This window comes from Mesoplodon densirostris, chromosome X (assembly GCF_025265405.1).
Source record: "Mesoplodon densirostris isolate mMesDen1 chromosome X, mMesDen1 primary haplotype, whole genome shotgun sequence".
Lineage (NCBI taxonomy): Eukaryota > Metazoa > Chordata > Mammalia > Artiodactyla > Ziphiidae > Mesoplodon > Mesoplodon densirostris.
In genome coordinates this window covers 50,299,357-50,371,445 of record NC_082681.1, presented here as the reverse complement: position 1 = coordinate 50,371,445, position 72,089 = coordinate 50,299,357, and the positions used below count along the sequence as shown (strand labels likewise).

Below are 72,089 nucleotides of genomic sequence, written 5' to 3'. Positions count from 1 at the left end.
GCCCAGTGTCTCTCCTTGTGGCCTGGGCACCGCCTGGCCAGGGTTTCTGCCAGTCCGGCTCTCAAACCTAGAGAACTGACGTTGAACTTGATAGGCTACACAACAGAGGGTGTGAACTTAAAAACGAGTGGCGGGCTTCCCTGGTGGCGCAGTGGTTGAGAGTCCGCCTGCTGATGCAGGGGACACGGGTTCGTGCCCCGGTCCGGGAAGATCCCACATGCCATGGAGCGGCTGGGCCCATGAGCCATGGCCGAAGAGCCTGCGCGTCTGGAGCCTGTGCTCCACAACGGAAGAGGCCACCACAGTGAGAGGCCCGTGTACCACAAAAATAAATAAATAAATACATAAAATAAAAATAAAAAAAGAATTGAAATCTCGCAGAGTGTGTTCCCTGGGCACGATGGAATCAAATTAGAAACCAGTAATAGAAAGCAAGAAGTAGAATCCATAAACACTTGGAAATGGTGGTTGACACATCATTCCAGGTTATCATTCACACCCTTGTTATAGAGGAGCTGAAGTGAGGAAGAGTTGCCTTCTGAGCTGAAAGGCATTTCAGGCTGGCCCAATAAAGAGCTCACTCTGGCTCTTTCAAACAGCCTATTGTTCAGGGCAAGGCTGGAGGGAGGGAGACAGTTCAGGAGGTTGTTACCTCTGTGCCACCTGGGATTAAAGCTCCTAGTGCACTGGCAAAGTAAGTCCAGCCAGCTTGCTGGTTGTTAGTGGAATCGGTTTGGTGGCTCATTGGATTTGTCAAGCACAAGAGAGGTATTGGTGTGGTTGCTGGAAAGTCCTGAGAGAAGGCAAGATTCGGGTGACTTCCTGGTATATATATGACTGCTGTCCAGTCTAAGCCATGGACGCATACACCGCGGTTCTTTATCAGTCCAGCTCCACTGTTTTAAAAGTTTCACCGCAGTTGTCCTCCCCTCCCTCCTCCTTCTCCTCCCTCTTTCTCCTCCTTGTCCTCCTCTTCCTCATCCTGCTCCTCCTCGATTCTTCCCCTGATAGTGCCATCTGTCGGATAAGGCTGTCCTCTCTGGACAGGCAGAAGAGTGTCCTTTCTGAGGTTTGTGGGATTGGTCCCTTAGGCCAGGTTGGCACTTTGCCTGCCCTACCATGCTGTTAGCCTAAGACATGGTACGTGGTAAGTGGACCACAGATGTGTCTGCAAACTTGTATTTTTGTTCCTCTTTTCAGAATACAGTGATGGTGGTAGACCACCTCAAGGAAGAAAGAAAGGTTGGAGTTCTTTCCCAGGTAATTCTGGTGAGAGGAGCCCTCATTATGACCTTGTGGGAGTACTTCAAGGACAGCAGGAATATGAAGAAGCTCAAGGACCCCCGTGAGTGTGTGATGGGAAGACTGGGTGGGAAAGGGCGGTGAAGGGATCAATCATCGGGCCCAGGGCGTGGCAGCCCCTGACCTTCGCTCGCTTGCCCTCCCCACATAGACCTGCGGGTTCAGCTGCTGAAGCACACAAAACGTGTCATTGTGCACACCCTCTGTGGGTTGCCCAAGACCCAGCATGACTTCAGCTCCTTCGTGGTGGACATTTGGTTCCAGACAGTGAGCACCTGCTTCCTCCCTCGAGTGGGCCCAGGAAGCCACGGGTGGGTAGGAGGTGGAGGTGGTGACTGGGCGCCTGGGCTCTTCCCTTTCAGGAAACGACGCTCCGCTTCTGTGTCAACGGGATGTTCAAGGAAGGTGAGTGTGTGTACACCCCCTCCCCAGATGCCCCACTGCTCCCTCCCCTGGCCAGTCTCACTGCCAGAACCTCCCAGCTTCCCGGACCCCTTCACTTCCTTTCCCTTCCCTTCCTTATGCATCATTTCCCTTCTCTTCCCTTCCCTCCTGTCCCCGCCTCCCCTCCCCACCTCACCTCCCCTCCCCCACCTCTCCTCCCCTCCCCTCCCTTCCCCTTCCCCACTGTGTTCTCCAGCCCTCAGTCTTCCCACAGACACCTCAGGTTTGAGCTGTGTCTACACCTGTCTGCCCTGCACACACTGGGCGTTGGGGAAACAGGCAGTGGAGTTTGGTGGCTCTCATCCCAGATCCTTACTCTGAGAGTTTGGGCCATTACTTAACCTCCCAGTTTCTTTATTTGAAAATGGGGTAGTAGTATCCACCTCTTGTGTGGCTGTGAAGACTGCATCCCGTGCACTTGTGTAGTGGTTGTCTGGGACCCTGTCACTGGGTGCAGACTGCTCCTATATTTGCCCTCCCCATTCCCAACACTTTGGCCCCCATGAACAACTGCCCTCTCAGCATGAGGGTCCAGTCATAGCCTGACTGAAGACCACCATGTGAGCGTGTACAGCATGTGCAGCTCCAAGGGGTACTGTGGTTTGTTTGCTCTTGAAGTGGAAGGAAGTTCTCAGGGCTGTGTGTGTGCCTTCACCTGGACCTTAATCGCTACCCCTGCCAGCTACGCCAGGAGACAGCCCTGTAGTGGGCGGGAATGCCTATCACAGCTTGGGCTCAGGGGTGTGGGAATGAGGTGGCGTAGACCTTAGGTTTGCTCAGTATTGTGGAAAGCCAGCAGGGAGATCCCAGGAGCAGTCTAGCCTAGTGGTTAAGAAGAGCATGGGCTCTGGAATCGGCCTATGGATTCTCTCCTTGACACAATAATCACTCGCTGTGTGACCTTGGTCAACTCACATGACCTCTCTGTGACTCAGTGTCTTCTTCCGAGAATGGGGATCCGACCATCCACTCGTTAGTCTGTGTGTCTATTTCTATAAATAAAATCCCCACCTACCGCCTCTCTCTCTCTCCCTCTCTCTCTCTCTCTCTCTCTCTCTCTCTCTCTCTATCTCTATCTCTTTCTCTCTCTCTCTCTCTGCCCTCCTACTCCTCCAGGGTCTCCCATCATCCATATATGAGTCCATTTAATGGTGTTTTAAAAATCCCATAGATTTTCCCCACTCTTTTTTATTCTTTTTTTTTCCTCCTCTGGTTATATAACTTCAAATTACTTCTTTTTCAGTTCATAAATTCTTTCTACTGCTTGATGAAGTCTGTTGTTATAGCTCTCTATTATATTTCTAAATTCATCCATTGTATTCTTCAGCTCCATCATTTCTCTTTGGCTCCTTTTTATGATTTCTATCTCCTTGTTGACTTTTTCATTCTGTACAGGTATTGCTTTTCTGATTTCATTGAGTTGTCTTGCAGCTGGCTGGGCATATTTAAAACAATCATGTTGAATTCCTTGTCAGGCAAATCATGGACCTCCTTTTCTATGGGGTCAGTTACTGGGAAATTACCTTGTTTCATTGGTGGGGAGTTGGACTTCCTAGATTTTTCCTGCCCCTGAATATCTCGTGTTGGTGTCTTCACATTTAAGGAAGCAATCTCCTCCATCAGTCTTTACTTACTTTTTCAGGAGAGAAACTCCTGCACCACTCAGCCAAGCTAGGGATACTGGGGGGTCTCTGAGGGCTCTTCTGTGGATTCACCTGCTCTGCCCCTCTTGTTTCATCTTGTGAAGGAAGTGTTTGGATGATACACGCCTTTTCTCAATTGCACAAAGCAGGACACATGCTGACAGCCTCCTGTTTATTTTCCCCATTTTGGTACCCTGAAGTGTTTCAGGTATGTCTGTTCTCACCATCCAGCAGAGTGGTGCCAGTTCTCTTTATGCACATGTGCATGATCTGTTGAGGCATGTGTGCACCTTCTGCAGGGTTGTCCATGAAATGCCGGTTCTCAGCGGGACAGGAACATGGAGTGCTGGATATGCTCGTGGGCAAATTGAGGCTTCTGTACGTGATGGGTCCTATGAGGTTTGTAGGGTACAGTTTGTGAGGCATTTAGAAGAACTGCAGCCCTTTGTTGAGCTTGGTGCCCTGTTTGCTGTGAGCCCATGCCCTTTCCCCTTCTCCTTGTTATCCCAAGACTATTCAGCCATGCTCATCGCCTCTGGGTTCTGGGTTTGGGCAAGAAAGAAGTGGCATTCCTGGGCAGCGGCTAGCACCACTGGGTATTCAGGTGCTCACCACACTCTCACTTCCCCCCATGGGAGGAATTGCAGGCCTAGTGCATCTGTCTAGGCATTGATATGTGTAGCCTTTGGGGAAGTTTGATATTGGTAGGGTGAAGCTGTTCTTCCTACTCTCTTCAACGTGTCTGTTCTTGGATTTTTTTTTCTAATGGATCATTGTGTTGGGGCTTCATCACTGGAAACTGAGGCCCCCACAAAAACACACTGGCCCATGGCTGATTAGGCAAAATGTTTATTTGGAGGCTCCTATTCTGCCAATTCCCTGACATCACACTCTAGAATTATGTTTTGAATGGAAAAATGTTTGACTGGATAAAAACAAGCAGCCCAGGAAAAAGTTCATTCTCGACTAGTACTATGAAAATCTATGAACCACAATTTTATTTTAATGGTTTTTACATGGAAGGGGCTTCCAAATTGTACTGGACAGTCATATCATGACAAACGACACAGCTCATGAATAAACACTCTGTACAGAATCCCTATCTCCTCACTTCCCTCCATCCTTTGCCCGGAAGAAATTTTAATTGTGGATATAATTTCCTATTTCCGTGACATGGTAATCCTCACAGGATGAGACTCTTTTCGACCTATTATATTCAAACTAGGGCTGTTGAATTTTCCATCGTGATGGTTGGTGGGTAGGGATATTCAACTCTATGCCACAGCACAGTAACTGCAACCATTTCTCTTCTTTCGAGGTGGATGGACCTAGAGTCTGTCATACAGTGTGAAGTAAGTCAGAAAGAGAAAAACAAATACCGTATGCTAACACATATATATGGAATCTAAGTAAAAAAAAAAAAAGGTCACGAAGGACCTAGTGGTAAGATGGGAATAAAGACACAGACCTACTAGAGAATGGACTTGAAGATATGAGGGGGGGAAGGGTAAGCTGTGACAAAGTGAGAGAGTGGCATGGACATATATACACTACCAAACGTAAAAGAGATAGAAAGTGGGAAGCAGCTGCATAGCACAGGGAGATCAGCTCCGTGCTTTGTGACCGCCTAGAGGTGTGGGATAGGGAGGGTGGGAGGGAGGGAAACGCAAGAGGGAGGAGATATGGGAATGTGTGTATATGTGGCTGGTTCACTTTCTTGTAGGGCAGAGGCTGGCACACCATTGTAAAGCAATTGTGCTCCAATAAAGATGTAAAAAAAAAAACCACTGACAATAATCTTACTTCCATATATCTTAATGGATTTCACAAAGGAACAAAGAAAAACAGGTTCTGAATGCAACTTGCATAATGATACAGCCCCATCTGACGCTATCTCCTGTGTACTGTTGCTAGGTAAGTCAACTTTGCTTTCTGAAAATAAAGTCACATAGGACATCTAGTTCAGTTGTTCATAAGTGTGTTAGAACCAGAAGAATTTGAGTATTTACCTTTAGGGAAACAGCATCACAACTGTTCTCTTGCTCCCCTTTCCCACTTCTCTGTGTTACAGCAAGCCACTCCTCCTTCTAAAACCACTGGCACCAACTTCCAAAGTGGCCACCTCGAAAGAAAAAAGGTAAAAGAATTAAAATTTGTTCCCGTGAAATCCTGCCAAATCACATTCAAGAGAAATGGTTTAACGTGCTGCCTAAACACAGTGCCTGATAAATGTAATGCCTAAACTGGACCCCAGATACACAGATCTTTAACCATAGAGTTTCTTCCCTGCCCCCACGATATATAGTAGAGGGTGGTGACAGGGCCCCACTGATGTAACTAAATGTTTTTAAAAGGTCCTGAGGAACTCCTGATCATCATCTCAGAGAAAGAATGATTGATTTGAGTTATCATGTTTGACAGGAGCAAAATCTGACGTAAGAGGGATAATGAGGAGGCCACAATTGGTCTTTTGCTCAAAAAAGTTGACCCCAATCACCATCAGGTGACCATAGTTAGGCTCGATAAATTGTTCTGCATGTTGCACTGTTGATCTGCTCATCTGTATCTAATTATAACAACTATATCAGGTCTTGGTGTCAGATTCCATCCTATGACTACATGGAGATGTTTCCTAAATCCAGACTAAGGTTTCATAATAGGCTCTATTTTAAATAAAGATATGCCTCCTTTTTTATCTCCTGAATTTATGTGTCCCACAAATAATTCTCCACAGTTACATGAGACACAGTGACCTGCACGAATAACTGTTTTCTCTTACTATTCTATACCCCAAACTAGGACATTTCTCAGTAGACCTAGAACCACAGAGTCTCTTGTCATTTCTAAATACCTCAACTTTAACCACAGTGGAAAATTTGATCTGTTGCATTTTTTTCAGCTCATTTATGCAGCCATGCCACATTGCAGGAACCTAGAAAAATAATCCGAACAATGTATAACATTGTTTACCAAAGCCAACAAACCGGAAAGATCAGATCACACTTAGTTTGGACATACTGATGATCCTGCAGTTTCCCACACAAATCAGCAAAATAGGTGTTTCTGGATTTGCAATACAAAACCCCCTACAATATATATTCTCCTACTCCTTTCTCTGTTCTTTCTGGGGAGACACAGACAGAATATACACTGTAAAATCTAATGAATTCAGATTCCACTCATTTGTAATTTTTTTTTTAATTCAGGCACGGGGAGTATGGTGACTAAACTTTATGATATCTTCTTTTCAGTGTTTATTTAAAAGAAGGAAATGTTTTCAGCTATCATCAAGCAATTCATAAACCACTCATATACATTTTTAACATATTAGAGATATGTTTATATGTATACACAAACCTTAAATAGAGGCCATGAAATTTACTCAAATTTGACTGGGTCTAATTAGCGTGGCATCCCAAAGAGATCTCTCATGATCTCAACTTTTCAGTAACTTGGGCTGATTTCCCAGATTTTGAGAATTAGTGAAGCTGAGCCCAATGTTACCTTCCAGTGAGGAACCTGGTGGGTGAGCAGAACACAATGTCTGGAGCCAGATTGCCTGTGGGCCACTCTTGGTGTGCCAACTGCAATATCCGTGACCTCTTAGTCAAGTGATTGATTTAATACCTCTGGACTTCAGTGTTCACATGTTTTGTAACAGTACGTAATCTATAGAGTTACCTCTCTTAAATGACTTATCCTTCTCAAGTGCATGGCCTGCAGTCATCACTATACATCTTTCCTCTGAAATTAAAAACTACAACTCATTAGATTTGCTTTAATTTCCTTTAGACCTGCATGAAACTTAAGTCAACAGTGCTTACCTGTACCCACTGCTTACGCTGTTAACAGTAGTTTCTACAGCATGCCAAGGACTGTGGTTTTGGGGAAGACTTATTTCATCCTTATGTGTTAATTTGTTATGTGTTAAATTTCATGTGCTATGGGGGGAAAAAAAGCACATAAAATTAACATGTTAGAGAGAGGTGGGTGTAGGTAAAGCCCAAGCTTGTGCACTTAGAAGGTCACTCGGAGGCACCAATATCATGGAGGAGATGAGGAATGTGGGTAATCTCAGATCTCCTGTTCTCCCAAAGGTAATGTTCCCCTCAAACTTTCAGATCAAGTAGAAACCTACTGTCATTGGACCCTAGTGTCAGAAAGCTGACTCAGCCCTCCCAGGCACATGAGCTCTGTGGGTTGCTAAGGGTTCGGGTCATGTAGATGCTGCCATCCTGTGGACAATAGTTACCTGACAGGCTAAGCCCTTCTTGTCCGGTCAGAACCCTGGGCTCTTAAACCCAAAGGGCATGTGGTCTCTTTGGCCCTGTTGCCGCCATGGCCCTGTGGTAGATCCAGGCCTTCAAGTCACTAGAGCGTGGTGGACTGCTAAACCCTGCGTGTCATGTGGCTCCTTCTCTCATGTGATCCTGACTAGCTACAGCATGTGGTAGCCTCAGCCCTTGATGTGATCTACTGCTTAGGGTTATGTGGATGCTATGGTCTGGTACCCTTCCCAGCATGGTACATGTCATGCTCAGCAATCTCTATCACGTGAAGGTTGTGGGCTACTAAACACTGTAGATGCATGTATGGGCAACAGTGTGGCTCCTACCACACGTGGCACCCAAGGTTCTTCCACTCATGTGAGCTCTGCAGCTTCTGGACTGCTGTTGGTCAAGTGGACCTTATGGTCATGTGCCAGCACGTGGTCACGTGAGACTCAGCCCCCTCAGTCATGTAAAGATTGAGGGCTCCTCAGTTTGGTGGTTCAGGTGGTCTCCAACGTCATGTGATCACCTATGGTCGTGCAGGATGGGATGCCATTTAAGAGTGGGTAGGGTCTACTGAACTGCAGTTTGGCTTAACCTCCAGAAGAGTCAGACCCATAGGTGCAGAAGACCTTTAGACCTGTGGTGGTCACTCTGGCTGAGGGGGGACATTGAGGAGACTCTGGCTCAGATCCCAACCTTTCCACCAACTTTAATATCCTGCCGTGGTGGGTGGTACTCGGGTAGGAGGTGCCCCCGCCGGTACTAGAAGTTTACTCAGGGATCTGGGCTTTAAGAGGCATCCAAGCAACATCAGACCGAGGTCCGGCAAAGAGCTGAGGGCCTGAGAGACAGTGTTGGATGGAGGTGGGGGGCGGGAGGGGGCTTCTGGCTACGGCCTAACTGTTGTACAGCTGGCAGAGAAATCCTATGGTTTCGTGCGACCTGAACCTGGAATGTCGGGAGCACCTGCTGGTAAAGAGAGTGAAGTGGAGAAGGAGGATGGCCTGGCCTGGGTGGGTGGGGTGGCCTTGGACGGGGTGGCTGGTGTTCATGGACTTGGATGTCATCTCTCAGCAGCAGGGTCCTGGTCTGTCATGAAAGTGGTGTTGAATGAGTCAAGTTGAGCAGATAGCAAAATTGTGTTTACATTTATGGGGGAGAAATACTTCTTGATACTTGGCTCAAGAATATTGTCACTTGTGATAATTTATATTACATGATGCTTAAATAATGCACTTTATTTTTCTCTCATTTCAGGATTTCCAAGCTTGTTTTGCAAAACACTTAAGGCCACAAAAAACACCGAAATTGGACTCTACTTCAGAGGCGTGTGGAACATACAGGACTACAGATAAATGAATTTCCTATACCGTAGGATGTTTTTTGATAATATGGTAACATGCAATACGAATGTCAAAGGGAGGGATAGTTTCCCCAACTTATGCGGGGATGATACATTTTTCCACAGAGCATCTGAGGAACGAGTGTTCCCAGAAAATATTCTGTGAAGACCTGTCCACACTAAGTCTCCTACCACTTTAAGACCTTGTGCCTTTGCTTACTAAGAGCAAGAGAATGTATGTTTATAATTATTATAATTTGTTCTTCTTCTCTTTAAGAAATTATTATTGCTCTGAAATGCATTTTATCTTATCACATCAGCCAGACTCTCTCCTGCTTAAATCTATTCACTTTTAGTCTTCAGAGGTAACTTCAATTTCTAAACATATGTCTGATAGCATGGTGGCAAAGAGAAGTGCATAAGTACAAATCATTAAGCAGTCTTATCTATAGCAACAAATATAATGTGCCTCTCTGGAAAACAAAGTACAACTTACCTGTCAGGACGAGCAGACACCATATCTCTCATTTTATACAAATATCCCACACTTTTCCAAAACAATTTTATTATTATGTAATAATTAAAGCTCCCATGTTTTGAGTCTCCTTTATATGTCAAGCACTGTGATAAACTCGTCATGTAAGTTAAGTCATTTCACCCTCAGAAAAATCCTGAGAGGTTGTTATTTCAGTTGGCAGATGAGATACGTGAGTCAGGAGAGGCTGAACTATGCTGTGGTCATAGACAATCCCCAAATCTCACTGGCTTATTCCTCACTCCCACTACAAGTCCATGGCAGGTGCACGTCCATCACAGGATGGTGGATGTCGGAGATCTGATCTCTTCTTACTGGAATGACGTGGAGACTGAACCCGACAGAGCAGCCACCATGTAGAAAGATGTTAATCACTGTGCCTGAGGGAAAGAGGTTCCTAGGCCAGGAGGGAGGTCTCACACCAACAAGCATATGATGTGGCCCAGAATTATTTCACATATCACTCAAACCCATTAGCCAAAACTAGTCACATTATGGCTCCGCCCAAACAAAGGGGATAAAGCAAGAAGTGCAGTTCTGCCAGGGGCCTGGAACAGGGGAGAAGTGGAAACACTTGGCAAACAGGACCACTGACTGCTGCATGATACAATTGAAATGCAGAGAGATTGAGCACTTGTGTAAAGTCACATGGGCAGTAAGGGACAGAGCAGGATTTGAATCCAGACAGGTATGTTTTCAAAGTCGAGGTTCTTTACATACTCTTTTCTATATTGTATGTTATTCTCTTAAATGAAATACATATATATTCTTGACCTACGTGGGGGTTGGGGACGCCGACCCCCTGCACAGTCAAAACTCTGCAGATAACTTTTGAGTCCCCCCAAAACGTAACTACTAATAGCCTACTGTTGATTGGAAGCCTTCCCGATAACATAAACAGTGGATTAACACATATTTTGTGTGTTATATGTGTTATATAGTGTATTCATGCAACAAACTTAACCAGGGGAAAGAAAATGTTATAAAGAACATCATAAGGAAGAGAAAATACATTTACAGTACTGTACTGTATTTATTGATACCGAAAGTTTGCATCATCTGCTTACAAAATGAATCGTCTGTCCGTCAGTACCAACATCAATACTGTCTCATATGATACAAAACATGGTAGATGTTATATGTACTACTAACGCTAGACACCAAAAGTAGAAAGATAGTGTGAAAAAGAAATTCATATTTTTTAGAGGTATAAGGATTAGTGCATTGATAACGAAGAAGCAGCAATATGAGTGCTATATGGTTGTCTAGTGTGATGGATACCATTGCTTCATGGTAGCCGAGACCATATGCTAATGAATGAATCATTATAAAACTTTTATGGCATACAGTATCACAGTCATGTTCATAATACAGCATGGAAACATTGTTATACTAAAAAAAGCACATACCTGTGGTGATGATAAGCTGATGCAGAGTTTCGCCAATTATTAGAGAGACAGAGACAGAGAGAGACAGAGAGACAGAGAGACGTACTAAACGGGTATGTAATTATTTGAAAGCAAATTTGTAAAACAGTAAAAAAACAAACACGTTATTAATTTTTTATTAAATATCACTCACCTTATGCCTGTGTAAGGATAGGCTATCCACTTCAATACCTGTCTTGTACACGATGTTCTACACGTGTATTTTTTCTACATTTTTTGAAAAAACTGCACATATAAGCAGACCCACGCAGTTCAAACCCTGTTGTTCCAGGGTCAGCTGTACTTAGAGTAGAGAGCCTATTACTTCAGTGCTCCAGTTCCCTCTTCCTCAATCATCTGATGTGCCAACAGTGGAACTGAAGAGACGTCGTGGCAGTGGCAGCATTGCAAAGCTTTGGGCCTCCTCCAAACAGATGAATGGATTGGGTATTTGTGTGTTCATTATATTCAAACATAAAACTTAGAAAATAAAACCTGGAGTTAGATGCAAAGCCTGTTCATGGATCATTTAATGTATAAAAATTAATCTCATGTCTTTCCACTCTTGTCAAGGAAAAATAATAAAAATAAGAACAGAAATTAACGGAACTGATAGGAGATATGACAGAGTTCAACAACAACAACAAAATGCTAGCTGCAAACAGTTTAGAGAGATAAGAAAATAAGGATACATCTGGCAACAAGGCTCAAGAAAATTAGAGATAAGGCATGGAGAAGGCACTCTGAAATGAGAAAAGCTGTCACACTTTCAGTTTCAGCAAAGATTCAAAAGATACAACAGTGTTATGGAAAAGATATGCTGATAAATTTAAAATTTAGAGAAAACAGACAAATCCCAGAGAAAAACATGATTTTCCATGCTAAAGAAACAGAAAATCTTAATGTTATTAAAAGTATTCTTGACAAAGAATACATGAGAAGGCAAAATTATTAGCCAATCTCAGATAGTTACACATATGCAAAAAGTATACATAAATGAATAGCAAGCTAAATCCTGCCACGGCCAAGACAGGAAGCACAGGATGACAAAGTCGTGTTTAACTCCAAGCATGCCACGTTGGTTTAACATTAGGAGATCTATGAAAAAAATTTTAGCCCATTAGTGCTCTAAAGAAAGGAGGAAAGGAGGATTATCAAAAAATATTCAGTAAAAAAAGGCCTAGAAAAATTGAAACAACCAGTCAGCAGTAAAACTGGCAATAACAGGAATTCTCAGCAAGTCATAAATTGAAAGATGTTTCTTTAGACTGACAACAATTATTTAAAAAAGAGTAAACTGCATCAAACATCATACGTAATAGCGAAATGTTGGAAGCATTCCCTTTAAAATCAGAAGACAGACAAAGATGACTTACATGACCATTTTGTTTTAGCATCACACTACATCTACTAGGCAGTACAGTGAGCCAGAATGTATATATGCATCTATACACATGTGAATTAATAAATGTGTACAAGGGAAAATAAAGCTGTCAAGATAACACAGTTACCTTCATGCAAATTCAAGAGAGGCTAAGGAAATTAAGATTAACGATAGAGATTAATAAGTTTGTTGAGTATAAGACAAATATACACAAAATAATTGTGACAAGTACAAAGTCCCGTTTCCATTTTGAATATATCATTTACAGAAGCAAAAATTATAACGTTCTATAAAATCAACGATGAATCGGATTCCATTGGCAACTCTTCAGACATACCTGAACACTCATATGCTTTCCTGTTCTTTAGTGAACAAAAAGCTAAAGACATGAAACCAGTGTCTGTGTGTGTGTGTGTGTGTGTGCGTGTGTGTGTACACATTAAGCAGAACCCCTTACAGCTCGGTTTTAAATGGGATCTCGGTTGTATCAAGCATATGCACCACCATGAGAATTGGAGGTGTAACTGAATGACATGGGAGCCACGTATGGCTCAGTGACTTGGTTAGCTGTGTATGATGGGAGGGGTCTCTGGTTCTTATGGAGCAGTCACAGCAGAGTGCCTGGAATGCATACATGTCAGTTAGCACACAGGCAGCAGTGGTGTTTCAGCTATAGCAGTCCCAAAGCGTGAGTGGACTTCCCCTGGCTGCATAGCATCCAAGCCGGCTTTTCTGGCCCTCACAGAGTTTTTGTCAGCTATGTAATATATTTTATTAACAACATCTTATTTTTATGAAATAGCTATTAGAACGAATAGCTGGCATAGGCAAGTGGGAACTTTGATTGATAGAGTCCTTGACACCAAAATGGGTTCAAGCCAAGAGCCCTGGAGGAAGTGGGAGTCTGAGAAAAGTTATTTGGCTTAGGTGCATCTGACGACGGTAAGGATCCAACTGACATTAGAGGATGAAATATTGGTGTCCCATGGCACACAATGGTGAAACAGTTGCAGGAGTTGTCGCCTGTGGTCACTTGAATGAAATGCCTTTGAAGTCAATGTGTCCGTGGTCCAAACAGATGTTGTTAGGGACTCAGAGGAGGCTCCCTTCCCCACAGCACTGAGAAACACATTAGTGCGGAGGGCATCTTCATCTTCGAAGTGTTCTGAAGTGGCTGACTTGTGTAGGCCACCGATGAGATGGGAGATCCCCTCATTTCACTGGGGATGTTGTGGTCCTGGAGTTGCAGGCCCAGTAGGAACACTTAACCTCCTGCCTCAAGGTGAGTGCTGTTTACCTTAATAAGCAGCAAGGCTGGAAGGGTAGTCACATTGGTCTGACCTACAGCAATCTTTGAAGGTGGCTAATTGATCAACAGATCCCTTGGATCTTGAAATATCTGAACATACTCCAAAGTTGCATTTGATCAGTGTAAAAATAAATAGAATATAAATAAGTATTTATTTATAATAAAATATAAGAATATTAAAATTAATAAATCAAGCGCTAGATCTGGTGACTTGAGCTATCATGATGGCAAATGGTAGTCCCTTACTTAATTCCCACACTTGACCCAGAACACGATGAATGAGTGGACTACTGAGGAAGGACCCTACAGTGAAGTCGCAAGTTACTGCAGTAAATTTTCTTCCCAGGCTTAGCCAAAGGGACCGTCAGCCATTTACTGCTATTACTGTGCATTTGCTTTAAGGACAATTGCTCTAAGCCAGAGCTCAAAAAACTTTTCCTGGAAGGGCCAGATGACAAATATATGAGGCTTTGCAGGCCTTTCAGTTTCCGATGGTGCTATTCAGATCTGCATTGTAGAGCAAAAGCTGCCACTGACACAGCATGTCTCTCTTCCAATAAAACTTTATATATGGACAGGGACATGTGAATTTCAAGTAATTTTCACATGCCAGGAAATATGATTCTTCTTTGGATTTTTTTAACCATTTGACTATGTAAAACATTCTTAGCTTGCAGGTCATACAGAAACAGGCTCGTGGACCACAGTTTACCAATCCCCACTGTAAGCTAATGGAATCACTAGGTCCCCAAAAAGAGCACTGAGTGGAAAGTCAGCAAAGTGAGGTGGCAGGCATTCCTAAGGTCTTCTGCCAAGCATAACCCCAAAGCTGATGCCTTTTAACATAGTGGTTTTCAACCTTGGTTGCACACTGCAATCACATGAAGAGTTTTAAAAATGTGATTGCTTGGGTCTACCCCCAAATCTGTTTTAAGTGTTGTGGGTGTAGGCTGGCGCTAGTGATTTTTTTCAATCTTCCCAAGTGACTCTAGTGTGTAAACAAGGTTGAGAAGTGCCGAAACAATTTAAATGATGAGAGTGCAAGTATTTTACAATATTTAGTTTAAAAACCTTATAATTGTGGTTTTGGAATAATAATAGTCCAATAATGAATACATAGAATATTCCATTCATAATAAATACATAACTGTGCTCGAAAGTATGAAATAAGAATTCCCATGTAATAAACGGAGAATGCTCTCCTTCAAGGAAGGAAAGAAGGAAGGGAGGGAGCGAGGGAGGGAGGGAGCGAGGGAGGGAGGGAATGAGTGGTAAGGCAGGGGCCACCAGTGGTAGGGTCAGGGAGGAAGGCTAAACCACTGACGAGCCCAGAGCCAGGTATGGGTTAAAGCCAAGCACCCAGGAGCCCAGGGCTGACTCGACAGTGAAGTCTTCTCTTCAGGAGACGGTCACAACCCAGGGTAAGCGTGGAAGGGACAGAGCAAACACAACACATGGAGTGATTGGCACTGAGGGAAAAGGAAAAAGAGAAAAGCCTGGAAAAGACCTAAAGAGAGAATTTCCCTAGAGAGATAAAGGAGTGGTAAAGGTTGAAATTATATCCATTGTATAAGAAGAGAACACTGACCAGGAAGATGGCTGATTGGACACAAGGGTGGAGTTTCACTTCCTCCTGAAACTTCATTAAAACAACATGAAAGGTAAACAAATCAATACAATGGTATATTACCCAGCAATAAAAAGGCAAGAACACGGGTGGATCTCAAGAAAAAAAAAAGCTAAGTTCAAGAAGCCAGACACAAAGGAGTACAGGATGTGTGATTCCATTTATACGAAATTCTAGAGCAGGAAAAGCTAATATATAGAAAAGGAAATCAGATCAAAGTTTGCATGGGACCAGAGGAAGAAGAGGAGATTAACTGGGAATCTTTGGGCAGAGTGGTACGTGTTCTATATGTTAATTAAGCTGGCGGTTATCCCTAACCCCTGATTTTTACATGTAAGGAACCGGGCATCAGGAAAAGTTGGGTGAGTCATGTAAAGTGTTGCAGCTTATTAATCAGCGAGGAGATACTCATATCTGCTTATCAATGATAAATTGTCCTTGTTATGCTGCGTAAGGAGCCAACAGGTATAGTGCTTCACCCTAAGCACCTGGGAAGACGCTGACCCAGACACAAACATCCTTTTGTACAAGCAAAGCATAGATCTGAATGAATAACTATTGTGCATTCCAATCACACATTTATAAACATAGTTGACACTCTCACGCGTTCCTTTGGCTTGACTTCTTAATGTTAATTATTACACATAAAAAAAAATAGGGCTTCCCTGTTGGTGCAGTGGTTGAGATTCCGCCTGCTGATGCGGGGGACATGGGTTCGTGCCTCACCCCGGCAAGATCCCACATGCTGCGGATCGGCGGGGCCCGTGAGCCATGGACACTGAGTCTGCGCGTCTGGAGCCTGTGCTCCACAATGGGAGAGGCCACAACAGTGAAAGGCTCACGTAGCGCAAGAAAAACAACAAAAAAACCCCATAAGCATTCATTAATATCTTCTTCTGAGGGACCATACTGTAATATACAGTTTTATACCCTGAGTTTTTTTTTTTTTTCACATTGTATCATGCGGTGTCAGGAATATTCTGTCTTGCATTTTGCAACCTACCACTTAAACCCAATCTGTTTCCTTTTTTAAAAAAATATCTTTAATGGAGTATAATTGCTTGCTTTACAATGGTGTGTTAGTTTCTGCTTTATAACAAAGTGAATCAGTTATATATATATACATATGTTCCCATATCTCTTCCCTCTTGCTTCTCCCATGAGACTGGCAGCCACATTCACGGTGCTTCTTGCTGGTCCCAGGGGTCATAATATGGACCTTGTTCTCCCCCAAAACTGTGATTGTGCCTTCTGCCCTCTATGGAGGACCCCTGAGGGTATGGCACAGAGGATGAGTTTTGTTTCCCACGGCCCCTCCCAGGCATGGAGTGGCTTTCTCGGTTGTGTCTCTCAAAAACATCTAAAAACGTATCGTACCCATAGCTGCCTGGGGCAAGGGAAAGAAGATAAGGCAAGCAGCAGAGAGCCCCCGAAGCCTGGGAAGGGTGAGGGTGATGAGGAAAATTCTTGGGGGAATAAGAGTTTTGAAGGGCATAGCAGAGATTCCAGAGTGCAATGCATATGTACAGGGTAGGACACAGGCTCAGCAAAGGTCTGACAGGAAGCCAAGCTTGCACATGTGGCTGACCTTTGGGCTCCTCAAAAGCTGGAGGTGAAGGCTAAGGCAGAGTTGGAGGCAGCCTGGCTAAGCATCGGTGGAGTGTCCCAGATCAGAAGCCAATCTGCAAAGACTAGACAATATTGTTTTCCTTTCCTTTTTGGCTCCAGGCCCTTCAGGAAATCTCTGTCAAGTCACTATCTGACCACTGATGAAATAGAAGGACAACTTCTGCGAGCACGTATGACAAGGATTTCAATCTTTGCAAAAATACATATCCCAATGTGTGTATGTACTACAATTTGTTTACCCACTCATGCCTTGATGGACAGATGGGTTGTTTCAACCTTTTGAATATAATGAGTAATGCTGCTGTGTGCATTCACGTACAATAATTTGTTTTGGCACCTCTTTCATTTCTTTCGGGTATACAGCTAGGAGTGCAGTAGCTGGGTCATATGGTACTTCTGTGTTTAATTTTGTGAGGAACCAACAAACTGTTTTCCACAGCAGCGAAACCATTTTATCCCCACCAACAATGTACAGAAGTTCCAATTTCTCCACATCCTCACCAAAGCTCTTCTTGTTATGTCTCTTTTTTAAAAAAAAGCTACAGGCAATGTAGTAGGTGTGAAGTGGCATACTATTGTGGCTTTGATTTGCGTTTACTTAACGACTAATAGATTTTCCTCTGATCATTGCTTTTGCTGTGTCACACAGGTTTTGGTATGCTGTGTTTCCATTTTCAATTGTCTAAAAGTATTTTTAAATTTCCCTACTTGATGCATGATATATGTAAACCCATCTAGCTGGGACATAAAGGAGTTTTGACGCATGCACTTTAAGTCCCATTGCTATCCCATTTTTGTGCAGAATCTTCATGTTTTATAAATGGAAAAAAATTGTATAAAAACCCCACTTATTTGTGTTAGAAGGTGCCTCGTCCTCGGGGAGGAAGGCAGGGACGTTCAGGCCTGGACCTACTGGCTCGTGATTGGGGCAGGGAAGAGCAATGGAGGACACACGACATACAGCTTGCAACAGCACTCTTTATTATGAAACCAAACAGCAATCGTGAGTGGGGAAAAGACACAGGACAGCCGACCCTTCAAGTGGCTATGTTACCTGGCCTACAACGTAACTTTGGATTCTTGGTCAGCCAGGCCTCCAACCCCAGGCATGGACGTGGCCTGCGGCTGGAGATAAAAGATGATGTGGATGAAGACAAGGATGGCATCCAAGGGCTCCTTTTAGGGGATTTCTTTGAAGGCCTCCTCTGGGATCTTGTCCTCGGTCTGGAGAGAAGGGGTCGGAATGTCAGAAGAGCCCGCTCCCCAAGTTCCATTCCCAGGACACTGACCTCCACCTTCTTGGCCCCCCTGAAGGCCCAGAAATGTTCATCTTTACCCCACTTGATTCCCAGACCTCACCTTGAGCATACTGCAGACCTGACCAGCTCTGGTGCAGTTCCATTCGTTGTCCTGAAGGCACCTGCAGTGGGAGAACAACAGGTGATCTCCATTAGTACCACAGTACAGTCACGCTGACCATGCAATGCCACCGCTAAATGTATGCCACTTTCTTGCTGGGACACATGTACCAGTATGAACACTATGTGTAATGACGAAGAAAGACCCAGTGAAAAGCAAACCATCTATCACTAGCATTCATGCCCACTAGAATTCAAAACAGAAAAGTAGAGCTGGGCTAAAGAACAAGGGAATTCAATATATACTGATTAAGAAAGATGTTCAAGAAAATAACAAATGAAAAATTCTAAAGTACAAGTCTCCCACCATCTTTTATTGAGATATAATGCACACACCACTTTAAAGTATACAAATCAGTGCTTTTTCGTACATTCACATGATTGTGCAACCACCACAACTAATTCCAGAGTCATTTTACCACCTCAAAAAGAAGCTCCTTAACCATTCGTGATCACTCCCTATTCCTCCCCGTCCCCCAGACCCTGGCAACCACTAATCTGCTTTTGGTCCCTGTGGATTTGCCGATTCTGGACATTTCATACAATATTTGACTTTTTGTGACTGGCTTCTTTCACTTAGCATCATGTTTTCAAGGTTCATCCATGTCATGACGTGTATCAGAACAGTATTCTTTTTTATGACTGAATAATATTCTACTTTATGGATGTACCAAGATTTATTCATCCATTCATCAGCTACAGGACATTTGGGTTGTTTCCACTTTTCGTCTATTATCAATAATGCTGCTATGAACGTTCCTGAACAAGTTTTAGAGTGTACACATGTTTTCATTTCTCCTGGTAGGATACTTAGGAGTGGGATTACTGGGTCTTATGGTAACTCCGTGTTTAACATTTTGGAGAAGTGCCAAAATGTTTTCCCAAACCACTGCTCCCTTTTATATTCCCATCATAACACATGAGAATTCCAATGTCTCCACATCCTCACCAACGCTTGTTATCATTCGTTTCACTAATTAAAGCCATCTTAGTGGGTGTGACCTGGTAACTCACTGTGGTTTCAATTTGCATTTCCTTGATGACTAACGATGTTGAGAAGTTTCTCATTTCCTTCCTGGCCATTTATATGTCTTCTTTGGAGAAATGTCCATTCAGAGCCTTTCCCCAGTTTAAAAACATTGGGGTGTTTGCCTTTTTATTGTTGAGTTGCAAGGGTTCTTCACATATTCTTGCCAGATATGTGATATGCAAATATTTCCTCCCATTCTGTTGGTGGGCTTTTCACCTTTTTGATACTGTGCTTTGATGCTCAAGAGGTTTTAATTTTGATGAAGTCAACAATTTATCTAGATTTTTCTTTGGTTGCTTGTGCTTTTGGTGTCATATGTAAGAAATGATTGCCTAATTCGTGAAGACTTACACCTGTGTTTCCTTCCCAGATTTTTATAGTCTTAGCTCTTACTTTTAGATCTTTGATCCATTTTCAGGCTAGGTTCGTACATGGTGTGGGAGTCAGGGGTCAAAATTCTTTGGTTTGCATGCGGATACCCACTTGTCCCAGCACCATTTTTTGAAAACAATATTATTTTCCCATCAGATTTTTTCAGCACTCTGTCTGGTTGATCATCAGTTGACCATAAATGTGAGGGTTTATCTGTGGACTCTCAGTTCTAGTCCACTGATTCATACACTGTCCACAGGCCAGTACCACGTAGTCTTTATTACTGTGGCTTTGTAGCAAGTTTTGAAATTGGGACGTGTGAGTCTTCTAACTTTGTTCTTCTCTTTCGAGATTGTTTTGGTGCACTTCCAAATGAAGTTTAGGATAACCTTGTCAACTGTTGCAAAGAAGGATTCTGATAGGGACTGCGCTGAACCTAGTTTGCTCTGGGTAGTACTGCTATCATAATAATATTGCCTTCCAACCCATGAAAATGGGGTGTCTTTCCATTTACTTAGGTCTGGTTTATTTTTTTCAACAGCGTTTTACAGACTCTGGAATATGAGATTTGCACTTCTTTTGTTACATTTGTTTCAAAGCGTTGTACTATTTTGATGCCATGGTAGCTGGGCTTGCTTTCTTAATTTCATTTTCGGTTGTTCATTGCAAGTACATGGAAATACAAATAAGTTTTGTATATCGGTCTTGTATCCTGTAACTTTGGTGAACTTGGTTATCAGTTGTAGTAGGGTGTTTTGTTTTTTTGTTGGTTGGTTGGTGTGCGTGTGGATTGTCCTGGATTTTCCATATACAAGATAATATCACTGAGCATTATACTATCTTGAAAACCCTTTACACATATACTAGTATGATACCTTTTTCATGGGCTCACTTTTATTTTCGGAAGCAAAATATTCAAAAAGCTATTTTTCCAAATTGCTTTCGAGTTTCCATGATTCACTCCCCTACCGTTCCAACCCAAACTCATTCCCATATACACCCAGCACTCACTTCTGAGACCACTCGAGTTTCATCCCAGACAGGGTGGAGAAAGCCTGCACCATCTCCTGCTGCTCCTGGGAGAGGGAGGAGGGTGTAGGCATTGGGATGGAGAACACACTCTGAGTCTCACTGGGGCTGGCGTCCCTCACAAACAGTTCGTCTTTCACAATGCATAGACTGGAGGATAAACGGGCACTCAGACAACTGGACAGATGGACCACCGCACACTCCAAACAACGATCCTGCTCCCACTGCCACTCAGCAACTACATTCCTTCCATACCCCTGCTGTGTCTGTCTCCCAGGTTCCATAACTAGTACCTCTGCCCCTCCCCACAGAGCCCACCTTTGGAGAGACTGTCTACCACCTTCACTCGATTAATAGGTTTATCCCCAACCCACGGGCAATTTCACATTTACCCTTTACCACAGCCCAAGGGCTGGATGCTCTGATCCCCATTCTCGGAAGAAGACACTGAGTCACACAGAGGTCATGTGACTTGACCAAGATCACACAGTGAGTGAGTGTTGTGTCAAGGAGAGAACCCATAGGCCGATTTCAGAGCCCATGCTCTTCTTAACCACTAGGCTAGACTGCTCCTGGGATCTCCCTGCTGGCTTTCCACAATACTGAGTAAACCTAAGGTCTGCACCACCACATTCCCATGCCCCTGAGCCCAGGCGGGGATGTGCATCCCCGCCCACAAAAGGGCTCTCACCTGCAGTAGCTGGCAGGGGTAGTGATGAAGGTCCGGGTGAAGGCACGCACACAGTCCTGAGAACTTCCTTCCACTTCAACAGCAAACAAACAACAGTACCCCTTAGAGCTGCACGTGCTCTACACGCTCACATGGTGTTGCCCAGTCAGGGTATGACTGGACACTCATGCTGAGAGGGCAGCTGTTCACGGTTCCAGGGTGTCGGGAGTGGGGAGGGCAACTATAGGAGCAGTCTGCGCCCAGTGACAGGGTCCCTGACAACCACTGCACAAGTTCACGGGATGCATTTTTCACAGCCGCCCAAGAGGTGGATACTACTACCCCATTGCGCAAATGAAGAAACTGAGAGGTTAAGCAATGGCCCAAGTTCTAAGAGCAAGGATCTGGAACGAGAGCCACCAAACTCCACAGCCTGTGTCCCCAACACCCAGGGTGTGCAGGGCAGACAGGCGTGGACACACCTCAGACCTGGGGTGTCTGTGGGAAGACTGAGGGCTAGAGAACACAGGAGGAAGGGGAAGGGAGGGGAGGGGAGGGGAAGGAAAGGAAGGGAAGTAAATGGAAGGGAAGGGAAGGGGTCCAGGAAGCTGGGTGGTTCTGTGCGTGAGCCTGGCCAGGGGAAGGCAGCAGTGGGGCATCTGGGGTGGGGGTCTACACACACCCACCTTTCTTGAACACCCCGCTGACGGAGAAACAGAGCATCATCTCCTGAAAGGGAAGAGCCCAGGCACCCAGTCACCACCTCCACCTCCTACCCACCTGTGGCTTCTTGGTCCCGCCCGAGGGAGGACGCAGGCGCTCACTGTCTGGAACCACATGTCCACCCAAAGGAGCTGAAGTCATGCTGAGTCTTGGGCAACACACAGAGGGTGTGCACAATGACACGTTTTGTGTGCTTCAGCAGCTGGACCCGTAGGTCTGTGAAGAGAGGGGAAGCGAACAAAGGTCAGGCGCTGCCACGCCCTGGGCCCTATGATTGACCCCTTCACTGCCCTTTCCCACCCAGTCTTCCCATCGCACACTCACGGGGGTCCTTGAGGTTCTTTATATTCCTGCTGTCCTTGAAGTACTTGCACAAGCTGCTTCTAGGAGACAAAAAGGAAGAGTGGGTGGTGGGTGTGTGCAGGAGCTGGCCTGTGTCTGCTGGGGAGCCACACGACCCAGGAGCAGAGTCTGGCCTGTGATACTCACGGGGCTGGGTCCTCAGAGTGGAAGGGAATTGTCAGGGAGGAGCAGGCCTCCTCAAGATAAGCACAATGGATATGCGGTTGGTCTCCACACTCATGGATCAAGTAATACCTGAGGGAGAGTAATGAGGACAGTCGATCTCTGTGGTCTGGACCTCAAATGAGACTTGAGAAGTCCGATGAGCAGACCTGTGCTTAGGTCTCCTCAACTCTCCTAGCCCTCCTCCCCTTGCTCAGATTCCCAAGGGTACTTACTGCTGCAGGAATTGCAGGACTAGACTCTTCAGTGTCACAGAGCCTATATAGCATTCCTGGAATCAAAAGGCATTTGAGATTGTGTGGCTGATAAGGGATCTGTGGCTCTCCTGCAACTCACCAAATGTTGTTTGAGCCTCTTCATCACCTTGCAGGGCTTTATTATGTAGGGAGTGTCAATGTCAATGATAATTGGTGAGGGTAACTCCTGGCCATCCTGGAGAAAGGAAGAGGAAAACAGGAGTGGAGACCAGGGGAGTGGCCCTTGATGACTGGGAAAAAAGTTTGGTCAAGTAGGCTGAGGGTCAGAGGTCAGGTGTGAAAAGCCTTGGAAATTTCATGCGAAGGCTTACAGTAGATGTCTTCATCATGAGGTCTTGGAAGTCTCTAATGTTATATGCAATTTGTGTGTGTGTGTGTGTGTGTGTGTGTGTGTATTTATGGGTATTTTTCCAGAAAGTATATCCATGTCATTTTCAGGAGTCCATGTGCCCCAAAATGGTTAAGGGTCTGATGCCAACATGTACTCTAGGCAAGAACCAAAGGGCTTGAGGGCAGGTGCAGAGGTCACCGACATTAGTAAGAGACAATGATTTTCGTAGGCACTTACCAGGCATAACAACTTTGGGAAACATTCTCTGATGGCCCTGTCCAAAACCAAATATAGAGAAGAGGTGGTTGATAGTTCAAGGTTGCAATGCTTCCTTTGAGCTAAAACGCTAATACCAAAAACAGAGATCAGTGTGTTCTGGCCCATCCAGCAGCCCCATTTGCACACCTCTGCTTCTGATTTTAAGGGTTTTTGGTCCACTTCCCTGTTGAGCACTGAGTATCTGTCATCGTACTGTGTGAAAGGCACTGTCTCCTAATCTCGCTCAATACCTTCACTTTAATATTCCTTCCCTCCCAACCTTCCTCTCCTTCCCGTGGAGAGCTCCCACCCAGACTACCCAGATTCCATTCTCCAGTGCCACAGGGGCCAGTATTTCAAACCCATGCTGCAGGGCTACATTCCCCTCCCTTCCTTCCTCCAGGTCCCCATAGTTCTCCATAGTGGCTAGAATAGAACTAAGAATAGTTCTAAGAATCTTAGAATGTAAAATTATACAGCCACTATGGAGAACACTATGGAGAACGTAACGCACCGCTGTGGGTCCCTACCTGACTTCCAGGGGCTTGGCTGGCAGAAGCCACAGAGTAGAAGGATGCATGTGACCTCAGGATTCAGGTGCCCTCAATCGTGAACTGTAACCGAGAGAACTGAGCCTCAGGAGACCACAGCATGTCCCATGACCATAGAATATACACGACCAACAGCCGAAGGGTAGGTGCGGTGTTCACATGACAGCAGGTGCTTTGCCTGCCATGTGATGGTAGAGGCCACATCCCTGTTGACTCAGGGATCTGAAGATTCTGGTAGGCAGCATTCTTCACGAGATAGAGATGGCTGAGACTGATATGTGAGCAAGGGGGATATGTGACCAACCATAGCATCCATATGACACTCAGAAGCAGGTCACCTTTGTGACTTGGAGGGCTGAGGCTTCCACATGCCCCTAGCTAGTGAGGGCCACATGACAGGATGAATCCACATGATGGGCAGGGTTTAGGAGTCTGCCATGCTCTAGCGACTTGAAAAGCTGGATCTACCACATGATCATAGTGGCAATAGGTCCAGAGAGACTACACGAGCTCAGGGTTTAAGGGCTCATGGTGCTGACATGGCCAGTAGGTCTGGGCCTGCCACATAACTGTCTGGGCCTGCCACGTGATGGCCGCATCCACGTGACCATGGCCTTAGGAGCCCACGGTGCTCAAAAGCTGCGTCAGCCTCCTGAGTGTAGCATAGTGACAGTAGGGTTCTCCCGGCTGCGTGTTTCAGGAGGCCGTTCTCTTCATGAGAGCTGGAGATCTGAGATTGCCCACATTCCTGGGCTTCCCGTTGATGGTGGTGCCTCCAGATGATCTTCCTCAGAACACAAGCTGGCTTCACCTGCCCCAACCCCTTTTTATTGTGCTAATGTGCTTCGTTCGTGTGCTAATTTTTTCCCTAATAACACGTGAAATTTAACACATAAATTAACACATAGCAATGGACTAGGTCCTCCCTAAATCCATAACCATTGCCATATTTTAGAGTCTACTTCAAAAACCTAAGCGGTGGGTACAGGTAAGATTTGTTGCCATAATTTCATGCAAGTCTAAGAGAAATTAAAGCAAACTCAATAAGTGAATTTTAGCTGTTAATTTGAAAAAAAATGTATATAATGATTACTATGTGTCAGGCACGTTAAAACGTCAACTCCTTTAATAGTGGCAATTCTATCAACTAGGTACTATGATTATTATTCCAGTTTTCACAGATGAGAAAGTGGAAGCACAGATGTGTTAAGTCACTTGCCTAAGTGGTAACTGAACCTATAGGTGCCAAACCAGGGTTTACTCCTAGGCACCCTGGCTCCAGACTTTGTGTTTGGATCACCCACAAGAGCCTCCAAAGAAAATTAAGAATAATTCAGTCTTCCTTATTCAGACTAAGCGGAAAGGCATCCACAGTTACTGAAAAGATGAGATCATAGAGGACCTCTTTAAAGTGCCATTTAAATAATTTCCAGTACTACCAGTAATTAGAACTAATCGTAGCTGAAGCCAGTTAAGGCCGTTGGATTCATTTTAAGGTATAAATATAAACTTATCCTTAATAAGTGAAGTATATGTGTATATAAAAGGTGGTATAAAATGCTAGACGTTAGTTGAAAACGTTTCCTTCTTTTATTTTTAAACACCCTAAAGATAAATATTGCAGATTTTATGGCTCTACTTCTCTAAAGAGAAATATTGCAGACTCTATGGCTCTTTACAGAATTCCAAAAGTTAAAAGTAAGCAGAATCTGAATTAGATATTACTGCACTTATATTTTGTTTGCATCTGCCTAGAAAGGACAGAGAAAGGGAAAGGAGAATATACAATAGAGTTTTGGGGTTTTTTTTAATGGCAGTTTTACAAACACCTCTTTTGCTGATTTGTGTGGAAAACTGAAGATCTGTCTGTATATCCAAAAGAGATTTGAAGTGAACTTGCGTGTTTGCTGGCTTAGGCAAACTTAATGCTATACAAGCAGTGGGATTATTTTGCTGGCACCCTGCATCGTGGCATGGCTACATAAATAACCTGAAGAAAATACAACAGACCAAATTTTGCACCATGGTTAAATTTGAATATACTGGTAAGGATAACAGACTGTTTGTAGTTGTAAGCCTATTGAAGGAAGTAGTGATTTTTTGGAGTGACTCTGTTTGGGCACATTGGTGTTACTTAGATAATTTTGGAAAATTATTTATGGGACACATGTAAATGCAAGGAATGAAAATGGAGCCACGTGTTTACAATAGAGCCTGTTATGAAAACTCAAGATGGATTTAGGAAGCATCTGTATACAATCACTGGATGGAATCTGCCATCAAGACCTGATGTCTGTCCCAACTGTAGCTTCTGTGATGGAGAAATCCACTAATGGTGATTGAGGTCAACTTCTTTCACCAAAAGGCAAACCCTGGAGTTCTAATTATAATTTTCTTGCGAAAGGTTAGATATTCTCCTGTCAGAACTAATGGTCGTATCATTTATTCTTGCCCTGCGATGATTACCTGGAGCTATTTTAGGATTAAAAAATATATTTAGTTACACCAGTGGGTGCCTGTCAGCTCTTTCTTACATACATTGGGGAAGGGACGCTAAGGCTATGGATAAACACCTGTATGAACACAGCTTATGTGAGCTAGGCCGTTTAGGCACTGCACGTATATCAGGCGCTGTGTCTGTTTAGGTGAGGCAGGCTGATAAGCTATTCTTCTTGAATGTTGTTTGGCAAGGTTTACTGGGAACAGCTTTTACTTCTTTTATATTTCTGTCTTGGGGTGGACGTTTTGGAGGTCAGTGCTAGTGGCTTTGTTTAACACAGAGAAATGGGAAAGGAGAATAGCAGACATTTGTGATGCTGCTAAATTAAACACAAATACTCAAATGCTTTTGGTTCAAACACAAATATGTACAACTCAAGTAGAGGTCATAAGTGAATTTACTTTCACAAAGTAAAATTGACTTAATCTGGTACCATTATCCAAGAGAACTTATCAGATATTGATGTACTTTTATAGAAATGGTAATCGAAACATGTTTTTCTTTGTTCCTTTAAGAAGCTCGTTAATTAACTAGAATTGACTTTACTGTCAGTGTCAAGCAATGGGAAAGAAGAGAAACAATTGTAGATAATGCTCCCTGTCAGAGTACTCAGTGTGCTCCCTTCCCCCAGCCCAGTGTAAATTTTAACAGCTCTAGGTGATGAGCTCATTCTTGGGGACTACCACAGCGTTGAAACAGAAAATTACATCCACAGTGAAAACTTCTTTTGAGGCCAAAGGATGATAAGGGGCGAGAAGGCAGGGATCCCTTTCACGGTTTTTGCTCATAAACTATGTCATTTGTGATGGTATGATTCTCTGGTACAGTCTGAAAATCCCTTCCGGGTGAAGACCATTTAAAAATTAAATAAGTGTGTTTCCAGGCTTTAAAAATTATTAGACAGGGAGAATTGAAGTGGTCCTAGCTTGGCTCTTATTATCCACTCATTGTAACTATTTTTTTTGCCACACCCCCCAAATAATTCTAACTATAGTCTTTGAAAGTATTGTGATATGTGTTTTTACGTAAACAGCCACATTGTTTTCTTGTTACGATATCACACTGCCATCTACCACTGGTTGATATGTTCCCATATGATGTAAATGAGTGACATTTGCCAGCTTTCTTTAGGATAGAAGCAGGCTTTGAGGACTAAGTCATATCAATGAACTCTGCATTTTCATCACATCACCAGATGATGTTTTAATTATCTAATTCATGTAGCCTGTTTGGGTCCAAAGATCATCTAAAATGTACATGACACTCTACCTTTTTCCCCCCACAAAATCTGGAAAAACCTGCCATATCATGGGCTCTCTAAAAACTGAGAGGCACTTGCAATTGGTAACTATCACTGGATTCTGAAATTCTACTTTAGTCTAGTGTATCTGTTTTTATATGGGACACGTTGATGCAATTCAAAGTCTCCCAAATAGGGAGGAGTATCAAGATGGTGGAGTAGAAGTATGTGGAGCTCACCTCTCCCCACAAACACATTAAAAATACCCCTACATGTGAGGCAGTTCTCACAGAAAACCAACTGGAAACTGGCAGAAGATCTCCTACACAACCAAAGCTGCAAGGAATATCTCTACATATCCAGGAAGGACAGAAAAAAATTTTAAAGACATGAGGACGGTCCTGGCACCGCTGGGAGAGATCTGTAAAGGAGAAAAGGTCCACATAGGCAGACCCTTGTCCCGGGGAGCCCCCTTGCCTGCTGGAAAAGCCGCTGGGGAAGATGGAGGGGCTGGAAAAGCCTAAATTCTGCTCACAAGGAGTGCATGCATGCTGGCTTGCTAACAATCAGGGCAGAGAGAGACAGGCACTGGCGCTGCTGCCTTGCTGCACTCCCCAATCCAAAGCACACACAAGGTGGTGGGGCCACAGATGCACACAGCAGCTGAGCATTGAATCTTAGGTAGACAGGTCCAGGGAGAGGACCTGATCTAGATGTGTGGAGACAGACCGCAGGGCCTGGGGTATGGTCTGGGCCAAACCAAGGAGCCCATTGTCAGCCTGCACATAGTGGGGGCAGGTCCTGCCACAGTGCCCATTATCAGTGTGCACACAGTGGGGGCAGGTCTGGCCATGGTGGACTTTGCCAGCACGTGCGCCAGATGGCGCCATGGAAAGGCAGAGCAGCTGGGCACTGCATCTCGGTTGGATGGGCGCTGGGCAGGAGTATGCAGTTGTTCATTTCACAGTGGGAGCACACTGGCCCCGCTCACTCTACACCATACCTTGGAGCCAGATCTGGAGCTGACAGGTGCTGGGAGAGGTCTGACACAGAGGCAGCCCAGGTTCCAGGCAGTGGCACAACCACCTCAATTCCTGCAGCCACAGGTCCCTGGCCCCCAGCACCAGCCTACTGCACACCACAGCCCAGCACTAGGTCTGGGGTGAACACAACAGAGAAAGAGATGCAACCATGGGCTGCTTCTGGGCAGAGCCATGGATGCCTGCACTGGAGGCACATAGGTTTGCAGTGACCACACGGACCTCATTAGCTTCAGTGGTCACCTCCTTTGCATCAGGGCATGGGCTCAGGGGCAGTGGAACCTGACTGAACCTGACCCTCAGGGCTTCTGCTCCAACAGCTGGGAATCAGACCCCAGCCCCAACAGGGCTGTGACAGCCATAATGCAAAGAGGAGGTCCTAGCCAAGAACCAGTGCAGGCTCTGGTCAACACAACTTCAAGCACACACCCTATCAAGGGAAGAAGGGCCAGCACACTTTAAGGAAATACGTGGCAAGCACCCACACCAAAACCAGCCCTTGCACCAAAAGTATTGGACTCATACCGTCTACAGAGGGATCCTCCAACCTAAAAACACCCCTTCAAGAACACAGTAGATTGATGCCTGTCCTAAATTCAGAGACGAAGAAAGTTAAGTAGAAAGAAAAACAGAGATACTATTCCCAATAAAAAGAACAAGAGAAATCCCCTGAAGGAACAAATAATGAAGGAGACCTCACCACTTTACTAGACCCCAGATTCAGAAAGGAGGTAAGGAAAAGGCTAAAGAAATTAAGGAAGATTATTGATAGAAATGCAGATCACTGCAACAAGGAAATAGAAACTGTAAAGAGAAATCAATCAAAGTGGACAATTCAATTGCTGAGATAAAAAACAAACTAAAAGCAATAAATAGCAGACTAACCAAAGCAGAAGAATAAATAAGTGGTCTGGAAGATAGAATAATGGAAATCACCAAATGAGAACAGCAGACAGAAAGACAAATTTTTTTAAAGTGAAGAAAACATATGAGATCTATAGGATAATATAAAGCATGCGTAATACGCATAATCATATGCATAATGGGCACAGTCATATGCATAAAAGGGGTACCAGAAGAAGAGGAGAGAGAAAGGGGGATAGAAAATGTATTTGAAGAAATTATGGCTGAAAACTTCCCAAACCTAAAGAAGAAAACCGATATCCAGGTACAGGAAGCACAGAGGGTCCCACACAAGAAGAACCCAAATAGGGTGACAGCAAGACGTAGCATAATTAAAATGGCAAAAGTGAAAGATATAGAGAACTACAAAGTCAACTGGAAAACAGGGTTTAAAATGGCAGTAAGTACATACTTATCAATAATTACTTTAAATATCAGTGGACTAAATGCTCCCATCAAAAGACAGAGTGGCTGAATAGATAAAAAAAAAAAACCCAAGAACCTACAATATGCTGCCTATAAGAGACTCACTTCAGGGCACAAGACACAGACAGATTGAAAGTGAGGAGATGGAAAGCTATTTCATGCAAATCGAAAAAACAAGAAAGCGGGGTGAGCAATATACATATCAGACAAAATAGACTTAAAACAAAGTCCATAAAGACAAAGAAGGACATTATGTAATGATAAAGGGATCAATAAAGAAGAGGATATTACACTTGTTAGCATATATACACCCAATATAGGAGCACCTAAATATATAAAACAAATACTTACAGACATAAAGGGAGAAATTAACAGGAATACTCTAATACTAGGAGACTTTAACACCTCACTGACAACAATGGACACATCTTCCAGACAGAAAATCAGTACGGCAACAGAGGCCCTAAATGACACAATAGACCACTTGGACTTAATTTTTACCTACAGGACACTACATCCCCCAATAAACAGAATACACATTCTTTTCAAGCGTGCAAGGCACGTTCTCTAGGAGAGGCCACATACTAGGACAGAAAACAAACCTCAACACATTTAAGAGGATAGAAATGACTTCAAGCATCTTTTATTACCACAATGTTATGGAACTAGAAATCAACCACAGAAAGAAAAATGGGAAAAGAACGAATACATGGAGACTGAACAACATGCTACCAAAAAACCAGTGGGTCAGTGATGAAATCAAAGAAGAAATCAGGAAATACTTCAAGACAAATGACAATGAAAACACAACCTTCCAAAATCTATGTGATGCAGCAAAAGCAATTCTCAGAGGGAAGTACAAAGTGATTCAGGCCTTCCTCAAGGAACAAGAAAAATCTCAAATAAACAAAAAGAGAAAAAGAATTCGAAAAAGAAGAACGAAAAAATTCCCAAAGTCAGTTCTTTGGGAGAGATCAGAGGGAAATAATTAAAATAGAGGTAAAAATAGAAAAGATCAATAAAACCAAGGGCTAGATTTTTGAAAAGACAAACAAAATCGACAAACTTCTAGCCAGGCTCACCAAGAAAAAAAGAGAAAGGGCCCAAATAAATAAAATAAGAAATGAAACAGAAGCAACAACTAATACCAGAAAAATACAAAAAAAAATAAACTCACAAAAACCAAAACACATAAGAGAATATTATGAACAGTTATAGGCCAGAAAATTAGACAACCAAGAAGAAATGGACAAGTTTCTAGGAATATACAGCCTGCCAAATTTGAGTCAAGAAGAAACAGATAATTTGAACAGACCAATCACTAGAAGTGAAATAGAATCTGTAATTAAAACAAAACAAAAACTCCCTGCAAACAAAAGTCCAGTACCAGACAGCTTCACCAGTGAATTGTACCAAACATACATAGAACTTATACCTATACTTCTCAAACTCTCCCAAAAGGTTGAAGAGGAGGGAACAGTCCCAAATTCATTCTATGAAGCCACCATCACCTTGCTACCAAAAGCAGACAAAGACACTATCAAAAAAGATAATTACAGGCCAATATCTGTGAAGAATATAGATGCAAAAATCCTCAACCACATATTAGCAAACCGAATCCAACACTACATTAAAAAGGATCAGACACCGTGATCCAGTTGGATTCATTCCAGTTGCTCTGATAGCCTTATGGGAGTTCCCCTGTATGTTATTTGTTGCTTTTCCCTTGCTGCTTTTAATATTCTCTCTTTATCTTTAATTTTTGCCATTCTAACTACAGTGTGTCTTGGTGTGGTCTCCTTTGGCTTGACCCTGTTTGGGACTCTCTGTGCTTACTAAACCTGGATATCTCTTTGCTTTCCCAGGTTAGGGATGTTTTCAGCTATCATGTCTTCACATATGTTCTCTGCCCCTTTCTCTTTCTCTTTCTCTTCTCCTTCTCAGACCCCTATAATGCAAATGTTAGTACACTTGCTGTTGTCCCAGAGGTCTCTTAAACTGCCCTATTTCTTTTTCTCTTTTTTCTTTCTTGTATTCTGCTTCAGTTATTTCTTCTACTCCGTCTTCCAGCTTGCTCATCCATTCCTCTGCGTCATTTCATTTACTGTTGATTCCGTGTAGTGTATTTTTCATTTCAGTTATTGTTTTCTTCTCTGTGTGGTTCTTCTTCATATTTTCGAAATCTTTGTTAAAAACTTCTCACTCTGTTCATCCAATCTTCTCCTGAGTTCTTTGAACATCTTTATGATCATTACCCTGAACTCTTTATCAGGTAGATCTCCTATCTGCACTTCACTTGGTTCTTCTTCTGGGGTTTTATCGTGTTCTTGGTTTGGAATAGATTCCTCTGTTGACTCATTTTGTCCAATTTTCTATTTTGTTTCTCTGTATCTGGTAGGTTGGCTATATTCCCCAACCGTAGAGAAGTGGCTTTTTGTAGGAGACGTCCTGTGTGTCCCAGCCGAGCTCTCCCCTCTGGTCACCAGAGCTACATGCTCTAAGGGTGCCCCCTGTTAGGGCTGCGTGTGTCCTTCTGTTGTGAACAGCACACTACTGTGCATGCTGTGGTAGGTGTGGCTGGCCCCTGTTCCAGTGGGTTGCCAGGTCCTGCCTTGTGCAGAGGCTGGTGACCACTGGCGAGTGAGGCTGGTTCATGAGGCTACTGGCTGCAGTGCCTCAAGAAGTCCCGGGATTAGCGCTGGCCCACTGGTGGGTGGTTCTAGGCTCTGCAGTGGGTGGTGGTGGGGCTAGAGGTCCTGTATGTAGTGTCAGCCTGCTGGTGGGCAGGGCCAGTTCCACATGGCTGGCTGCCGGGTTTGGGGGTGTCCAAAAGCTAGTGTTGGCCCACTGTTGAGTGGGGCTGGATCCCAGGGCAGTTGGCTGTGGGGACCAAGGTGTCTTGGAACTGGGGTTGGCCTGCTGGTGGGTGGGGCTGTGGCCCAGAGAGTCCTGGAGGTAGTGTTGTCTCGCTGGTGGGCACAGCCAGGGTCCTGGGTCTCTGACTGCTGGGCCTCGGAGTCCTGAAGCTAGTGTCAGTTTGCTGGTGTGTGGGGCCAGTTCCTGACATAGCTGGGTATGGGGTCTGGGGTGTCCCAAGGCTGGCTTCATCCCACTGTTGAGTGGGGCCAGATCCAGGAGCAGCTGGTTGAGGGGCCCAATGTGTCCCAGAGCTGGTGCCAGGCTGTTGGTGTATGGGCTGGGTCCTGGTATGCCAGGAGGCAGGGCTGTGGTGGTTCTTGGGCTAGTGTTCCCAGAGGAATATTCCTTTCTACATATTTACAAATATGTACACTAACAGAAGATGTTCTTTAATGTTATTACATTTTTATAAGAGTGAATTTCTTCTAAAAGCTTGAAGCTTTTTTTTTTTTTCTGCGGTACGTGGACCTCTCACTGTTGTGGCCTCTCCCGTTGCGGAGCACAGGCTTCGGCTCAGCGGCCATGACTGACGGACCCAGCCGCTCTGCGACATGTGGGATCTTCCTAGACCGGGGCACGATCCCGTGCCCCTGCACCGGCAGGCGGAATCTCAACCACTGTGCCACCAGGGAAGCCCAGCTTGAAGCGTTTAAAGATATTCCATATTGAAATTTAATGGTGCTCTTTAAAGAAAATTGTTGCTGATCATAAATGTTGACAATTTTCTTGCTTCTCATCTTTCATATCTTTATGAACTCTGTGTTGTATGTTTACAGAATGGTAATACTTGATAAAATTGTAACTATGAAGAATCCATTCCCTTCTAGCCAAACTATCCTGACACAATAATATCAAAGTACGATAGTAAAGAAAAAGCTTTGCCAAAAATTTGAGAAAGAAAATGAGATTTAAGTATGCTACCATGGATGCCTTTGTGGTTCTTCCTAAACTTACTGCAGGGATGAGAGCTCTAGTGCTTTGTAACTACCCATTCACTAATTCAATGTAGGTATTTCCTGAGTAGAAGTATTTGTTACCTGGAAAGACATAGTAGTTGAAAACCGTTTGAGCTTGAGTACTGTGGGTATTATGCTCATATTGATAATTGTGCTTTCAAATGGGGCCTGAAGGTGACATTTTTGTTTACCTATGCAATATACATTCCTCATCTTCCTAACTGGTCTCAGATTTTCATTAGTGCATTTCCTCCCTCATACAGTCTCATGTTTGGGGGGAATTTGACTGCTAGTTCCAAGGGTGAGACCAGAGTTACTCTAGATCTCACACAATAATCCTATGTCCCTAGCCACAGTCATTGGTTCAAGATTGGGCCTGAGTCTTTATATCTTTGAGCCACTGGATCAACTAACCTAAAGTCTCCTCTACCTCTGGGCTCTCAGTTATATAAGCAAGTATATTTCCTTATGGTATACACAAAAGTGGATTTTACTTTCTGTTACTTGTAACTTTGTTACTGCTATATCTGTTTTGAAGATATGTTATTAGGTGAATGTAAGTTCAGAATTTGTAATCTTAATACATTTTCTTTTATGGTTTGATAGCAGCCTTCTTTGTTGCAATTGCTTGATGTCTATTTTGCCTGATAGTAATACAAATTAACCACATTCCTTTCAGTTTTACTGATCATTGGTATTTTTTACCATCACTTTATTTTCATCCTTTCTGACAGTCTACTCTACCTGCTTCGTAACCTACTGAAACACGTTCATAATGCCTGTATTAGACTGTTCACACTGCCACACAAAAATACCACAGATAAGTGGCTTAACAACTGAAATTTGTTTCTCAAAGTTCTGGAGGCTGGAAGTACAAGGTCAAGGTGTGAGCAGGGTGATTTCTTCTAAGGCCTCTCTCCTTGGCTTGAAGAGGGCCATCTTCTTGCTTCTTTTTCACATGGTTGTCCCTCTGTGTATACACACTTCTGCTGTCTCTCTGTGTGTCCTGAACTCCTCTTCTTGTAAGCACACCAGTCAGATGGGATTAAGGTATCCCCTAACAGCCTTAAATTAACTTAATCACCTTTTAAAGGCCCTATCTCCAAATCCAGACACATTCTGAGGCACTGGTGATTAGGGCTTCAGGATATGAATTTTGGAAGAACACACTTCAGTCAATAACAAAACCTAATGTTAAGATGACGTTATCATAGAAAACAAGAGAGCAGAGGCAGGAGCAATGATGCGGAGCAGGCAGGAGGATGGCATGTTAGGCTTTCATTTTCCTGTAGCTTCTCCAGTTCCTAAAATCCTCTAATGGCCAATGAATCCCAGGCCTTTGACTGGGAAACTTGCATTGCTACTACCTCAGCCTGGACCTGAGGACGGGAACGAGTCATCCACACTAGTTAAGAGCTCACAGCTTAAAATCTAACACTTTCCTATTATCAGTAGATCTGCTGTTTTCTTCCAAGATACTTGACCCTTCTTAACCTCAGCTTATTAATTAGCCACAGAGACAAAATAATTAGTCATACAACTCCAACTGTGAGAAATACGTGAAATTGAGATCTACTTCTGCACATAATCAGGGCTGTTTGCTGGGTGGAAGGTTTGGAAAGCGGTTTCCTCAGCCATTTATGCACAGCATGTTCAGGCTCATTCTATTCTAACAGCTCTATATTCTAGGTCATGCCACAGCATTGTCTATGAGACATGCAGAAGGGGAAGAGTTGCATCTGTGCACTGGGCTTAGACCTTTTGGGGGCCCAATTATCTCACCAAATACCTCCCTTACTATTTAGCAACCAGAGCCACTTGCAGTTCTCTATTTCGCCTCCTAATCTTCAGGAAGACAGAGACGTTGTCTGAATTTTTTCATGGTCCTATCTTCCCTTCTTAGCACAGAGCTTGACATGCGCTAGGTGCATGAATGAATGAATAGGTGGGTGAATGATAGTTATATTCCAGACATACATGTTCCTTCTCTGACAGTTAGTAGCCCCTGGCAGGCCAGAGCCTTAGTCTTATAGCTAAGTCCAGTGGTTAGGACTCGGTGCTCTCACTGAAAGGGGCCCAGGTTCGATCCCCGGTTGGGGAATTAGGATCCTGCAAGCCGTGCAGAACAGCGGAAAAAAAAAAAAAAAGATTGATGCATTCTGTTGAATGTAAATTATAACTCAGTGAAGTAGGTTTTTATTATGTCATTGTATCCCTTCCAGAATCTAGACCTGCATCATGCTCATATGTGGAATCAACCTGTATTTTCAGATTGAACGGTACAGTTGGGTTTTTCGTTTGTTTTCTTGCATGCTTGTTCTTTTGGGTTTTTTTGTTTGTTTGTTTGTTTGTTTTTTTTTTTGCCACAGCCAAGAATATTCTCAGGATCTCCTGACTTATACATCCACCCACATGCTCCCCACCCAGATTTTTCATAGGCTCCACAAACGACATGGTCAAAACAGAACTGTCAGTTTCCTGGCATTGCACCGAAGCTGGTCCCCCGTTCATTTCCCCAGCGAAGAAAACCACCCTAACCCAGCTGCCAAAATCCACATTCCAAGAGACACGCTTACTTCCTCTCTATCCCTTACCACAAACGTGGACTTCATCAACAAGTTCAGTACTTCCAAGATACATGTCATTTCAAACCCCATCTCACCCCTTCCATTGCTACGACTGTGGTCTACGAGACTGTAACCTCTCACTCTCATGCATGTCTTAGACTCCTAATCTTGTCTCTTGATCTTACAGTTGCTCTAGTTCAGTCTGTCCTCCAAGGAACATTTAGAATGAGCTTTAATAAAGTAGATTATAATAATAAATTCCCTTCCTTTCAGAAAGCACCCATCATAATAAGATCAAAAGCCAGAGTCCTTACCATGGCCCACAGGACCTTCTGTTATTGGGCCCCTCCTACCATTCTCATCTCATTTTCTAACGTTGTCCTCCCAATACACACTGGCATACAAGCTGTTCCCTAAAACTGCCAAGCTTGCCCATATCTTAGGGCCTTTCGTCTTGCTCTTCCCTCTGTCTCGAGGGCTCAGCGCCGATATCTTCCCACTGCTGACTGTGTACTTCTTGTTATTTGAATATTAAATCTAAGTTACACCTTCAGAAAATCCTTCCTTGCCTTCCCCACCCTAGTCATTCTTTGTCATATTTTCCCATATTATTTTCTTAATGGCTTTTAAATCTTGAGTGAATGAACCCCTGTAGAATGTGAGCTCCATGAGAACCATGACCCTGTCTGTCAGGTTCTCTGATTTATCTTCAGTGCCTATTACAGTGCTTCACATATCATTGGTAACCAATAAATATTTGTTGAATGAATGAATGAGTGAGTGAATGACGTAGATTAAGCACGCTAAGTTGTGAGGACTCAGGCATAGGCTGGGACATGGGATTTGGGCGGATGGGAGAGTGAGCTCAGGTGTCTCTGAAGCAGCAGTTTTGTTTGAACCCATGAAAACTGTGGTTGGAAAACTGGGTAGAAAGGACATGATAATTGAGGTAGTGCTTCTAGCTGCCTTGGGTATGAAAGTGTAGCATATGTTCTATACCAATTCTCCTTCTTTCTTAATAAAAGAATCCCACATTTATTTGGTACAGTAATGTTTCCAGTAAAAGAACATATTTATAGCCTGCTTTGCAGGCAAGAATGGTCATATGACCAACTCCTACCTAATGAGGTGATGGCAGAAGTGTTGTATAGTAGTTCCAGGAAGGTAGCTAAAAGGGAGATGAATTTCTCACACCAAGGTATTTCTCATACCATCTGTTGTGGACTGAACTGTGTCCTACTCAAATTCATATGTTGAAGCTTTAACCACCAGTACCTCAGAATGTGGCTGTGTTTGAAGATAGGGTCTTTAAAGAAGTGATTAAATTAAAATGAGGCCCTTAGGATAGACACTAATCCTATATGATTGGTTTCCTTATAAGAGGAGTTTAGGACACATAAAGAGATACCAGGGTGTGTATGCACAGAGGGACAACCATGTGAAGAAGGACTAAGAAGGAGGCCATTTGCAAGCCAAGGAGAGAGTCTCAGAAGAGACCAAACCTGTGGACACCTGGATCTTGAACTTCCAACCTTTAAAATGTGAGAAATAAATTTGTGTTGTTTAAGCTACTCAGCCTGTGGTATCTTGTTAGGGCAGCCATAGCAAACTAATACACCATCAGATAAGGTTTTCAATTTTGACAGCTCATTAGAATCAACTGAGGTGAACCTTGAAGATACTGATGACTGGGCTTATCCCTAGAGGCTCTGCTTCAGTTAGTTGAATCTGAGCATTACAGGGGATCCTAATGGATATCTAGAGTTGAAAACCACAAGTCTCGGAGAATAGTTTTTTGCACTCCATTGAGCAGGCTGAGAGTGATGAATCTAGCATCATTTAGAAGGCATCCCCCCATATCTCCCTCCTTCCACTGTTCTTCCTCTCCCCCATATCCCCCTTCTTTTTCTGCCCTATCCAGATCTCCACAGATGGACCCAGAGATGCCCCCACCTCTTAATCCTGTTCCATATCCAAGTTCAGTCCTAATTTGAGGAACATTTAATAGCTTCAGCCCCACTTCTGCCCTCCCTGTCAAGAAAAGTGAGTCTCAAGGGGCCTCACATTCTCTTACTCTGCCTGCTAGCCAGAGCCAGGGCAGCTCTCTAGAGGTAACTTCTTGCCTCTTAATCCAATTATAAAATGGATGAAAGACATGACCAGAGGGCAAATAGGCTTAGGAAAAGCTATTCAACATCTTTAGCCGCCATGCAAATGCAAATTAAAGTACAATGAAATGTTAAACCCACCTATCCGAATGGCTGAAAAAAACAGTGACAAAACCAAATGCAGGCAACACTGGATAAACTGAGTCACTCATACATTGCCAAAGGGAATGCAAAATGGTACAGGCCATCTGGAAAACAATTTGGAATGTTTTTCCAAACGATACATGCAATTACCATACGATACAGCAGTTGCACTCTGGGCAATTTACCCAGAGCAATGAAAATTTATGTTTACACAAAAACCTTTACATGAAGTTCATCACAGTTTTACTCCCAATACTTAAAAAGTGGAAATAGCCCAGATGTCTTTCAATGGGGGAATGGCTAAACAAAGTGTGGTACATTCACACCATGGAATCCTATTCAGCAATAAAAAGGAACAGAAGATAGACACACTTTACAACTTGGATGGATCTCAGGAGAGTTATGCTGAGTGAAAGAAATCCATTCCTACAGGTAATGTACTATGGGATTCCATTTCTATGACATTTAGGAAATTATAATAGTGTTTGACAGAGTTTAGGGATGTGGGATCAGGAAGAAGGTGGGTGTGGCTATAAAGGCTAACATGAGGGAAACGTGTGGTGATGAAACAGTTTTTGATCTTGTTTGTGGTGATAGTTAGAACACCTGCATAGCTGGTAAAAGTGCATGGAATCATATGTATGAGTATTATGCACAGGCGTTCTAACACACAAATGAATGCCTGTAGAACGGCAAAATCTGTCTTTAAAACTTTGAACTCAAGGCATACCAGAGAGAGATTTGCTTCCTTCATAAAGATATGTATATTCTCATTAGGAGAAAGAATGAAAAACGCATTTCCACAGTGCCTGCCTTAGCCCTAAGGCTGAGCCAGGCCCTGCTACTGAGTCTTGACTTTTAAAGAGCCCTTGAAGTCCCACAATATGCCATATACTTTGGGCAGGTTTTCTCAGTTTCTCCTTGGGATGGCTGTGTGACAAAAGGATCCTGAGGCCCATTTCACAGACAACAAAGCTGAGGCTCATAGAACTGACAGCACCTCTTCAGATAAGTGGCAGGATTCAAATGAAGTTACATCCCTTGCCCTAAGAAGAGGACACAGAGCAGCCTCCCTTTGAGAAAATGGGCTTCCAAGGCTTGAGAAGTGAGCATCTTACACTCCCCTGACATTGTGGCCCCATGGGTACTCACCCAAAAATCCCTCTTGACGATGAAGATGATAGTGCACATATGTGTGCACATACATTCTTCACGTTATAAACATTCATTACATTCAATTTTATAGAAGAACAAAGTAGATTTTACAATTGAATTGACACTGTGTGTATGTGTGTGTGTGTGTTTCTATATGTCCTATGGCTTGTACACTCCACGTCACAATCTTTATCTTCATATCAGACCAGAGCTTGATTCCTATCTCAGATTTAGATATGGCAGAAAAATGGTAGGTACAGAGAAATTGCCACCAGCAAGTGAACAATTCCGGAAAACACTGGCTAAAACCATTAACCCAGAGCCCAAACTTCGTCCTCACTCTCCTTTGCCAAGCTCCCTGGTCAGAGCCTCAGAGCAGCAATCCTGGATCTGGCCAGCAGGTGGCTTCCACCTCCATTTTTCTTTTACAAAGAAAATGAGCGCTTGACGCCAAGAATAAGAAGATCTTGGGATGTTTTGTTTACTAAGACACTAATTATGTTTGTGAAATTTATATGTATTACTAGAGCAGTCCCATCTGCTGTTGACCCGAAAAGAACATCGAGTTCATTGAGGTATCTCCTTCCCTCCTAAGTGTAGTTTGAAGTGTCCACACTGCAGATGGGGTGACCCTCCCAGAGAGTAGGGTGTTCACCCTCCAGCCCCACCCAGCCCGTAGAGTCTGTCCAGAACTTTTCCCACTCCGTGTCTGTCATACCCTGTCCATGACACTGGACACAGCCGCCAAGACCCCGCTCTGGAGCCCCATTCTCTCTTCCACCTCCCACCAGTCCTGCAAAGCCCTTCAACAGCCGACCATTGCCAACACGCTACTGCCACCTGCTATTTCGTCTTCGTATTCAAGACCCGGAGTATATGTTTTTACCCTCTGCTTTTACACCTAACAGGTTTTTCAGACAAAACTAGAAACATTCTATACATAGGTTCATGGGCTGGGTTTTGAGGAAGAGGATGGAATTTTTTTGCTCTTTGAATGAAAGTCTTTGTGGAGAAGTTTGACCATCGAGGTACGAAGGTGCCAACTCGTGACAGTGGACTGAACTGAAGCATGAACATCGCTGAGCCAGAAGGTGGGTAGGAAAGGCCTAAATCCAGAGAGCTTTCTGGAAGCCTGGGTGGAAAAGGGGCACACTCCGGGTACAGGAATACTGAGGTATCTAGACAGAAAGTGCAGCTTCTTTCTATGCTGAATGGAAAGCTCTATGTGATTTCAACAGAAAGACCATTTTTATTTTTTAGGTTTTAACAGAAAGAGTTTTTTTAAGGACCTCTGGATAAAGGGTTATACACCTATATAAGCAAATCTGGATCCCTGTCATTTATTTTTTATTTTTTATTTTTTTTAACAATTTTTTTTATTTTTTACTTTATAACAAATTTGATCAGTTATACATATACATATGTTCCCATAGCCCCTCCCTTTTGTGTCTCCCTCCCACCCTCCCTATCCCACCCCTCCAGGCGGTCACAAAGCACCGAGCTGATCTTCCTGTGCTATGCGGCTGCTTCCCACTAGCTATCTACCTTACGTTTGGTAGTGTATATATGTCCATGCCGCTCTTTCACTTTGTCACAGCTTACCCTTCCCCCTCCCTTATGATCACTGTAACCCACCTTGGCACTTATTGTGACCATATTTCCATGTAAATGAATTTCTGTGATAACATTTTGTTAGTTGACAATAAAATTTCACTTATTTTTTTATATTGACCTGTTGTTGCATCATATGGATGCTCCAGAATTCACTTTTCTAGTACTAGTGATGTAAATATAGTTCCTTTACCACGTTTTCTGCTACAAACTATAGTGTGCTTAACATTCTTGTTCATATACATGCAGATATCTTAGTAAGCATTTTTATAAGTTCCTGAAGTGTTCTTTCAAAACAATGAAAAAACTATTTTATTTGAACAAACTCTATTTTATATTTCTAACAATAGTATATGAAAATTCCTGTTTCTGCACACTTTAGAAATAATGTGAATTACTGCTAATCTGATAGGCCACAAATCCTTTCTCCTTGTCGTCACTATAACTCGTTTTTGCTGCCTGACTAGAATTCCATCCTATGGATGTGACATAATGGAGTCTCACAACCTCGTGTCATTTGGAATTCAGTGTTCCTTATATTCCCCATTGTCAAGGCTGTGTGGATGGCATTTAACTGTGCTGAAGGGCACAGCTCAGGATTCATGTGGCTATTTGCACATGAGCTGAATGTGTCCTCTTTGAGCACACACTGCACTCTCTGGGGAGAGTCCTAGGATTCAAAACGCAGCCTGGTCGATGCATGAATATATATGGTGTGAGTGTGTCAGTGTATGGGTGCATGTGTGTGTGTGTGCGCACTGACAACCACATTTCCTTCTGTTTCGTTCAGCCCCTTTATGGCCTTGCTTCTCATTCGTTCTCCCTTCCTAAATCCAGGTTCACGAAGGAAGGTAGGGAATTATCAGGATGGCAATCCTTATAACCAACTCCTATCACCATCCTTTACTACGTCCATCCTGCATGTAATTTGCTTGGTATGGTGGTACAAAAGAAGACCAGGGCAACATCATATTTTACTTTTATTTTTAATTTCTTTTATTTTAAACAGCTTTCTTTGGGTAAAATTTACAGGCAATAACGTTCACACATTTTAAGGGTACAGGGTGATGATTTTTAGTAAATGCACGCAACCATCACCATAACTGAATTTTAGGCATTTCTGTAGTTCCCAAAACTTCCATAATGCTTGAAAACACTGAAGCCCCGTACCCATATTTAGTACCAGGCAAGCACTGATTTGTCCCCTGTCTCTATGGATTTGCCTATTTTGAACATTCCCTATAAATTGAATCATATAGTATTTGGTCTTTTATGTTTGACTCTGTTCACTTAGCATAATGGTATCAAGGATTATATATGTTGTACATGTATCAGTGCTTCATTCATTTCATGGCTGAATAATAGTTTGTTGTATAGCTAGACCAAATTTTACTTGTGCATTTATCAACTGATAGGCATTTGAGTTGTTTCCACTTTTTGGCTGTTATGAGTAATGGTACTATGAATAATTTTCCCCGAGTTTTTATGTAGACGTGTTTTTATTTCTCTTCAGTATGTAACTAGAAGTGGAACTGCTGGGCCATACGGCGCCTCAACACGTGAGACAACATTACAATTTCAGATGATTTCATTCCATAATTGGAAATACCTTGAGAAAAAAAAAGAGAGACAGGTGAGACAGTCTCTAATGAGACGACCCTAATAAACATGCTTATCCTGCTGTAGACCTATTTGTAAAATCCCTTTCAATGATGCAGAAGTATGAGACATGTGGGGGACATTTTCAACTTCATTTGAAAGCCTACTGTCTATAGCACACACTTCCCCATTATCTGACTTGGTCTCCATGGAAGGTGTTTTACCATTCTAGATTTCAGGTAACTGACAGTATCAGTTTGCAATGTAATCCTTGTCTGTAGACAAGCAACTTAATTGTATCCTGGCTAGGGAAACCTCTGTCTCCATTTGACCATGCATTTCAACACTCATGATATATAAATGTGACAAAAAGGTGGTTGTTGACTTGGGCAAGATCAATTTCAGTGGAGGAGTGGAGGGACGTCCCCATTAGATGAGAGATGAAGACTGAGTTGGAGGGGAGGTCGGGGGATGTGAATTGAGTATCAGGAGTTCATTGTAGATCTTTGGTTGAAGACTGCAGAATATATATGTAAAGAGGTCAGTAACCAGAGATGTGGACAGAGGTCCACAGCATTAAATGATGTTCTATAATCACCATTTATCAGAAACTTGAGCAGCTTGAAATCTTAATGAGAAGGATCTATCTCTTTCTAGATTTAACATCTGAATTTACCACACCAGCCTTCCCACACTTTATTTCCTTGTTTCCTTCCATTCAGGAGAAGCCTAAAACTTACTGAAGGGCTAGTGCAGAGTTTCTTCGTAATGTCTGTTAAACGTAAGAACAGATGAATAGGTGGATGCACGATGTGTCAAAGATGTGCTTAGAATTTAAGGATTTTTATCCCTGAGTGCGGAGCTCCTCATGCAGATGACTGAACCCATGGTGGTGGATGGCTGAGAGGATGCAGCTTCTCAGGACTCTGCAACTGACAGCTGCAAGATAGGAGCCCTCAACTTCAGTGTTCAGAAGCACATTTAGACAGACCGCCACACCTTATGTCCTGGAGGGATCCATCCCTGACCTGAGCAGGTGAGTTCACAGACAGGCTTGCCTTGCATCTGGGGGAACGAGACTATTGTCTGCTCAGAAGCTTGCTGTGGTCCAACTCTTGTGCCATTTCTAAAGACTCCAGAACGAGCAGATCCAGCTCCTCTCTAAACTTGAACTCAACATATATCACAAAGAGATATTCTCAGTCTCTTTCTAGGGTTACACATTGTCCTTAGGAGCCCCCAGAGGACACACACACACACACACACACACACACACACACACACGCACACACAGCCTAGAGCCTTCATGCAGGCAGTAGCCCTAGGAGAACTTGCTGGCTTATAAGGCCGTCACACATGGTTTGTTAGGTTGCAGAGGTCACTGGAACTTTTTGCGTTAATAACTAATGCAAATGATGATTAGCAGAATAGTCTGCATACTAGGGATACTTTTAAATAACCTTACTATCCAATTAAATCTGATGACAATAAGAGAATTTCTATGTTCCTGTTTTTCAAGTGTAACAATAAACTACTGAGAATTTCCAGTGTGGGTGTGCCTGTGGGGTCTCCTACAAAGTCTGATATTGCTGGTGGGGATTTCACTTAGTACGACTTTTTCACAGGTTGATTTATCAATATGCATTAATGAATCCAGGAAGTTTTGACCTTCTTGCATTTGGAGCCTGTTCCTTCAATTATTCATCCTCAGCATAACACCTGTCCCTCTATTATACTGTGCATATTCCTTATGTTGTCTGGGAATTCACTTTCAAACACTAATGACCTAATCACATTCAGTTGTCTCCACAGAATAGGAAAATGAAGTACAACTTGCATAAATACAAGCAGGACTATAAGCCTGGCATCGGAAGTGAAGATAGATTTCAGAAGTGACACAGGTCAGCAGGAAAGCAAGACTTATTTGAATACGGTGTCATGTGCGGCTGAGCATCATGCAGTCTGCACTTGGACATACAGGGTGTCAGTCTCTGCTTTTCCTCTTAAGAGAAGGATGACCCCCAGCCAAGTAGCGTAACCTCTGTACATTACTGTTTCTCCAGCTACAACATGATCTAAAGAGATGTTATTCTCTACCTTCCAGGAATGTTGTGGAAAATGCATGAGAGAGAAAAATGCATGCATTCACAATAGATAAGTCCCTATGATTTTCTGGGTCAGAGGTCCTGTCCTAATATATAACTTTTCAGTTCCAACCATCCAAAGACTATTCACAAATGGCCGTTCAAGTACAAAGTAATGCAAGGACTTAGGCCTATTGAATTCATTCAACACAGAGTATGATAATATCTGAAGTGTAGATTGGAAAGTAATTACGTAGAAATAATAGCTTCTTCCATCCCATCTAAGGTCTCAAAAGTGCTTTCCCAGATGGTATCTCATTAGCCTCTACATCTGAGAGGTTTTATCCAAAAAAATGGCCAGCATGGGGGAAACGATTTAGCCAAGAACCTATGATGTGCCTGAACCCCAGTGATTTACTGTAGTGTTCTTCTGCAAAGCCCATTCTTGCTGGGTTACAGTACATGTTATTCTTTTTTATTATTATTGAAGTATAGTTGATTTACAATGTTGTGTCAATTTCTGCTGTACAGCAAAGTGATTCCGTTACACATATATATTCCTTTGGACTTTCTTTTCCATTATGGTTTATTAGAGGATATTGAATATAGTTTCCTGTGCTATACAGTAGGTCCTTGTCGTTTATCCATTCTATGTATAATACTTTACATCAGATAATTCCAATCTCCCAATTCATCCCTTCACCACCCCATCTCCCCCTTGGCAACCACAAGTGTGTTCTCTGTCTGTGAGTCTGTTTCTGTTTCATAGATAAGTTCGTTTGAGTACACATGCTATTCTTAAGAAATTAACATAATTATTAAAAGTGGAATGGGAAAGGATATGAAATAATGTGAAATGGACCAATGGTTTTCTTTCACACACCCACTGGAAATGCTGGAGTCAGGTTTCCTTTCTCCTAAATTATCTGAGAAATGATTCCAGCACAGAGGAATGACACTGAAGCGAATACGTAATGATAACTTATACATTTCCCTTCCATTTAATATTTCCACATTACTGTCTTATAATCATGTGGTTTGGATTGTATCAAGGGAATCTCCTTTAAAGGACAGTCAGGTATGAAATAAGACTATTCATCCCTATTCAGTACTATATGTATCATCTGCCCGATTGACCTTTTGCTCCTCACAGTAATTGTCTAATATGGATAGAATTGTTTCCGTTTTACAAGTGAGGAAAGGCAAATTCAGAGATACTGTGACGCAGCTATTATAAAATTTCCCATCTGCTTTTCGCATCCCATTTTTTTTTGCAGCCTCTAATGATCATTGCCTAGAGGTACGTTTCATTAAAGGTTGCAAAAGCATGATGTACACATTCTTTAATTGCTTCTGCATGTATCGGCGGAAATTCTTTTATAAAAGAATTCTTCCCTCAACAACTATGCGTAGGTATAACATGCACAGGAAAGGCAAGGTGTATATACAGTTCATTGGCAATATTTCCACTTTCAAACATTAGGTGTTTCCCTAGGACTCTCAAAGGTGAGCACTGAGTTGGTTTTGTTGGCTTTTTTTTTAGAGTTGTCATAGATATCTCCATATTTGACGTGTTTTAGTGCATGATAGTCATTAATGTTTGTTCTATCTTTGGCCAATGGGAGGCCCTGAGGTTATGAGCCTTTTTTTTTTTTTCCGGTACGCGGGCCTCTCACTGTTGTGGCCTCTCCCGTTGCGGAGCACAGGCTCCGGATGCGCAGGCTCAGTGGCCATGGCTCAGGGGCCCAGCCGCTCCGCGGCATGTGGGATCTTTCCAGACCGGGGCACGAACCCATGTCCCCTGCATCGGCAGGCGGACTCTCAACCACTGCGCCACCAGGGAAGCCCCAGAAGGAATTTCTTATTGAGCCCAAGGAAGAAAAATTAGCACAGAAGAGCAAAAAATAGGCACAGTTCAGCTAGACAGAAGTCATCAAACATATGTCCAGTTCCAGAGCCATCCACTGACCACAGGACCTGGGTTGAGTCTCTTCCCCTGTGTCGGCCTGAGTCCTAACATAGAAGTACACTCGATATAGAAACAGGGGTTGGGGTGGGAGGTGTTCGGTCAGAAGACCAGGATTTGATACTGGGAACCATTACTGTCTGGTTGACTTATCTCGAGCAAGTAATTTATCTAACATGTGTGCTATACTTGTTGCTATCTTTTATTACTATTGTGGGTTTATTCTTTCAGTTTTATGAGTATTATTATTTTTCTTACCACCCAGCCAAGTGTGAATGGTAGGAGTGGTGATTAGCACAAAGTTAGGGACGAACCCAACTGAGGGTGGAGAATAGAGGAAGTGAAGACAGAGAATGGAGGTGAAGTAAGCAGACAAGGCCTGGGCTCTCTCTGGGTGCCAGGCCCTGGGCCCACCCTTTCATGACCCAGGGAAGCTTCTTACCCAACAGCACTCCTGCTTCTCAGCTGCAGACAGTGGTGACCTGGGGGCTGCCAGGGAAGTGCCCAGATGAAGGACAATAGCCTTATTAGCTCCCTCTACACCGAAGACCACCAGAGCTGCCTCTCCATTGCCATCTCCCTGCTCTTTGCTTCTGGGTATCGGAAAAGGTACCACGTGGAAACTTCCACACCTGACCCTTGAAGGGCTTTCCTCATACAAAAGGTACTCTACCTTCCTCAGTCCACAAAGGTTGTCCTGCACAACTTACATTCCCACCAACAGTGCAAGAGGGTTATGACCCAGCAATCCCACTACTGGGCATATACCCTGAGAAAACCATAATTCAAAAAGAGTCAGGTACCACAATGTTCATTGCAACACTATTTACAATAGCCAGGACATGGAAGCAACCTAATTGGCCACTGACACATGAATGGATAAAGAAGACGTGACACATATATACAATGGAATATTTACTCAGCCATAAAAAGAAATGAAATTGAGTTATTTGTAGTGAGGTGGATGGACCTAGAGTCTCTCATACAGAGTGAAGTAAGTCAGAAAGAGAAAAACAAATACCATATGCTAACACATGTATATGGAATGTAAAAACCAAAAACGGTTCTGAAGAACCTAGGGGCAGGACAGGAATAAAGACGTAGATGTAGAGAATGGACTTGAGGACATGGGGAAGGGAAGGGTAAGCTGGGACGAAGTGAGAGAATGGCATGGACTTATATACACTACCAAATGTAAAACAGACAGCTAGTGGGAAGCAGCCGCATAGCACAGGGAGATCAGCTCGGTGCTTGGTGACCACCTAGAGGGGTGGGATAGGCAGGGTGGGAGGGAGACGCAAGAGGGAGGCGATATGGGGATAAAAATACACATATACCGCATTCACCTTGTTATACAGCAGAAACTAACACAACAATGTAAAGCAATTATACTCCAATATAGATGTTAAAAAAAATAATTGTCCTGCACACTAAGGAATGCGGATTCTGAGGTAAAGAAGGAAGTGCCTGCCTCTCAGAGGTATGTCATCTCCACGTTTTTACCTGACATATTGTACTTTTATCACTAATGACTTTATACATTTCCTACACACAGCCCATCGATACGCACACACAAAGACACACACACACGGAGATATGCTGTCAATTCCATTTGGTTCTACTTTATCTCCCCCATGAAACTGAGCACAATGAATGCTTTTCCAAGTTAATGAAAGCATGTGCACATGTATGTGTACTATCCTATTCCTCAATAGGGGTTTTGAGGGAGTACCCCTTGGGCCTGTTATATCAGGGGGCAACAAATTGACCATTTCCCCAGCCCTAGAAGCCCATTGTCTAAAAGGGAGGCTGCTCCACTGTCCTCTAGAGAGGGTGAGGGATGGAACCTCATTCCCAAACTCCCACTTACCTGGATAGGTGACAGAAGCTATATGAGGAGGAGCTTTGTCATGTGTGAAATGGGACTCATCTTTAACACAGAGCTGTCCTGAGGGGTGAATGAGAAAACCTGGGGCTAAGGCAGGCATTGTGGAAAGGTGTTTCTCATTGTTTCTCCTAATGAGAACATAGATATCTTTATGAAGGAAGCAAATCTCTCTCTGGTACGCCTTGAGTTCAAAGTTTTAAAGACAGAAGGATCTCTAGCTTCTTGGGAGACTCAGAAGCTCCTAAGAGCTGCCCAACATCGTGCCTCTGAGCAGACCCTAACCCAGTTCCCCATGCTGGGAAGACAGGCTTGCCTTTGATTCACCTGGTGAGCTCAGTGAGAGATGGCACCAGGGCAGCAAGCTGTAGTGTTTGCCTAACTGCTGCTCCTGGACTGCTCCGCCTGTTAATACGTTTATGGGAAAAGTCTAGACCTGTCTCCCATTCAGCAGTGCAGGGGTCCTCAGATCACGTGTCATCCAGCCACGTCACACCACAGTTTCAACCATCCGCTGCCTCCCTGTGAGACCAAAACCTAAAAAGTACTACCATTTCATTGAAATACAATTGTCCCTTCTTTCTTTCACTAATAACTAAATATATATTGGGCTTAAAATTTATACTATTCCATTTGAGGTGTCTCATTAGCTCTGTGGTAGAAATAAGATAAGAAGGAAAATTAATATATGGGCAAATTTAAGAGTGGAAAATGAGCTGAGATGGCTCCTTCCCATTAGCTGTTAACTTGCTCAAGCTTCAAGGCACTGAAGATTAAATAATCCCTCTTTGGACCCCTCTTCCCCATTCAGCCACAAGCCCCTCTTTCTCTTTGTCTCTGTCTCTCTATTTCCTTCTCTCTCTCTCTCATGATGAGATCTCATTTTCTGTAGATAAATATAGAAATATATAAACGTGCATAATAAATATGTAAACACCTACATAAGCAAACTTACAGGAAGATATGATGAAGATGAAAACATTCAACGGTTACCTCTGGGTAGTATGTTTTGGGCTAACGATTTTTCCCCCCTCCACATATACTGTGACATATACAGTGGAATGAACCTCATGCACACTCCTGAACACCCAACTCTCTGTTAATACAGAAGCAGCATCCATGAAATTAATAAAAATAATACAAGGCTGCTCAAAATAACTAGGTAGCTTTATATGTACCACGAATGAAATGTTCAGATTAAAAATGACTGAAATAAACAAGGAAAACAAATTACCTTTAAGTTCCCATTAATCCCTCCTCTACTCGTCCCAGCTCCCTCCTATCCCCATGCAAACCCAGCACTCACTTCTGAGACCACTAGAGGTTCATCTCAGATGGCGTGGAGGATGCCTGCATGATGTCCTGCTGCAGCTGGGAGAGGGTGTGCATGGAGCTGGAGGTGGGTGTAGGCACTGGGATGCAGAACACCTCTGGGTCTCACTGGGGTTGGCATCCCTCACAAACAGCTCGTCATTCATGATGCACAGACTGAAGGAAAAATGGGCCCTCAGACAACTGATGGATGGACACCCTCACCCCCAATACTGACTCTGCTCCCAGTGGCACTCAGCAACCAGATTCCTTCCACGTCCCTCCTGTGTCTGTCTCCCAGGTTCCTTGACTGGTACCTCTGCCCCTCCCCACAGAGCCCACATTTGGAGAGACTGTCTACCACCTTTACTCGATTTATAGGTTTATCCCCAACCCATGGGCAATTTCGCATTTACCCTTTACCACAGCCCAAGGGCTGGACGCTCTGATCCCCATTCCCGGAAGAAGACACTGAGTCACACAGAGGTCATGTGACTTGACCAAGGTCACACAGCGACTGAGTGTTGTGTCAAGGAGAGAACCCATAGGCCGATTCCAGAGCCCACGCTCTTCTTAACCAGTAGGCTAGACTGCTCCTGGCATCTCCCTGCTGGCTTTCCACAGTACCGAGTAAACCTAAGGTCTGCACCACCACATTCCCATGCCCCTGAGCCCAGGCGGGGATGGGTATTCCCGCCCACAACAGGGCTCTCACCTGCAGTATCTGGCACGGGTAGCGATGAAAGTCCGGGTGAAGGCACGCACACAGCCCTGACAACTTCCTTCAACAGCAAACAAACAACAATCCCCCTTAGTGTAGCACATGCTGTACATGCTCACACAGCGGTCCCCAGTCAGGGTGTGACTGGACACTCATGCTAAGAGAGCAGTTGTTCACAGGGGCCAGGGTGTCTGGAATGGGGAGGGCAGCTGTAGGAGCAGTCTGAGCCCAGTTACATGGCCCCTGACAACCACTACACAAGTTCACGGGTGCATTCTTCGCAGCTCCCCAAGAGGTGGATACTACTACCGCATTGTGCAAATGAGGATACTGAGAGGTTTAGTCATGGCCCATGTTCTCAGAGTAAGTATCCGGGTAGAGAGCCACCAAACTCCACAGCCTATGTCCCCAACGCCCAGGGTATGCAGGGCAGACAGGCATGGACACAGCTCAGACCTGGATAGTCAGTGGGAAGACTGAGGGCTGGAGAACACAGTGGGGAAGGGGAGGGGAGGGGAGGGGAGGGGAGGGGAGGTGGGAGAGGGCAGGTGGGGAGGGAAGTGGGGAGTGGAGGGAAGGGAAGGGAAGGGAAAGGAAGGGGTCCAGGAAGCTGGGTGGGTCTGGGAGTGAGCCTGGCCACGGGGAGGCAACAATGAGACATCAGGGGTGGGGGTCTACACACACTTGCCTTCCTTGAACACCCCGCTGATGGAGAAGCAGAGCATCGTTTCCTGAAAGGGAAGAGCCCAGGTGCCCAGTCACCACCTCCACCTCCTACCCACCCGTGGCTTCCTGGGCCCGCCCAAGGGAGGAAGCAGGTGCTCACCATCTGGAACCAAATGTCCACTACGAAGGAGCTGAAGTCATGCTGAGTCTTGGGCAACCCACAGAGGGTGTGCACAATGACACGTTTTGTGTGCTTCAGCAGCTGGACCCGCAGGTCTGTGAGGGGAGGGCAAGCGAGCGAAGGTCAGGGGCTGCCACGCCCTGGGCCCTATGATTGACCCCTTCACCACCCTTTCCCACCCAGTCTTCCCATCGCACACTCACGGGGGTCCTTGAGCTTCTTCATATTCCTGCTGTCCTTGAAGTACTCGCACAAGCTGCTTCTAGGAGACAAAGAGCAACAGTGGGTGGTGCGTATTTGCAGGAGCTGGCCTGGGTCTGCTGGGGAGCCACACGGCCCAGGAGCAGAGCCTGTGATGTGATACTCACGGGGCTGGGTCCTCGGGGTGGAAGGGAATGGTCAGGGAGAAGCAGGCCTCCTCGTGATAAGCACCCGCGAGACGCTGTCGGTCTCCATAGTCATGGATCAAGTAGTACCTAAGGGAGGGCAGTGAAGGCAGTCTATCTCTGTGGTCTGGACCTCAAATGAGACTTGAAAACTCCCCTGAGCAGACCTGTGCTTAGGTGGCCTCACCTCTCCTAGCCCTCCACCCCTTGCTCCGCTTGTCAGAGGTACTTACTGCTGTAGGAATTGCAGGACTAGGCTCTTCAGCTCATCAGATCCAAGGAAGATGTGCTGGAATCAAATGGCACTTGAGACTATGCAGTAGATAAAGCCTCCCTGCAACACCCCAAATGTTGTTTGATCCACTTCCTCACCTTGCAGGGCTTTACTATGTAGGGAGTGTCAACGTCAAGGGTAACTGGCGACTGTAACTCCTGGCCATCCTGGAGAAGGGAAGAGGAAGTCAGGAGTGGAGACCAGGGGAGTGGCCCTGGATGATCCGGGAAAAGGATGGGCCCAGGAGGGTGAGGGTCAGAGGTCAGGTGCGAAAGGGCCCTGGATATTCCATGGGAAAGCTTACAGTGGATGTCTTCATCATGAGGTCCTGGAAGTCTCTAGTGTTATATTCAACTTGTGTGTGTGTGTGTGTGTGTGTGTGTGTGTGTATTTATGGGTATTTTTCCAGCAAGTATATCCATGTCATTTTCAGGAGTCCATGTCCCCCAAAATGGTTAAGGTTCTGATGCTAATATGCGATCTAGGCAAGACCCAAACGGCTTGAGGGCAGGTGCAGAGGCCATCAACATTCGTAAGAGACAATGATTTACGTAGGCACTTACCAGGCGTAACAACTTCGGGAAACATTCTCTGATGGCCCTGTCCAAAACCAAAAATAGAGAAGAGGTGGTTGATAGTTCAAGGTTGCAATGCTTCCTTTCAGTTAACACAATAATACCACAAAGAGAGATCAGTGTGTTCTGGCCAATCCAGCAGCACCCCTTGCCCAGCTCTGCTTCTGATTTTAAGGGTTTTCGGTCCACTTGCCTGTTGAGCACTGAGTATCTGTCATCTTACTGTCTGAAAGGCACTGTCTCCTCATCTCTCTCAGTACCTTCACTTAATATTCCTTCCCTCCCTCCCTCTGCTTCGCCTTGGTAGCTCCCACCCAGACTACTCGGACTCCCTTCTCCAGTGCCACAGGGACCAGCATTTCAAACCCATGCTGCAGGGCTTGCTTCTCCTCCCTTCCTTCCTCCAGGGCCCCACTGAAGGCTGCGGGGAGAAGAGGGCATGGAGTGGGAGCCCGGGGCCCTGCCACCTCACCGGGAGTCCAGCACTCTGGCAAGACCCGGACACCCCCCCAGGATGGCCCAGGATGCTGGGCTAGGGAGGTGAGTGAGGTGGGGCTCAGGAGGCAGGGAGGGAGATGGAGGGGATGAGGACAGAAAGGGAGTGAAGGTAGGAGGGGAGAGATGAGAGAGACCTAGGGGCCCAGAGACAAGGGAGAGAGAGAAAACAAAGGGAAGGGAAAGAAGCTCTCCCGTGGTGGGGGTCAGGGAAGAAGAGAGAAGAAAGGGGAAACGGCACACCCATTGCGGCTCTTCACCTGCCCCAGAATCGCCCAGACACACCAGCTAGGAATGGAAAATATGCACATGTTGAACTGGGGGCCCATTGTATGCTGGTTGAAACTTTGTCACCTGTGTGAGCTCAGCCAGACTTGGGCATGGGAAACAGAGCAGCCATGGGGGCAGATCTTCCCAAGAAGGAGAAAAGGGTCAGGTCCCAGCTCAGCATGGGGCTGAGGATCCGTGGCCCCCTCTGATGACCACCGTCTTCTCTCCCGATGACCCCTGCACCTGTCTGAGTTGGTTCTTTATCTGAGGAATCATACCTGTCTCAGGCTGCCCAGGGCTCCTGTGAAGGACCAGGCGGGATGCTGTGACGTGTGCAGGGAGGGATGGTAAGTGCCACTGAGAGGCCTGTCCTTCTGTCTCCTCTACCACCTCTGCCCTGTGCCATCCACTCCTGCCTCAGGAAGCCCTCTGATCACTGGCGGGGACCCACGTCTGGCCCCCTGACTCAAAGAGCCCTGCTTTTTCCCAAGCTGGACCCCAAGGAGGGTCCAATTCCTGGCACTGGGCCAGCAGAATGGATGTCATGACAGCAGCCACCCATGGCCTCAGCCCTCAGCATGGCGCAGGAAAGCCCCCATGTCAACCTGGGAGAGGAGGGTGGACCGCTTTGGAGGCAGGGGAAGAGGGCCCCTCTCAGAACGGGGGAGGCACACCCCAGCTCAGCACGAAGAAGGAAGGCTTCGCTCAGCAAGAGGCCCGGGACTGGAGGACCCTTCTCAGTCCAGGGCGCCAGCATCTGGATCAAGGCTGGTCGCTCCTGGTCCTGGTGAGGAGGAGAAGCCATGCTTCCTGGGGCACACTCTTGGGAGGCCTTGGTGCAATATAGCTGGGAGCAGAGAGCTGGAAACAGACCCCAGAGCGCCTGCAGAGGTGAGCAGGTCAGGGGAAGGAAACACCTCACTGGTGATAGGCACAGAGAGAGCAGAAGGTGGGGCCTGTGATCCTCCCAGAAGACCAGGGCGGCCACCTGCGGCATAGGGGCACTGTCACAGATAGTCTAGGCTCCCATGGGTGAAGGTCACCAAGAAGGGTGACAGGGTGTTCACACTGACCTTACATAGGTGGACTGGTCTGCGAAGGTGCTACACAATGGGTTCCCTTGCAGCCACAGCTCTTCAAGCTTCAGCCCTTGCATCTTGCTCAACTCCCACACAGACTTCAGCTGAGAAATATGGGGTGGAAGTGGGAAATGGAATCCCATGAAAGGGGACATCCAAATCCCTGCACCCCCAGACCCCTCCCTCCCCGACAGGTCCCTTCACCTGCCTCCTGTCATCACTCTGATGGCCACTAAAAGGCCCCCTCTGCTCTCAACCCAAGTTTGACCTGGCTCCCTCTTCTCACCTCATTTTCAGACAGGTTCAGGGTTTTGACCGTAGAGGCCACCTGTATAATGTCAGACAGGCCATCCAGCTGGTACAGCTTGTTGCTGCTCAAGTTCAAGGACAACAGCTTTGGGGCAAGAAGAGGTAGAGTGAAGTTTACTATCGAGGACCTTGGAGACAAATCTGCCCTGCACCCCAGCTCTTGCACCCCCTACCCTAATACCAGCACTGGGCCTACAGCCTCACCTCAGGGAAATTCTTTTCGATGACATGCAGGGTGGCAGCCATGCAGCTTCTTCGATTCAGAATTATATCAATATCATGGCCTACCAAGTCTTCAGGAAGGAGAGGTGAGGGAATCAGGTGGCTGAGTGGTGTCTGGGGCCAGCACCAGCCCCTCCCCACGTTACCATCCCTAAGTCACCCTCCAGGAAGACCCCTCTGCCCTCGCCTGCCCTAGAATTACTGCTGTCAGCCATACCTGGGTCAAAGCGGAGCCTCTGGAGGTCAAGAGCTTGCTTGAAGATATTATATCGTTTGCTCAATGTCAGCTGCAGAGTGAGAGATGGAGACAGCCGCTCTGAGGCTGTGGTGATGGCAGGGAAATCAGGGGTGAGGGGGACGGGGGACTGGAGGAAGGAGAGGTGGGTCTGAGCGTTGGCACACAACACGTCTTGAATCTGCATTACCTTTAGCTGCTCCATTTCTTCTGGCTGCAACTTATCCCGCACAGAGTAGGGAACAGGGGAGGGGCCAACAAAGACAGGTATCTGCAGGAAGAAGACGTGGGGTAAGCACCAGGAACTCTAGTTCCAAAGAAGACAACCAGCCCCTGGCCTGTCCTCCTTCCTCAGGATGAGGTACATGTAACGCCCTCGACACACACCTTTCGTCTCTCCTCGTCACAAATCTTGTAGCTGACATCCATCAATGCACAGGCAGTGCTAGCTTCCTGGACAAAGAACTGAGCCCCAGTTTGCAAAAAGTGGAACTACAGGGATTGAATGCAACAGCAATAGTATCAGAAGCCAACAGACCCTGCTGAACCAGGTCTCTCTCTCTCCCCCTTCCCTGTGCCCACGCGTCTGTCTTCCGCATCCTCTCTTACGTCCACTGGAGTGAAGGGGACACTGCAATGGCTCTGGATTGAGTTCATTAGCCATGTCTTGTCATACTTCATCCCACAAGGAATCTAAGGATGAAAAGAAGGGATGGGAGAGAGGACAGACAGCAGGGAATTTAGGCTGCAGGACGAACCTTTTCCTGTTCTTTTCTGGCCTTCTACTGAGCTTGAAAGGGCTTCTAAAGAAGGGATCACTGGTCCGATTTCTTATGGGTGTGCGTAATATGGATTTCCTAAATACCCTTTCTCTCCAGTCAAACTCTCTTCCTCATAATGAAGGTGACAGAGATGATCTTCCTTTTATAAATTTCCAGGAGATCCTACCCAGTGCAGACATTGCTTGCCCCTCAGACAAGGTCTCCAGAGGCTTGAACCTCCATCTCGCACACTCAGCTTGCCAAACTGAGACCTCCAATGTGGAGTTGCTCCATATCCTTGGCAGTAGTTTCCATCTTTGCTTTGAGACAGGCTCCTCTGTTCTCCTCACAGTCAGCCTGTTCCCTTAACATTGCTTCTCCGAATCTGACCTTAGATGAACAAGACTGTTAACTCTTGGTAATAAAAGGGACAGATTACAAACTGTCCCCAGTGAAATAAACCAGCATGTCTACATGAGCCCAACACAACTCCCCCTGGCTTTTCTCTCCTGCACATTCCATACATTTTTCAGGATACTCACTGTGACCCTGAACCAGCTCCCTGGGGTTCCATCATGTGTGTTCTCCCCCATTTCTCTCTCCACAGGTGTTCTCTTTCTCCACACACTCTTATCCCTGTGGCCTTCACTGTGCCATCTCACTCTCCTCATGTTGTCTCGGATGGTACCGGGAGAGCTGCAGGGGGGATGTGGAGAGAAGGAGGGTGAGGGGCCATAAGTGCTAAGGAAGTCTTCTGTACACCCTCGTCTCTTTGACACCAGCACTACACTTAGCTTTGCTCAACCATTATTTCACTTCGAGCAAGCTTCTGTTTTGCAGTGAGAGAAGAAAAACAAGTCCACGGAGACTGAGAGAGGTGCATAGTCCCAGGGGCTCCTGTGTACAAACCCTGCTGCCTGACCACTTACTGTCTTACTTCGGGGTCCTCCGGGACATCCCTCTTCACCACGTTTCCAGCATCCTCCTGGAGGTGTGAGGGCTGAGGCTCACACCCATCGTGTTCGTAATGAGGGCTCCTCTCGCCAGAATTACCTGGGAAAGAACTCCAACCTTTCTTTCTCCCTTGAGGTGGTCTACCACCATCACTGTATTCTGAAAAGAGGAACAAAAATACAAGTTTGCAGACACATCTGTGGTCCACTTACCACGTACCATGTCTTAGGCTAACAGCATGGTAGGGCAGGCAAAGTGCCAACCTGGCCTAAGGGACCAATCCCACAAACCTCAGAAAGGACACTCTTCTGCCTGTCCAGAGAGGACAGCCTTATCCGACAGATGGCACTCTCAGGGGACGAATCGAGGAGGAGCAGGATGAGGAAGAGGAGGACAAGGAGGAGAAAGAGGGAGGAGAAGGAGGAGGGAGGAGAGGACAACGGCGGTGAAACTTTTAAAACAGTGGAGCTGGACTGATAAAGAACCGCGGTGTATGCGTCCATGGGTTAGACTGGACAGCAGTCATATATATACCAGGAAGGCACCCGAATCTTGCCTTCTCTCAGGACTTTCCAGCAACCACACCAATACCTCTCTTGTGCTTGACAAATCCAATGAGCCACCAAACCGATTCCACTAACAACCAGCAAGCTGGCTGGACTTACTTTGCCAGTGCACTAGGAACTTTAATCTCAGGTGGCACAGAGGTAACAACCTCCTGAACTGTCTCCCTTCCTCCAGCCTTGACCTGAACAATAGGCTGTTTGAAAGAGCCAGAGTGATCTCTCTCTTGGGCCAGCCTGAAATGCCTTTCAGCTCAGCAGGCAACTCTTCCTCACTTCAGCTCTTCTATAACAAGGGTGTGAATGATAACCTGGAATGATGTGTCAACCACCATTTCCAAGTGTTTAGGGATCCGTCTATTTGCTTTCTATTACTGGTTTCTAATTTGATTCCATCGTGGCCAGGGAGCACACTCTGGGAGATCTCAAGTCTTCTTATTTTTTTAAATAATTTTCTTTCTTTATTTATGGCTGCATTGGGATTTCGTTGCTGCACACGGGCTTTCTCTAATTGCGGCTAGCGGGGGCTACTCTTCGTTGTGGTGCATGGACATCTCATTGCAATGGCTTCTCTTGAGCTCTAGGCGCGCGGGCTTCAGTAATTGTGGCACGCGGGCTCAGTAGTTGTGTCTCGAGGGCTCTAGAGCACAGGCTCAGTAGTTGAGGCGCATGGGCTTAGCTGCTCGGCGGCATGTGGGGTCTTCCTCACCAGGGCTCGAACCAGTGTCCCCTGCACTGGCAGGCGGATTCTTAACCACTGCACCACCAGGGAAGTCCCTCAATTATGTTTGAATTTACTGACAATTGTCTGATGGTCAAGGAGATGGTCTAACTTGGTGAATGTTACAGAGACCCCCGGGGAAAAACCTGTACTCTACTGTTGGTGGGCGGACTGTTCTATTTATGTCATGTAGATCTCCTTAGTTTACTGTGTTATTCAGGTCTTCTATATCCTTGCTGATTTTCTCTCTAGCAATTCTGTCACTTGCTAAGAGGGAGGTGGGTGTCAAAGGCCCCCACTATAATTAAAGATCTGGTTCTTTCTCCTTTCAGCTCCACCAGCTTCTGCTTCGTGTACTTTGAGGCTCTGTTGTTTGGTGAGTACGCATTTAGGATCTTTATGTCTCCCGGGTGTCCTGATCCTTTCATCATTCCGTAAGGCTTTGGCTCTTGTTCATTTTCTTTACTCTGACATCTACTGTACTGCATACTGAAGCTACAGGCACGCTTAGAAAGTGTCCTGGGTACACTTCACCTTGTATTCACTCCCAGAAGTTGTGTTGCTGTTCACCCCTCCGCCCACAAATTCTCCCCTCCCACATGTCTAATTCACCATGGAAAAAGATTTGGAAGTTTTTCGGCCCCTGCAGAAATAAGGTCGTGTCAATTCTCTTCCCCATAGGTGGATTCACTAAGGGTATTTTATTTTTAACACATTCCACTGAAACAGTGAACCAGCAGATAATCATACTAGTGGCTTGTGGGGAGGGAGGATTATGGTAATTACACTGTTAGAAACCAGCTTCCTTTGGGTTGTAATGCTTAAGGTTCTCTAGGTTTGTGTGCTGTGCCTTTTGTACATTAACTATTCCATGTTGTCTCAGGGCACACATATGAGTAAAGATCCGTCCACTGCTGATCACTCCACGATAGAGTGATTACGACCAGGCCTCAGATGAACTCCTCTGGGGAGCTGTTGCTTTCCCCGTGTGGCCCGCTGTCAGGGCAATCCTGCTACTCACAACCTTGGGACTTTCCCTGTGTGGCACTGGAAGTGAAAGTAAACACAGATGGGGCACTTGACCCACAAATGTCACTTGCTCAGTCCCCAAAACTCGGAGGGGGCATGGTGTGCTCTCTTTCTCCCACACTCCACATCCAACTGGTCAGGAAATTCTCTCGGCCCCTCTCTCAAAGTATGTCCAGAAGCCAGCCACTTCTCACCACCTCCATTACCACCACCCTGGCCAAGACACCAACATCTACCTCCTGGACTGGACTGCTGTCCAGCTGGCCCCTCTGCTTTCATCCTGGCTCCCTTACCTGTCTGTTTTCAGCCCAGCAGCAGAGTGAAAGTCACATCATTTCAGTCCTCTGCTCAACACCACATCACAATGGTTTGAAGCCCACCAACATGCTCAAAAGCCAGGAGTTCATAATGACCCTCATCAACAATAACAACAACAAAGAGGAACCTTATTGCTGACCTTTGGAGAATGCCGGGCAACCAACTCGTTTTCAGGGAAATCCAGCAATGAAAGGGAAAAGTTCACATTTTAAAGGGAGCAGTAAGGGCATGTGGTCTACATACGGTGTATAGGAAGAGTCAGAGTCATTTGCAAGAACCCACATTCCTTCCGAAATAACGTTGACGAGGGGAAAGGGTAAAAGGAGCTAGCTGACAGCTACTGCAGTCCCCTGGCTGACCAACTGCATCAGGTGCCTGAACAGGGCTAGAGACCTCCCTCAGCAAGGTGATTCAGACACAAGCAGTCTCAGACATCGCCTTGTCAAGTATTTGATAGAATAATCCAGTGAAACCATGTGGTCCTGGGATTTACTTTGCTGGGAGATATTTGTTAACTGATTAAATCTCCTTACTCATTAATCGATCTGTTCATATTATGTATTTCTTTATGATTCAGTCTTGCTAGATTGTCTGTTTGGGGGACTTTATCCATTTCTTCTAGGTTTTCCAATTTGTTGGCATACAATTATTCACAGTATTCGCTAATAATCCTTTTAATTTCTGTAGTATCAGTTGTAATGTCCCTCTTTCATTTCTGAATTTAATTATTTGAGTGTCCTCTATTTTCTGTTTCTTAGTGAGTCTAACTTAGGGTTTCTTAATTTTGTGTAGCTTTAACAAAAACCCAACTCTTAGTTTCATTTACTTTTCTTCTATTGTTGTTGGTTTTTTTCTCTATTTCATTTATCTCTGCTCTTATATATCTCCTTCCTTCTGCTAGCTTTGGCTTTAGTTTCTTCTTCTGTTTCTAATTTCTTGAGGTGTAAAATTAGGTTGTTGATTTGAGATCTTTTGTCTTTTCAATGTACACATTTAAAGCTATAAACTTCCTTCTTAACACACCTTTGCTGCATCCCTTAAGTTTTGGTATGATGGACTTTCCTTTTAATTTGTCTCAAAGTAGTTTCTAATTTCCTTTGTGACTTCTTCTTTGACCCATTCATTCTTTATGAGTGTGTATGGGGATTCCAGAGAAAATGAAAACTAGAACGCCCATATGACCCAACAATCCCACTTCTTGGTATATATCCAAAAGAACTGAAAGTAGAATCTTGAGGAGATACTTGCACATCTATGTTCATAGCAGCACTATTCACAACAGCTAAGAAGTAGAAACAATTAAAATGTCCATCGATGGATAAAAGGATGAACAAATTGTGGTATATATATATATATATATATATATATATATATATATATATATACACACACACAGACACACACAATGGAATATTATGCAGCCTTTTAAAGGAAGGCAATTCTGTCATATGCTACAGCATGGATGAACCTTGAGAACATTACGCTAAATGAAATAAGCCAGTCACTAGGAGACAAATACTGTATGATTCCACTTACATAAGGTTTCTAGGGACTTCCCTGGTGGTCCAGTGGGTAAGACTCCATGCTCGCATTGCAGGGGGCCCATGTTCAATCCCTGGTCGGGGAACTAGATCCTGCAAGCATGCTGCAACTGAGAGTCTGCATGCCAAGGCTAAGAAGCCTGCATGCCACAACTGAGTCCACATGCCGCAACTAAGAAGTCTGCATGCCGCAACTAGAGATCCAGCATGCTGCAACAAAGAGCCGGCACAGCCAAAATAATAAATAAATAGATAGATATTTTTAAAGTTGGGAAAACTATCGTAAACAGAGTCCATGGGTTTAATCAAAATAAGGTATCTAAAGTAGTCAGATTCATAGAAACAGACAGTAGAATGGGGTTACCAGGGACTGGGAGGAAGGGACAAAGGGGAATTGCTGTTTAATGTATAGAGTTTCAGAATTGAAAGATGAAAAAGTTCTGAAGATTGGTTTCACAGCAATGTGAATCAACTTAACTGTACTGAACTGAACACTTAAAACTGGCTATGATGGTAAATTTTATGTCATGTATTTTTACCATAGTTTGTAAACCTGCATATTAGAGTGTGATTACTCAAAAGGAAATATTAAGAAAAGTTTTTGTTTGGATATGTAAATACAAACGTAAAGAAGTCAACGTAAAGGAACACGTGAGAATGTCAACTGTGCTTATTAGTAGGTGTTTGGAATGCACAAGAGGTGTACTTTCACGTGCATGCTTTACTTGCATAAAAGGCTGGGTCAGGTTTTGCCATGGGCTTGGGGGGAAGCACTATTACTATTGACTCATTCCATAGCATAACAGGAAAATTTACTGATAATCAGATCCACCTGTCTTCTCTCTGATTATTAAGCTACATCACTTTGGACAATTCACCCAACTTCTCCTGATCTCAAATTACTTACATGTAAAAATCAGGGATTAGAGCTAACCACCACCTCAATCAAGATACAAGGCATACAGCCATAAAAAGAAATGTAATTGAGCTATTTGTAATGAGGTGGATAGACCTAGAGTCTGTCATACAGGGTGAAGTAAGTCAGAAAGAGAAAGACAAATACCGTATGCTAACACATATACATGGAGCTTAAGAAAAAAAAATTTCATGAAGACCCTAGGGGTAAAACAGGAATAAAGGCACAAAATTACTTGAGAATGGACCTGAGGATATGGGGAGGGGGAAGGGTAAGCTGTTGCAAAGCAAGAGAGAGGCATGGACATATATACACTACCAAACGTAAGGTAGATAGCTAGTGGGAAGCAGCCGCATAGCACAGGGAGTTCAGCTCGGTGCGGTGCCTTGTGACCACCTAGAGGGGTGGGATACGGAGGGTGGGTGGGAGGGAGATGCAAGATGGAAGGGATATGGGAACAGATGTTTATGTATAACTGATTCACTTTGTTATAAAGCAGAAACTAACACACCATTGTGAAGCAATTATGCTCCAATTTTAAAAAAAAAGATATAAAGCATATATCACACTCCAAACGGTTCCTGGTTAATCTTTCCACCTCCCAGCTCCATATAAACCTTGATCTGCTCACAGTCCCTATATATTTGTTTTGCCTGCTGTAGAATTTCTTGGAAATGGAATCATACATGCTGCACACCTTTGTGTCTGGCTTTTTAAAGTCAGCATCATGTTTTTGAAATCCATTTATGTTCCTGCCTATTCTATTCCTGAGTAATGTCCCACAGTATGGGTTGTAGTTCTCCACCTCGTTTACACAGTAGAGCCACTTGGGGAGTTTGAGAATATCACCAGCTCCAAGCTATACCCACAATAATTAAAGCAGAACTGGGTTGAGACCCAGGCACCCTCATTTTGTAAATTCTCCACGTGACTGAAGTGTGCAACTACAGTTGAAAGCTACTGTATTAAAGTATCAGCTTTTGGTTTATGCTTGCCAGAGACCGTAGCAATGGATGCCACCTCATTTTGCTGGCTTTCCACTCTGCTGTTTTAGGGACCTAGTGATTCCATTAGCTTAAATTAGAGACTGGCAGACTACAGCCCATGGGCCAAACCTGGCCTGGGGCCTGTTTCTCTAGGGCCTGCAAGGTAAGAATGGTTTTTACATATTTCAATGGTTAAAACAATAATATTTCTTGACATGTGAAAATTATTTGAAATCCACACGCCAATGTCCATACGCAGAGTTTTAGTGGAACACAGCCATACTTGTCTGTGGAGGCTTCCGCTCTACAACAGCAGAGCTGAGTAGTTACGAAAGAGACAAAATGGCCCACAAAGCCTCAAGTATTTGTCACCTGGCCCTTTCCAGGGAGTTTGTTGAGCTCTGGCTTAGAGCAAGTGTCCTTAAAGCAAATGCACAGTAACTGTGGTAAATGGCTGACGGTCCCTTTGGCTAAGCCTGGGAAGAAGATTTACTGCAGTAACTTGCGACTTCACCGTAGGGTCCTTCCTCAGTAGTCCACTCATTCATGGTGTTCTGGGTCAAGTGTGGGAATTGAGTAAAGGACTACCATTTGCCATCAAGAGAGGTCAAGTCACCAGACCTAGAGCTTGATTTATTTATTTTTATGTTCTTATATTTTATTACAAATCTTTGTTTATATTTTATTTATTTTTACACTGATCAAATGCAACTTTGGAGTATGTTCAGGTATTTCAGATCCAAGGGATCTGTTGATCAATTAGCCACCTTCAGAGGTTGCTACAGGTCAAACCAGTGTCACTACCCTTCCATCCTTGCTGTTTATTAAGTAAACAGCACTCACCTTGAGGCAGGAGATTAAGTGCTCCTACTGGGCCTGCAACTCCAGAACCCCAACATCCCCACTCAAGTGAGGGTGACCCTGTCAATGGCAGAATCTCCCATCTCATCTGTGGCCTACACAAGTCAGCCACTTCAGAACACTTCAGAGATGAAGATGCCCTCCACACTAATGTGTTTCTCAGTGCTGTGGGGGAAAGGAGTGTCCTCTGGGTCCCAAACAGCAGCTGCCTGGCCCACCAACACACTGACTTCAAAGGCATTTCAATTCAAGTGACCAGAGGTACAGCTGGTAACGCTTGAAACTGAGTCCCCCTAAAACCGAGTTCCCTTGCCAAGTTTATGATTAACTTCTCTATCCAAAACTTTATTCCCTCTCTTGCCCCACTCATGATCCCCTCAGGATTGAGGAGTATCAAAGAAAAGGGGGGACTGACACTGAACAGAACCCTTCAGGGCCCTCCCGGGTACAAAAGCCCCGCTGTGTTCCCTGTTTCTTATCTGTAGGAAAAGGCTTTGGCCTCCTAGGCCTTCCCTGAGTTCCAAACAACAGACTCAAGCACTTACTAATTAGGGAAGTGAGGAAATGCAGAAACAAAGGAAAAGCAGTCAAAGAAACGAAATTGAGTTATCTGTAGAGAGGTGGATGGACCTAGAGTCTGTCATACAGAGTGAAGTAAGTCAAAAAGGGAAAAAGAAATACTGTACGCTAACACATATATAGGGAATCTAAAAAAAATTGGTCATGAAGGACCGAGGGGCAAGACGGGAATAAAGACACCGACCTACTAGAGAATGGACTTGAGGATACGGGGAGGGGGAAGGGTAAGCTGGGATGAAGTGAGAGAGTGGCATGGACATATATACACTACCAAACATAAAATAGATAGCTAGTGGGAAGCAGCCGCATACCACAGGGAGATCAGCCTGGTGCCTGGTGACCACCTACAGGGGTGGGATACGGAGGGTGGGAGGCAGGGAGACACAAGAGGGAAGAGATATAGGGACATATGTATATGTATAACTGATTCACTTTGTTAGAAACAGAAACTAACACACCATTGTAAAGCAATTATACTCCAATAATGATGTTTAAAAAAAAGAAAGAAAAGCAGGGAAGAACAATAGTGCAGTGATAAAGCAGAGTCCTAGTTTCTCTGCAAGGGATAACAACTTCATACATATCTTTGAGCTGTTATGCAGAAACTAAGATCCCCTGCCCAGGTGGAGGATGGTGACTCCATGCTGACCACAAGCACACCGACCCCAGACTGGTTAGAACCAGAATGCTGATGATTAAGATCCCTGAAACAGCACCCTGTTTCCTCACCAACAAACAATCAGAGGAAAGTCATGCACTTCCCTGAAAGTCAGCAGGGAGTTAGAGTCTTCTGAACACAAGCAGCCAGTTCTCCTTGCTTGGCACCCAGAAAACAAACACTGTACTTTCCTTCACCGACAACCCAGCGTCAGTAGATTGGCTTTGCTGTGCAGCAGGCAAGTGGGCCCAAGTTCTGTCCAGTCACGCAACTGCAACTCTTTCACCATTGTGTGCCATGGAACACTAATGATTCGTCCTCTGTTACCAACTGGGTCCTTACCATCTTCAGATCCACCTAGACCGGATAACTCATCCCCGATCCCCACTTCCTTCATGGCCCTTTGCTTGCAACCAATTTTGGTGTCAAGTACTCTATTAATCAAAGTCCCCACTTCCTTATGCCAGATATTCATTCTAGCTATTTTACAAAAATAAGACATCTTTAATAAAACATATCACACAGCTTACAAAAATTCTGTGAGGGCCAGAAAAGTGGGCTTGGATGCCGCACAGCCAGGGGAAGCCCCCTCACGCCGTGGGACTGGTATAGCTGAAACACCCCTGCTGCCTATGAGCTCAGCAACATATATGACAGAGACTGAATTACAGGCACTCTGCTGTGGCTGCCCATAAAAACCAGAGACCTCTCCCATCATACGTAGCTGATCCTGCTTGTGGCTCCCACATTACTCAGTTCTACCTCCAAGTTTCACTATGGTGCATAGGCTTGATACACAGAGGTCTTCTTTGGGACCCTAGACAAAAGGGGGTCTAGATAACATACACACACACTAACGTAGGTCTCCATTCTTGTTTTTACCTTTCCATTTCTCTACGGTACAAGAAAACATGTAAGAGTGTTTATGAGTGTTGGAATACTTGCCAGCTGAGCCAACTTGAGGTATATTCCACAGGTCCATTTTTTTGGCTATTGTAAATGGTAATTTCACATTGAAAATATAATTTTCTATTTTGTGAAATTATTTTGTGTATATTAGTTTTATATCCAATAAACTGGTTAATCACTATTATTATAATTTTCCATAGATCCTCCTGAGCTTTATATGAAGACAACTATACTCACAGTTTTGTTCCTTTTCACTTTTACACATATATTAATTAATGTATGTATGTATTTTGGCTTACTGCAATGCCTAGGAGACTCAGTAAGATGTTGAACAGAAGCGATTATATGAATCATCTTTGCCTCTTCTGATTTAGAATGGAATGCTTTTAATGTCTCATTATTACTTACAGTGTTTGTTATAGATTTTTTAAAGCACACATTATCATTTTAAAGAAATATCTTTCTATTCCCAGTTAGCTAAGTGTTATTTTTGTTGTTGTTTAATCTTGATTGGTTGTTGAATTGTATTGCATGCATTTTTTTTCTGGAATCTTTGTGATAATCATCCTTTTCTTGCTCCTTTATCCTATGAATGTGTTGAACTACGTTATGACTCTCCTAATGTTAAACCAACATTGCAAGTTTGGTATAAACACAACTTTGCCCTGATGTACTATCTGTTTTAGCCATTGCTGGATTAAGTTTGTCTTTATCTTATTTCTATTTTTTGCATTTTTATAACTAATTAAGATTGACCAGTAATTTTGCCTTCTCATGCATGCAATGTCAAGAATAAGCTGAATATTTTGTTTCCCCAATATAATGTTCCTTTTTCTAGAACTTACCCATTCAGTATTAATTTTCAAATTATCAGCATATCTTTTTCATAATATTAACTTTTAAAGCTTTACTGTAAATACAAGCAAGACACCTTCTTCGAAAGTGGCTTATCTGTGCCTTCTAATTTTCTTGACCCATACTGCCAAAGGTTTCCTTATTTTTTTATATTTTGAAAGCACTAACATCTAGCATTTTTATTCAACTCATCCATATCTGTTATCAATTTCATTAACTTGTGCTCTTAATTTATTTTCTTGCCAATATAGAAATGCATGAGATGATTTTTATCAAGTGTGTGAAAAATCCACAGTCTTTTCATCTACCATCACGTTTTCTTTTATAATTGCTATCCTCGAATAGCATGGATATCCAAATATCCAGTACATTTGGTTACTTGGAAAAGACCTGTGGCTTACCAATGTGGGGGGTTTAACTAAATCCACTGTTGAAATATCAGATGATTAAGGGAGATGGAACTGCAGCATTGAAGCAAAGGAACTTCTATGATAAGTACATACGAACTTCACTGAAGAGGACAGCATACAATATAGAAAGGAGTAGGAACAGAAAGAGCGCGGATTTTGAAATCATATATCCAGAATGTGCCCAGTCCCTTACTGCGTATGTGATTTTAGGCAAATATTTTACCTCTCTGAGCCTCAATTCCATCATGCGGTAGTGCTGTTTGCCATGTGTTTCCATTTGTCCCAGTTCCAGGGTCCTGGAAGAGCTGTACTTCTTGACCTTCTTTGTTTGGACAGGGCTGTGTATGTGACGGGTTCTGGCTAATGGGTTGTGAGTGACATGTGCTATTTCTGGGCCAGAACATATGGTTGTTGGATTGAGACCTTGCAGGGCCCTCTTCACCTCAGGCACAGGGACTGACAACTATCTAGATGATGGCTGCTCTGTCAGTTTGGGTCTCCAAGTCATTCCAGTAAGAATGGCTCAGACCCCCAAAGTCCACCATCCTGTGAGGGGCATGCGCCTGCCATGGACATGTAGTCGAAGTGAGTAATAAGCCCCTGAGATATGGGGACTGTCTATTACCACAGCATAATCTAGCCTATCTTGATTCTTGTATCTTATCTGTAAATTAAAATAACATCCTCTCAGGATTGTTCTGAGGTTTAAATGAGAAAACTGATATGACAAGGTTGCCACAGTGCTTGACATATAACAGGAACTCAAAAAATGGCAGCTATAATGATTAAATAATAATAGAAAACTAGTTTTGAAAAAGTGTGGAAAATTGCTATAAAAGGAGAGCTATTTCATCCACTCATCGTTACGGTAAGTTGTATCATCTTTTCAAGAGTGGGGCATTTCATTTTCTTTTTCAGACTTCCTAATGACTAGCACTTATGCACTTATTTCTTGCCATCATGATATCAGAAACATAAATTGAGGTTATATGTAAAGAATGAAAAAGTGGAAAGATTAAGCAAAAGAGAGAATGACTAATGACATAAGATAAAATGAGTTAGCAATAAGTAGTTTCTCAATGAGAAGAACAGATTATAATTATTAGTAAGCATACATTCTACTTAGTAAACAAAGGTACAAGGTATTAATGTGGCAGAAGAGATTTAGTTTGAACAGGCTTTCCCAAAATGTTTTCTGAGGAACACTCGTACTTCCAGTGGACTGTGGGAAAATGTTCCATCCCCATATAGTTTGAGGAAACTACCTGCTACAGACTGACTGTTTATGTACCAACCTAGGCTCCAAGGTGACAGTATTTGCAGGTCAAGTCTTTGGTAGGTGATTAGGTCATGAGGGAGGTGCTGTGATGTATGGGATTAGTGCCTTTATAAAAGAGGACCCAGAGAGCTCCCTTGCCCTTTCTGCCATGTGAGGATACAGCGTGAAGACAGCCCTTTATGAACCAGGAAGCAGACTCTCACCAGACACTCAACCTGCTCGTGCCTTGATTTTGGACTTCACAGACTCCAGAACCGTGAAAAATAAATTCTTGTAAGTTACAAGCCACCCGGTCCATGGTGTTCTACTACAGCAGCCTGAACAAGCTAAGACACTACCCTTCTCTTTGAGATTCAAGTGGCATATGATCTTAAAAATATGACATATAGAAATCCTTTATACCTTCATTCTTGTATGTCCCATATTTCTTCAATGGATAAAAGCATTTTGGTTGTTGCTGTCTCTCAGACATAGTGTGTTGTAGAACAAACCTGAAAGTGCTGAAATGAGAGGAAAGAAATGGCTATTATATAATTTAAAAAATATATCACCCCTTTAACCGTCTCTCAAACAATCTTTAAATCCCTCACAAATGTGAACACCTTCTTTTACTTGCTGCATTTTACTCATTAAGTACCATCTACGTGATTTTTATGATATGTATCATCTATAATTTTACTTCATATGGTTTTCTTAAATAAATTCACTGTTTTTTCCCACATGAAGGAAAGGGGAGAACTTTCAAGGAATGTAACAAGGAATGGTTAGAAAATCAAGAGGAAAATCAGAAGCCAATTGTGGCTGGCTGGACTAATTTAAGCCGTTTAGAGAGTCCAAGCAGAAAAAGATTATGGCATCCCACCCCACACACACTTTGAAAAACTACTGGTCGGCAAAGCATATACAGAAAACAAATTCTGAACCTTAACGTGCTGGCTACTTTCACACTTTTACTGAAAAAAATATCAAATTAAAAAAAGTCTCTCTCCTTGCCTCTCTCCACACAACAAATTAAGAGACAGAAATTCAGATCAGATTTGAAATCATCGATACGAAGTGGCATCTAGGAGTTCTCTGCTGTTCCTAATAACAAACGTGGTCAGCAGAGCGCAGAGGACACCATCACATGGCAGGTAGTGAATACGGATACGAAACAGAGATAAGCAAGAGTAGGGCTTTAATGTGGGGGTTGGGAAGGAAGGGGGAAGGGAGGGGTCCACCCAGTTTCCCGAGCCTAGCTGCCGAGAGCAGCCCATGAACGCCTGCCGCCCGCTGTCCCGCCGATTCTGAGTGAACCTCTAGTACTGGAGGGCGCCCCTCCTACCCGACTACCGCCTACCGTGTCAGAATATGAAAGTCGGTGGAAAGGATGGCATCAGAGCCAGAGCTTCATCAAGTTCCCCCTCAGCCAGGACAAGTACCTTAATTCTAAAGGTCTTCTTCACCTCTCGGTCTGACTCCTCAGAAGGCTAAGCTGAGCTACCCACCGTTCGGCAGGCTCTCCGCACGCTATAACGGCGCCTCCCGAGGTCACGACCTTACGGCGTCACGTGACTGCGGGACCTACGTAACGTAACGCGCCGCTGTGGGGCCCTACCTGACTTCCAGGGGCTTGGCTGGCGGAGGCCACAGAGTAGAAGGATGCATGTGACGTCAGGATTCAGGAGCCCTCAATCGTGAAGTGTGACCGAGAGAACTGATCCTCAGGAGACCACAGCATGTCCCATGATCATAGAATATACACGACCAACAGCCGAAGGGTAGGTGCGGTGTTCACATGACGGCAGGCGCTTTGCCTGCCATGTGATGGTAGCGGCCACATCCCTGTTGACTCAGGGATCTGAAGATTCTGGTAGGCAGCAATCTTCACGAGATTAGAGATGGCTGAGCCTGATGTGTGACCAAGGGGGATATGTGATGGACCATAGCATCCATATGACTCTCAGAAGCAGGTCACCTTTGTGACTTGGTGTGCTGAGGCTTCCACATGCCCCTAGCTCGTGAGGGCCACATGACAGGATGAATCCACATGATGGGCAGGGTTTAGGAGTCTGCCATGCTCTAGCGCCTTGAAAAGCTGGATCTACCACATGATCATAGTGGCAATAGGTCCAGAGAGACTACACGAGCTCAGGGTTTAAGGGCTCATGGTGCTGACATGGCCAGTAGGTCTGGGCCTGCCACATAACTGTCTGGGCCTGCCACTTGATGGCCGCATCTGCGTGAACATAGCCATAGGAGCCCACGGTGCTCAAAAGCTGGGTCAGCCTCCTGAGTGTAGCCTAGTGACAGTAGGGTTCTCCCGGCTGCGTGTTTCAGGAGGCCGTTCTCTTCACGAGAGCTGGAGATCTGAGATTGCCCACATTCCTGGGCTTCCCGTTGATGGTGGTGCCTCCGGATGATCTTCCTCAGAACACAAGCTGGCTTCACCTGCCCCAACCCCTTTTTAATGTGCTAATGTGCTTCGTTCGTGTGCTAATTTTTTTCCTAATAACACGTGAAATTTAATGCATAAATTAACACATAGCAATGGACTAGGTCCTCCCTAAATCCATAACCATTACCATATTTTAAGGTCTACTTCAAAACCTAAGCAGTGGGTACAGGTAAGCTTTGTTGCCATAATTTCATGCAAGTCTAAGAGAAATTAAAGCAAACACAGTAAGTGAATTTTAGCTGTTAATTTGAAGAAAATGTATATAATGATTAATATGTGTCAGGCACTTTAAAACGTCAGCTCCTTTAATAGTGGCAATTCTATCAACTAGGTATTATGGTTATTATTCCAGTTTTCACAGATGAGAAAGTGGAAGCACAGATGTGTTAAGTCACTTGCCTAAGT

The 72,089-nt window shown here is 44.3% G+C and overlaps 1 protein-coding gene across 1 annotated transcript; it reads right to left on the bottom strand.

The window, feature by feature from the left end:
- Window positions 1-18,066: 18,066 nt before the first annotated feature.
- LOC132481907 (nuclear RNA export factor 2-like) lies at window positions 18,067-57,354 on the bottom strand. The gene is made up of 19 exons (XM_060086811.1): window positions 57,211-57,354; window positions 56,517-56,600; window positions 56,289-56,399; window positions 56,098-56,178; window positions 55,890-55,959; window positions 55,655-55,743; window positions 55,428-55,535; window positions 55,136-55,245; window positions 53,286-53,322; window positions 52,821-52,889; window positions 52,682-52,737; window positions 52,431-52,538; window positions 52,266-52,324; window positions 52,042-52,157; window positions 22,122-22,164; window positions 21,457-21,529; window positions 20,748-20,915; window positions 18,276-18,336; window positions 18,067-18,140 (listed from the first exon to the last, which is right to left on the bottom strand). The coding sequence occupies exons 1-19, from the start codon at window positions 57,337-57,339 to the stop codon at window positions 18,096-18,098; spliced, it is 1,617 nt and encodes a 538-aa protein (XP_059942794.1). The 5' UTR covers window positions 57,340-57,354; the 3' UTR covers window positions 18,067-18,095.
- Window positions 57,355-72,089: the final 14,735 nt, after the last annotated feature.

Excerpts from the sequence above, each read along its gene's own strand:
- LOC132481907 (XM_060086811.1), bottom strand. The coding sequence starts at position 57,339 with ATGAGGAGAGTGAGATGGCACAGTGAAGGCCACAGGGATAAGAGTGTG. Across the intron at positions 56,400-56,516 it reads TCCCCTTCACTCCAGTGGAC|TTCCACTTTTTGCAAACTGG; the intron begins GTAAGAGAGGAT and ends CAATCCCTGTAG. Across the intron at positions 55,246-55,427 it reads TGAACCTGTCTGAAAATGAG|CTGAAGTCTGTGTGGGAGTT; the intron begins GTGAGAAGAGGG and ends CATATTTCTCAG.